The sequence below is a fragment of the Solanum pennellii genome, chromosome 2, assembly GCF_001406875.1.
Source record: "Solanum pennellii chromosome 2, SPENNV200".
Lineage (NCBI taxonomy): Eukaryota > Viridiplantae > Streptophyta > Magnoliopsida > Solanales > Solanaceae > Solanum > Solanum pennellii.
The window spans coordinates 57,786,503-57,856,414 of record NC_028638.1 but is presented as its reverse complement, the minus strand read 5'-3'; the positions used below and the strand labels follow the sequence as shown (position 1 = coordinate 57,856,414).

The 69,912-nt window shown below is 33.4% G+C and overlaps 11 protein-coding genes across 12 annotated transcripts in view; 7 read left to right on the top strand and 4 right to left on the bottom strand.

The window, feature by feature from the left end:
- The window catches only part of LOC107012010 (peptidyl-prolyl cis-trans isomerase CYP65), a 5,808-nt gene extending 4,492 nt beyond the window's left edge, over positions 1-1,316 (top strand). Inside the window, exons 10-12 of one of the 2 annotated variants that reach the window (XR_001455966.2) lie at positions 265-372; positions 484-944; positions 1,100-1,316. Coding sequence is in view for 1 of the 2 variants with exons in the window: in XM_015211715.2 (XP_015067201.1) it covers positions 265-372; positions 484-693 (318 nt within the window). In the remaining variant the exon portion in view is untranslated. Of the gene's footprint in view, positions 1-264; positions 373-483 lie in introns of both variants that reach the window. The other variant, XM_015211715.2, reaches the window with a different exon arrangement.
- Positions 1,317-5,855: 4,539 nt separating this feature from the next.
- On the top strand, positions 5,856-7,887 carry LOC107008958 (protein SHORT-ROOT). Its single transcript, XM_015208183.2, has one exon. The coding sequence runs from the start codon at positions 6,110-6,112 to the stop codon at positions 7,607-7,609; it is 1,500 nt and encodes a 499-aa protein (XP_015063669.1). The 5' UTR covers positions 5,856-6,109; the 3' UTR covers positions 7,610-7,887.
- Positions 7,888-10,350: 2,463 nt separating this feature from the next.
- On the bottom strand, positions 10,351-15,555 carry LOC107008658. Its single transcript, XM_015207788.2, has 3 exons — positions 15,135-15,555; positions 13,585-14,164; positions 10,351-11,426 (listed from the first exon to the last, which is right to left on the bottom strand). The coding sequence occupies exons 2-3, from the start codon at positions 14,134-14,136 to the stop codon at positions 10,587-10,589; spliced, it is 1,392 nt and encodes a 463-aa protein (XP_015063274.1). The 5' UTR covers positions 14,137-14,164; positions 15,135-15,555; the 3' UTR covers positions 10,351-10,586.
- Positions 15,556-19,049: 3,494 nt separating this feature from the next.
- LOC107009642 lies at positions 19,050-22,682 on the bottom strand. Its single transcript, XM_015208990.2, has 9 exons — positions 22,205-22,682; positions 21,926-22,113; positions 20,934-21,209; positions 20,786-20,844; positions 20,501-20,537; positions 20,343-20,414; positions 20,106-20,256; positions 19,864-20,022; positions 19,050-19,765 (listed from the first exon to the last, which is right to left on the bottom strand). The coding sequence occupies exons 1-9, from the start codon at positions 22,391-22,393 to the stop codon at positions 19,346-19,348; spliced, it is 1,551 nt and encodes a 516-aa protein (XP_015064476.1). The 5' UTR covers positions 22,394-22,682; the 3' UTR covers positions 19,050-19,345.
- Positions 22,683-30,134: 7,452 nt separating this feature from the next.
- LOC107008868 (ADP-ribosylation factor-like protein 8a) lies at positions 30,135-34,340 on the top strand. The gene is made up of 6 exons (XM_015208071.2): positions 30,135-30,328; positions 32,641-32,722; positions 32,846-32,878; positions 32,987-33,108; positions 33,508-33,669; positions 33,975-34,340. Exons 1-6 carry the CDS (start codon positions 30,291-30,293, stop codon positions 34,090-34,092), a joined length of 555 nt encoding a protein of 184 aa, XP_015063557.1. The 5' UTR covers positions 30,135-30,290; the 3' UTR covers positions 34,093-34,340.
- A 526-nt stretch (positions 34,341-34,866) lies between these two features.
- LOC107011442 (pentatricopeptide repeat-containing protein At5g67570, chloroplastic) lies at positions 34,867-40,495 on the top strand. The gene is made up of 9 exons (XM_015210951.2): positions 34,867-35,557; positions 35,821-36,012; positions 36,186-36,267; positions 36,354-36,542; positions 36,683-36,796; positions 37,509-37,602; positions 37,708-37,865; positions 38,648-39,085; positions 39,429-40,495. The coding sequence occupies exons 1-9, from the start codon at positions 34,995-34,997 to the stop codon at positions 40,212-40,214; spliced, it is 2,616 nt and encodes an 871-aa protein (XP_015066437.1). The 5' UTR covers positions 34,867-34,994; the 3' UTR covers positions 40,215-40,495.
- Positions 40,496-40,904: 409 nt separating this feature from the next.
- On the top strand, positions 40,905-41,852 carry LOC107009353 (50S ribosomal protein L7/L12-like). Its single transcript, XM_015208670.2, has one exon. The coding sequence runs from the start codon at positions 41,033-41,035 to the stop codon at positions 41,531-41,533; it is 501 nt and encodes a 166-aa protein (XP_015064156.1). The 5' UTR covers positions 40,905-41,032; the 3' UTR covers positions 41,534-41,852.
- A 1,723-nt stretch (positions 41,853-43,575) lies between these two features.
- LOC107008863 (putative F-box protein At1g49610) lies at positions 43,576-48,744 on the bottom strand. Its single transcript, XM_015208065.2, has 4 exons — positions 48,488-48,744; positions 46,864-47,943; positions 44,805-44,972; positions 43,576-44,194 (listed from the first exon to the last, which is right to left on the bottom strand). Exons 2-4 carry the CDS (start codon positions 47,899-47,901, stop codon positions 43,820-43,822), a joined length of 1,581 nt encoding a protein of 526 aa, XP_015063551.1. The 5' UTR covers positions 47,902-47,943; positions 48,488-48,744; the 3' UTR covers positions 43,576-43,819.
- A 1,877-nt stretch (positions 48,745-50,621) lies between these two features.
- LOC107008721 (NADH dehydrogenase [ubiquinone] iron-sulfur protein 4, mitochondrial) lies at positions 50,622-55,566 on the top strand. Its single transcript, XM_015207866.1, has 5 exons — positions 50,622-50,891; positions 51,804-51,892; positions 53,812-53,941; positions 54,712-54,741; positions 55,218-55,566. The coding sequence occupies exons 1-5, from the start codon at positions 50,727-50,729 to the stop codon at positions 55,272-55,274; spliced, it is 471 nt and encodes a 156-aa protein (XP_015063352.1). The 5' UTR covers positions 50,622-50,726; the 3' UTR covers positions 55,275-55,566.
- Positions 55,567-56,073: 507 nt separating this feature from the next.
- On the bottom strand, positions 56,074-62,931 carry LOC107008846 (probable amino-acid acetyltransferase NAGS1, chloroplastic). The gene is made up of 10 exons (XM_015208040.2): positions 62,354-62,931; positions 62,162-62,249; positions 61,460-61,665; positions 61,141-61,292; positions 59,884-60,304; positions 59,280-59,377; positions 58,605-58,716; positions 58,336-58,495; positions 57,828-57,900; positions 56,074-56,659 (listed from the first exon to the last, which is right to left on the bottom strand). Exons 1-10 carry the CDS (start codon positions 62,675-62,677, stop codon positions 56,509-56,511), a joined length of 1,785 nt encoding a protein of 594 aa, XP_015063526.1. The 5' UTR covers positions 62,678-62,931; the 3' UTR covers positions 56,074-56,508.
- A 1,583-nt stretch (positions 62,932-64,514) lies between these two features.
- Positions 64,515-66,717, top strand: LOC107009431 (premnaspirodiene oxygenase-like). The gene is made up of 2 exons (XM_015208768.2): positions 64,515-65,531; positions 65,810-66,717. The coding sequence occupies exons 1-2, from the start codon at positions 64,638-64,640 to the stop codon at positions 66,425-66,427; spliced, it is 1,512 nt and encodes a 503-aa protein (XP_015064254.1). The 5' UTR covers positions 64,515-64,637; the 3' UTR covers positions 66,428-66,717.
- The last annotated feature ends 3,195 nt before the right edge of the window (positions 66,718-69,912 follow it).

Genomic DNA, 69,912 nt, shown 5'->3' with positions numbered 1-69,912 from the left:
GTTGTGCCATTTCTGCCAATTGTGAGCTGGTTGTTTTATACCGTCACATTTAATACTTTCATTTTCCAGAGAAGACTTTATGTTCTTCCAGATATCATTTATTTGTTCATTTGTCTGGCTATTTTTGTTCAATCCTCCATTTATCTTCATTTCTGTCCAAGAAAGCCCAGACTTGAAAATCTTGCTGCTTTTCTCTGCACATCCAGTATTTTCATTTCTCAATCTAGATATTTTTTGAACCTTTTGCTTTTACTGTCTGAGCAGGAAGAAATCAAGATAATAAGTGTAGAAGTTTATGTAAACCCCTATGCAGAGCTTGATGAAGAAGAGGAGAAAACAAACGATGACAACAAAACTGAAGATCAAGACAATGTTAGTATTATTCTTTAATTTTTAGCCTTTTAATGACATCCATTTTGCTTGTTTTGTTGGATCTGTTAATACTCTCTGTCAATCTCTTTTCTCTTCCTTCCTGTGTTCCAGGAGAAGGTTGGATCATGGTACAGCAACCCTGGAACTGGAACCTCAGAAATTCAAGCTGTTGGCAGTGGAATTGGGAAGTATTTGAAAGCAAGGGCTGCACAGGCTGATTCCAAAACTTCTTCTAATAGCAGTCTGCCACCTATTTCTGTAGTGAAGAAGAGAAAAACAGGCTCATCAACAGCAGAACTTAAAGATTTTTCAGCATGGTAGAATTGTAATTATCTGTTAATACTGTGACATTGAACTTCCTTCAGCAGACAAGTGTAAGACAGAAACCAAGTGGTTAGGATCTGAACTCTCAATGCGAGCTTTTTTTAAAAAAGACTATTAGGATGATTCAGTTTGATACTTGATAAAAGCACACAGAGAGATGCTTTGGCTTGAGTTTTACTATTATTTAATCGACGAGAGGAACTGCTATCATCTGTAACATATTCAATCCCGATAATCTGAACTTGTAGGTATGTTATTACATCATCAGGTTTAGTAAACCTGTTTGTACTATGAACGTTTGATGATTCTAGGGCTAGAGTTTCTCCCAAATGATTTTTAATTTGGTGGAATTTACTTTAGTTGTTTAAGTGTGATGATACTGTCAAAGACTTTTCTCTGCCAGGCTGAATATGGGACCCTATGGAAAAGATGGGAGAAACAAAAGAAGAAGAAGAGAACAGGGAGTGCAGAGTTGGGAACAATCTATTACACTTGTTTTAGACACTTGGTGATGTTTTTTTTACTATAACTGTACTATTATTAACAATTATATAGGTTTTTACTGCTTCTCCCCTTGTTCAGAATGGTGATATGAGATTGAGCTTTTGATGTTTCACTTGCTTGCTAGTCTCCAACTGACGTTCCTTATTAATGGGAGCTATGATTGATGGATATTTACATGCTTGCTGGGATTATGACGATCTATGTTCCTATTGTGACAATTGAACTTTCAAACTTCAATTTGGAAGGGATACTAATGGTGAGGTTTAAACCCAGGAAGGAAAATAATATGAGTTGAAGTGGTGACGTGATTATGTTTTCATGAGATCTTTTTATATATGATATAATGATGAAATTTTCCTTTTCTTTTGGCGTTTTTATTTATGTTCTTTTGTTACAGGAATTACTTTGGAATGAATTACATTTAGTTGTCGCTCCATAAACCTCACAGTTAGAAGGTGATATAGAGTGTTTTTTTTTTGTGGTTTTGGTTGAAAGGCATGATGTTTCAGATATGAGCATTTGTGCATGAAAATCTTGTTGTGAATTCCTATCTAGGTGTTTCAATGTCTTCCTCAGCCATAAGCATATGATGGTAAAAAAGGAAAATAAGGTGTAGTAGTACTATCTATCACATATTCACATGGTCTGCAACAGCAATAGCTTAGAGAGGGACTTAATAATGAGAGGTTCTTCTTTTAGGAATCTGCAGCTGACTGCTGATGCACACAAAGCATTTCCTAATGGGAGTCAGTGGTGGGACTCCAACTTAAACAGAACAAAAAGCTGATCCCCTTGTCCCTTGGGCTCCTACTCATGACTCCATTCTACTCTTTGACTACTTCATTATAAAAGCTAAGTCTCCACTTCAAACATTATATTTATCACCTTTCCCTCCTTGAAAATATTTTTTTAGTCAGAAAAAGTGAAGGAAGAAAAGAACAACTCCGCAAAAGAGGATTCTAGTAGTTTAGTTTAGTTGGTTGATTACTTGAACTTTCAACTTTATTGGTATGATTTTGATTCCTATCTTGTAATTTCCTTTCCATCTCTCCTATATAATATTGAAAAGTAAAAACGATCTTAAAAGCAATGGATATAAAGGATTCTTTTATACAATTTACCTCAGGGTAAAAAGTACAATACATACTATATGGATTAGATGTATGTTAAAAGAGTTTGAATTCTGTTTTTGGCTAAAACCTGGTATTTAAGGCATTATTAGTTTTCAACAAGATTAGGATGTCTGAGTTGGAATGGTTAAAATGTTTGTACACAGCTGAAGAAATATGTCAAATTAAATATGAAAAAGTTTATTAAGATTATAACATCTGAATCCGAATGAAATATCTCAAAAGTGAATACTATATATAGAAAAATAGAGAGTAACTAAAAAAGGATAAAAATTGAGAGGGGGGAGTAATTACCTTTTTGGGGATGTGTAAAACAGATTGGTATGTATGTTTACGTTCTCTCCTTTTTCATGTACTCCCACTGTGTACTCTCTTTGTCCAATAATAATTATCTATTATTAATTTAACACACTTTTTAAGAAATTATAAATAAAATGATAATTTTATTGTATCATTCTTTGAATATAACAAATATAATATTTTGAAAAAATATAATTATTATTGAACGGAGGGGGTACATCCGACTCTACTATACCGTTTACAATTGTCAGGCTAATTTGGAGTTACATGCTGAGCGGTATTCATAATTTAATGTAAACTGCAAGACTTGACAAGAATGTTTCGACTTGACGACTCTTCATTTTGATTACATCAAAACAAAATAGGTCTCTTTGGTCAACCACTGGTGGGGTTCGTTATATTCACTCTATTACAAATTACACCTCTACCTGGGAAGCGTTTTCATCATGATTTTTTTTTTCGAAATTGAACTTCAAAAAAATATATTTAACTATAGTACTTTCTTACATCGCACAACTCTAATTAATTTTCTAATATTATTTTTTTTAAATTTTACAATAAAATATGATTAAACACCTCGTTCTTTTATTCGAGTTTATAGGAATAATTTAGGCAGTACATTCATGCAGATGCGGGAATTAAGTGTAGAAGGGGTTTATCATCAAAATTTTACTTATTTATGCATATGAGGTATTGAATTTTTTTCTTCATAAAAGCGACATTTTCTTTACATTTAGATTTATTTTTTTTCATTTTTCTAGATGTGCAGCTTGTTAATCAGTCATTTTCATTTGGTACTTTTTATGACATCTTGAAAATACTGGATTGATTTAGTATCGCATCGGATGTTTATATCAAGCAAATATATGTATGTTATGTGTTTAAATTTATAATAATTATATTTTATTAAATCACATAATAATAGATATTGCATTAACTTAGTATAAACACATGTGTGGGTAAGTTTTTTCCTTTTAAGTATGTACTACGTAGCATGGTATATAAATTGTTAGAGAAACTAGAAACCGAGTCTATGTACTGTTGAAAAGTTGACCCATTAAACACGCAAACAAATTAAATATACTGTGTTGATTATTAAACCAAACAGGAAATAAAAAATAAACTAAGGAACTAAATTGTGATTATCCTCCAAAGTGGAATTAAAGAGTTGTTTAATAATCTTTCGTAGTCACCTTTTAAACTAATCCAACGACAATCTAATTTATACACAAAACATTGTCATATCATATCCAGTTTCATTATAAAAATCATGTGGGGATTATGTTGCTGATGATGTTTTTTAACTTTATTTTATATAATATAATTGTATTTATTAATTAAGCGTCGACGCGTAAAACCAATTTGTCTGTTTGACACATTCTAACAGAAAGAAAAAAAAAAAGATTAAAAAAAGATGAGTGTATATTAGGGACAACTTAAATTTTATAATTTTCCAATACTAAAGAAGAATAATTCTTGGGAGAGTTTCCCAAGAGAATATCATATCTTAGAAAATTATCATATCTTAGAAAATTGGTGTATATAATGACCATCTTGCCCTTATTCAAATTGATCATATAAATGGACTAGAATCATGAATGTCAATACAAATTGTTCTTTTTTACCTATAAATGTACGTATAGCAAACCAACTGACGATTCTCTGTTAAGAGAAAGGTACAAAATGTAGGAAAAATTTCCAATAATTGTACGTAGGATAGAGCCAAGAATACGAATTGACAATTTTGGGTTGCTAGATACTAATGCAATTAATATAAAATGTACTACTAGTAAAAGTTCAGTAGCCAATCAACTGAGTTACTAAATTCTCGCTTCAATTTAATTCAATCATATTATACGTTTTTTTTAATAGTTTGCTTTTGATGATTAAACTGAGTATGTCTTTTGAACGGGCACAAGCCCCTAGTTCTCTTTTGAAAAAGCAATACTCGTGTTAACTGAGTTTACGAGCTTAATGCCTGCTTCTCAATATACTTTCCTTTTTCACGTGTTTGGTACGAAAATAAATATTTTTCATGAAAAATAGTTAAGTACTCGTGAAATGGATTAAAAGAGGTAGACTGTCGAGAAAATATTGATGTCCATGGATTTCATTATATTGTCACAAGAAGGCGCGGCAGAAGTATATTGTCTAGGAAAATGCATGGCCTAGTAAGTAACTAGATATAGTGGTGATGATGTACGTATATGTTCATGGGGCTGGGAGAAAAGTGAAGGAGCATGCCCTGGATTTATGTTAATTGTCCAATGTTAGTACACCTTCCATTCACTCTTATATTAGTTCATTCGATTTAATACTTCGAAGCTTAATCGAATCAAATTAAAATAATATTGATTAAAATTCATATAATTTAAAATTTGTAACATGTAAGTTACAGTCTTTCTCATATTAATATATCAAAAAGATGTTAATCAAAATTCGGACGATTTTACTCGATATATGACATATAAAAGGTAGTATTCAAAGTTGAAGTGATATTAGTAGCATATTGTATAGGTTTATTTTCATCTTTATTTTATTTTATTGGTGACTGTTGTTTTGGCAGGCTTTGAAGATGGATTAGGAGGCAAAAGAATGTGAAATAATAATGTTTTGGGTAGTGGTGGGTTCGATAATGAATAATGAATAATGATACTAATAAAATTGTTGAATCATGATCACGATGATGCACGCCGGCAGCTTTTCTTTTTCTTTTTTTCTCTTTCCCCTCAAAACTCATTTTATTAAATTTGTCACGCCTGCATCTATCTGCATGCTCCCACTCACTTCTACTCCCTCTTTTCTATGTCTATCAAATATATAATCAAAAAGCAACTAATTTCTTGGTCTTCATACACTTTTTATAGACTACTTTTTTCTATTACTATTATAATTCTATACATACCACTATCTATATCTTTTGTCAGACAAATTTCTATTATCTCCCATCTCTTAACGGCAAAAACAAAAAAGAACTATTTTTACTCCATTTGATTAACTAGAAAAATTAAAGTATAGCACAAACAAATCCCTATTTCATTCTTATTATTATTCCATTCTTATCAACGATATTAATCAAGTGCCTCAATATATAAAAAAGAAAAAGCAAAGAGAAAAATTTAATTTTTACTATTTCAATCCCATATTGTAAAATATTTGTCTTATATGCTAAATCAAGATAAACTTAATTAATTATTTCACATTTTACCTCTACAATTAAAAATTTAAACAAAAAAAAAAAATGTCCATATGATATAGGAGGTAGGGAGGGAGGAGTACTTATTAGTAGTAGTATCTTTTTATTCTATGCCCACTAGTTGTTCTCTCTTTCTTTTATTATGTAAATAGGCGTCAAGCTTTTAATTCCTCCAACAACTCCACTTGATGCTTTGAACCAAAATCACTAAAGGTACTACTACTAGTCTTGTACATTTATCCTTTGATGTGGCAAGAGAGATACGTAACCCTTTTAGTGTTAAATGGATACTTTGTTTAGATTAGTTAGCCTTCAACAACAACAATCTGATCAATACTCTTTTAACTCCAGCAGAACTTCAAGCAGCTCTAGATCTTCTAACAAACAAAACAACACATACAGTTATCATCAAGACGAAGAATGCTTCAACTTTTTCATGGATGAAGATGATTTCTCTTCTTCTTCTTCTAAACACAACAACTATCCTCCTCCTCATTACAATCAATATCAACAAATCTCCACACCCACAACTACAAGCAGTACCCCAACACAACAATCTCAATCTCAATATCATCATCAATTCTCCCCAGCTCGTGATTTAAATCTCGAATTCGCTTCCTCATTTTCTGGAAAATGGGCCACAGACATTCTTCTAGAAACTTCTCGTGCCATAGCCGATAAGAACAGTACACGTGTCCAACAGCTCATGTGGATGTTGAATGAGCTGAGCTCCCCCTATGGAGATACCGAACAAAAGTTGGCTTCTTATTTTCTTCAAGCATTATTTAGCCGTATGACGGATTCTGGCGAACGATGCTATCGCACCTTATTATCCGCTTCGGATAAAACATGTTCGTTCGAGTCAACGAGGAAATTAGTTTTGAAATTTCAGGAAGTTAGCCCTTGGACAACTTTTGGTCACGTTGCATCCAATGGTGCAATCATGGAAGCGTTAGAAGGTGAATCAAAGTTGCATATAATTGATATTAGCAACACTTATTGTACTCAATGGCCTACTTTACTAGAAGCACTAGCAACCCGCACCGACGAAACACCGCATCTCCGCCTCACGACGGTGGTTGCAGCTGCTAGCGGAGGTGCAGCGTCGGTGCAAAAAGTAATGAAGGAGATTGGGAGTAGAATGGAAAAATTTGCTAGGCTTATGGGCGTACCGTTTAAATTCAACGTGATTCACCACGTGGGAAATTTGTCTGCGTTGGATATTGGTGCGTTAGATATTAAAGAAGAGGAAGCGCTAGCAATTAATTGTATTGGTGCGTTACATTCGGTTACGCCAGCTGGCAATCGAAGGGATTATTTGATATCATTATTTAGGAGGTTACAACCTAGGATTGTTACAATGGTTGAAGAAGAAGCTGATCTTGATGTGGGTGTTGATGGTTTCGATTTTGTTAATGGTTTTCAAGAATGTTTGAAATGGATTAGGGTTTATTTTGAATCATTAGACGAGAGTTTTTCGAAAACAAGTAACGAACGTTTGATGCTAGAGCGACAAGCAGGACGTTCGATTGTTGATTTACTAGCATGCCCACCATCAGAGTCAATGGAGAGGCGAGAAACGGGGGCAAAATGGTCACATCGTATGCATGCAGGAGGGTTCAGTCCGGTTTTATATAGTGATGAAGTTTGTGATGATGTTAGAGCTTTGTTGAGAAGGTATAAAGATGGGTGGTCGATGGGACAGTGTGGCGGAGATTCCGCCGGAATATTCTTGTCGTGGAAGGAACAGCCGGTGGTGTGGGCCAGTGCATGGAAGCCTTAAAATTAAATTAGGACCAATTGGTGGTGAGTCACCATCGACATCTCTCTATTTGCTCTCACTTTAATTAGTGGATTTGTTTGGAGTGGATATGGAATCAAGAAAGGTACCTTTGGCTTTATTTTTTTTTTATTTTGGTTTAAATTTTAAATGATGAATAGAATTTTTGAGTTTTTAATTAGTAGTAACATACTAATTCTATCGGATATGATGATTAACCTTTTGTTAACATTGGATTAATTTCAGTATTCAAGAAAAGAAAATTTGTTTTTTTTTTCCAATTGTTTTCAAGTTATGTGCACTATTTTTAGTCAATTAAGTAATCTATGATACCAAATGACTATTTTTTACACGGATCGTTTATATGATTTGAATTGTGGTTAAATTGCACTAATAGTTAATTATATGTGTATAATTTATATGGCGGTGGTTATCGTTAATTAAGTGATAATAATTCTCCCTTTTGTGAGGAGTTGGTTAGTATAATCCAAACCAAACTATGTCTTTCTTGCTAATACATCCAACAGTTTAGCCAAATAATATGTCTTGCCTGCTAATACATCCATTAGTCATATCATGGATGATTGACAAAATGCCAATATTGTGTTAAAAGAGTAATGCTCAAGAGTACTCCATCTGGATTCTATTGTCTTTATGGTTAACTAGGAGAACAACAGGACAAATAGCCAATGTATCACTTACACATGATCTTCTTGAAACATTAAAGCTTCTCAAAGTACTTGAAATTTGTCAAGTGTTTGGTCTAAATTTGTGTCTTGATGGAGTAGGTAATAGGTTCCAAATGATGATATAAGCATAGATGTTTGATGGTCTTTAATTAAAGTAAAGGAATAATGAAGACTTCGGTTGCAACTAGTCAATAAAGTGAGAGGAGAATGTTTAGGTGCTTGTAAGACTACTTGATAGATAATCGTGATGTCCACAATCTAGTCTGGATATTATCGTTATTTTTAAAAAAAATAGAAGACAAATAAAAGAACATGATCATAGAGGTACTTGAAGAGTAGTAGTAGGGTGGAGTTTTGAGTGATTACAGTTGGGGGAAAAAAGGGGTCGTTATCTTTGTTTGGGACCATAGAATCTTAGGACGGCCATTAAATTTGGGAATCTAACAAAAGGTGTTTAGTCTTTAGTGATATAATAGAAATATAAACAAACTATATATATATATTAATAGAATTATACATTAGTGGCCTGCACGCTGTATAGATAGATATGGTCTCTTTCATATATATTTTTCTCCATACTTTTTAAGACCACTTGATGGCCTCCTTCCACATAAGTAAAATGAACTTATGGCTTCTGAAGTGGATGACTACTTTTGGGTTTTGCCCACTAAAACAAAGAAAGCAAACTACAAACAAACATTCATTCAGTAATAGTTATAGTGGCAAGTGGTGGGAACTTCTTTTGATAAGACCTGCCCCCTCCACCTTTTTCACCTTTTTCTTTTTTTTAAAAAAAAAAATAACTTAAGAACTTCATTTAGGTGGGCTTTTTCTTTATATATTGATTTATCAAAAGCATGGTCTCATTTGCTACTGTTTTGTCTATGATTTGATTTTTATTTGATTCTCTTTTATTACATAAAGGGGACCTGCTACTTTATATATTTTATGATGATCGAAAATCGATCAAGACTTTATTGTGATGATTAAAATATAGCAAGTTGATTTTGTTAGGGACGATTATTAAGTAAATGATCCTTCTATTTGTTCTAATTTGCTAACAATTTCGATTATTGTATAGTTCTTTTTTGAGTAAATCAGAAATCTTTACGAGAAAATATTAGATTACAATCAAAATTTTTGTAAATTATTATAAATGTTAGATGATAATTTAATATTTTATCTAAAAAAGGTTGTATTGTCGAATAATTACGGAGAAAACATAAGACTTTGAGTTAAATGTCGATAGGAAAAGGATAATTTTTCAAGTGACTATTTTATGCCATTTTTATAATATAAAAACAAAATATAAACCGATAGCCTAAAAAAATATACATTTGCGCAAAGGTGGGTGACCGCCCAAAAAAGGTTATAGATCCTTGTCAGTTAAAGGAAAGGAATTTAATTATCTAATACTTATTACATTTTTAAAAAAAAAAGAAAAAAAAAGAGAGAGAAGTGTGAAAAATGTTGCGTCTAATTAGGTATCTGATGAAGAAAAGTCTTTATATTATCTTCTTTTATTATGTAATTGCAGTGCTACACAATCTGAAAGTGATTTATTACCCAAAAATAGATATTTAATAAGTAATTAAATCGACAGAGAGCGACTGCACAAATAAAAATCCAATCAATTAAAATTCATAGAAATATATTTTGTCTTCTCCGATTTACAGGGCACCATTTTCTTGGAGACGATACAAAGGAGAATGATAAACAAAGGTGCTAATTAATTAGGATTATGTTCTATTTCTTTATTTATTGTTTTGTTTTGGTTAAAATGCAATTCTTAAACTGTTTTAGCATAAGGAAAACGAAATGAAAGAAACAAGAAAAATGAGACGTTGAAAATGTTCACTCCGGGTCGTTTGGTTGGTGGGATGGTATTAACTTTATGTCATTTTGGTTTGATGGTTTAGCTAATCTCATGATTATTTTATCGCACATTCTACGTGAAATAGTAAACAAATGATGTCGGATTAGCTAATACCTCAAACCAAAACATGGGATATAGTTAGTTTCCAGCTGTAGAGTTTGTCAAAACATAAGTGTCAATGGAGGAGAAAGGCGAGCTTGTTTTCACTCGAGAACACACATCCTAACTCAAAAATTACATTATTACGGTTCATGATCTAAACAATTTACAGGCTACTGTTATTCTGCATGGTACTAACTAATCTTTATGGTGAAGAAGGAAAAAGAATGCTACAACACAACTATGGAAAAATTATTAGAAAACCCAAAAAGTTGAAAAAACATATGATTTCCGATTCCTCTACTCAATTTATTTCCTACCATCTATAAGGAAGTCTCCATCTTTTATGCCAATAAACGGACACTCTGGACCATAAGGGGAAGGCAAAATTGTACTCAAGAGGATGGTCTACTGGCCCCGACACTCTTAAAGGTAACCAAACATACCTTGAATCCTTCAAGTCAGCTGGATTCCACCTATCTGCCATAAAAATAAAGGAACCATGTAGCTCAGGCAAAGGAAGCACAAATGTGCTCTGAGCAAAGAAAGTTGTTTCTCTAAAAACTTTGTTCCCACCGATGCACGGATTTCCAATGGTCTCCCATGGCCCCATAATTGATTCAGCTGCATGAGCTAGGGCCTCGTTCGGAGCCCAACCAGTGCAACCTGATGTGATCATGTAATAGGTTCCTTCATGTTTGAACAAAGCAGGGGCTTCCCTGTGTTGTCCAACAAGAATCCTTCTCATGGATTGGGTCACGTCCATGTACTCTTCATTAAGTGGACCAATATGAAGCTCACTGTTGTCCTCTGAGGAGTAGACGAGGTATGCTACACCATCATCATCTTTGAAGAGTGTCATATCCCTGCTTTCATATCCGTGGGGCCGTTTACTGTACAGATAATTAAATGGACCAGTGGGGAGGTCGCTTATGGCTACTCCAGTCAAAGCTTTTGTGTAGTTTGTATCATCAATATGCATCCACATTACATATTTACCTGTCTTCTCATTGTAAATTACTTTTGGCCTCTCCAGTACATTTAATTTGTACAAATCATGTGTCTCATTATGTTCTTCTGCTGCCAAAACAATTCCTTCATTTTTCCAAGTCCACAAATCTTTGGATGAATAGCAACCAACACCGATAACATCAACCTGAAAGAACAACAGAATAGGGATGAAAAGCCGAAAAATTAAAGCTAAAACTAATTCCAAGATGAAGAATAAATCTCATTCATAGCCAAAAAAGCAAAACCAATCTAGATAATGGACGAGTAATCATTAATCTAGGAACCAAGGAAATGTCTCATAAACTATACATAAATATAAAGAACAGCTCATTTATCGCTATGCATATGATACAGTGCCAATGTTTGTCTCAAGCCTGATATCTAAGAGATCACCTCATTAGGTCACTCATTTAAGACGGTTGACACCAAAATGTCCCTTTAAGAGGCACTCATGCTCAAATGATTTCCAAATGCTTCTCAAGTGTCCAAAAGTCTTACAAAACTGCTTAAGATTGCTTATTTGGTAATCGACCGCTGATTGGTTGGTTAAGTCACTGTGGGGTAGGGAATGGGAGGAAGTGTCCAATGAAAACAATTCAGTTACACTATAGCAGAAGGTGAGTAGGATAAATGGTAGGGAAGGGGCTAGGAACCAACACATTTTCATTGAGATCTTTTTCTTGTATTTTTTTTCGATACAGAATACAGGAAGATATTTACAGCGAAAAAAAAAAAAGAGCATCGTCATGTAATGCGTCAACATGGCCTCTACAGAACATTTTCAGTGAGATCCAATTAGCAAAGTCTATCACAAACAAGGGTGCCAATAAGACAGGATGGAAGAGGATATGGACATGTGCGGAAGAAAGCGACTTTCTTCACATGGTTATGGTGGATACAATTCTTACTGCAAAACAGACTTAGAAGTTAGAAAGAGGAAATCGATTATTGGTATTTGGTGTAGTCTGTATAAGGAGAGTAACAGGAGGTTGCTAATCATTTAACTTTACAATGTACAGTAGCCTCACAGCTTTGGTGATAGTGTCCTCCTTATTGGATTTTGATCGGGTACACTGAAGATAAAGTTAGAAACTGAAGTTGAAGGGCAAGGATTGAGAAAACTGAGAACCAGAGGAAAATGCTTAGAAAACTTTAGCTACCATGCCATTTTTGGACTACATGGAATGAAAAGGAATATGAGATTATTCCAGTTGATGAGAGAAGTTCCAGAATTCAAAGACAACATTTTGGTATCATTTATTCCAGTCGGAACCCAAAGGAGGCTTGCATGTTGGCAAATGAGATACTCATCCAAAACAGGGAAAGAGGTGTTGATTAAGAGTACACTATGATCAAACAACAACATACCCATTGTACTTTCACGAGTGGGGTCTCGGGAGGGTAGAATATACACAAATCTTACCTCTACCTTTGTGGAGTAGAGAAGTTGTTTCCGATGGCTCAAAAGAAATGTAGTGAAAGCAGGATTGGAAGGAAAATAACAACAAAAAAAATAGCAAGATAGACAGAGCAAATGAAGAAGTATATAGTAATACAAATTGAAGAATAAGATACACAAATACTAAATAATACTACTAAAGAAGGAGAACATGAGAAGAGGAGACTAGCCCCTTCCTCTTCCGCATAAAGTACTATAACACTCAGCTACCTGCTATCCTTCTATCTAATCCTTGACTTCCATACCTTCATATCTAGGGTTATGTCCTCAGTAAGCTGAAGATGTGTCATGTTCCGTCTAATCAACTCCCCCTAGTTCTTTTTCGTCCTATCTCTATCTCTCCTAAAACCTGTTATAGCCAACCTCAGACACACACTTCCTGGTGCATCCATGCATCTCCTATCACATGCCCGAATCATCTTAGTCTTGCTTTTGTCATCTTGTCCACAACGGAGCCACTCCAACACCTTGTCCTGTATAACTTCGTTCCTAATCTTATCTCTCCTAAAATGTCCACATATCCATCTGAGCATCCTCATCTCTACTACCCTTTATCTTCTAAAGGTGTGTGTTCTTAACTTTGCCCCAATAACAATATAGGTCTAACCACAACTCTATAGAACTTACCTTTAAGCCTTCATGAGACATTCTTATCACACAATATTCCGGACGCGTGCCTCCAACCCTGCTCCAATACCTATTCACTTGTATATACACTTGGAGAGAAGAGAGGAGGGGCACAGAATTCTCTATGTTACAAGACGCAGAACAACAATTTAAATAAAGAGAAAACAATTACATACAAGTTATTCACCTATAAAAGTGTATGAAATCCAGGACTTACTCGTGCTGCTCCTTTTTTGTGAGCATGATATGTTGGCCCATCTTTATACTCACCGTACCAATAATACATTTTTGTTCTCTGATCGTGTAAAATACCTCCCCCATGAGCTTGTATGGGGTTTCCCTCAGTATCCAACCACATTCTCCCAGGGTAATAATAATAGGTATCATTTCCAGAACTCCTACGAGGGTCTATTGCAGTTCTTTGACCAGGAAAAAAGACATGCCTTAGCTGCGAAGCCTCGTCAAGAAATTCTTCGATCAAGGTGGTTGGCCGCTTAGGCTTCCGTTTGACAGCACGTGCGGATCGCTTCCTTGGTGGTGGCATCTGTATATTATCCTCCTCAACCTCTTCAAGCTCACGGAAGTGTTGGTGCTGGTTAATACGTAAGTGTGCACCCCCATGCGGTGCATCCTTTTCGAAAATAAAGCAATATAGATTAAGTAAAACAAGGCAACCGACTATACTCCATAAGAGAACTGAAAATGAGCATCTGCGTCCTGGATAGCAACATATAGTGGTTGGATTCCTGGATTTGTTCTTCAACCTCATTTTGTTCCCTTTTTATCTTAATGTAATGCTGCAGTAAAGAAAATCAAACCAATGGAGACTCAGAACTATAGCCAGTTCATGTGGAGCATATACAATACGTACTTGTGTTTGAATGTACCCACACATCTCTCTCAGTAAAGGTAAATATTTTGTAATAAACGAAACTGTGTAACTTGTATCAACAAGCAGAGAAATGACTAAATCAAGTTTTCTGAAGTTTATAACTCCATCATAGTTGACTGCCGACAATATCATACATGCACAATCAAATCACTCTAGCAGATTTCTTGAGCACACAACAAAAGACACAAACAAATGGAACATGTTTATCATTGAGCATACACAACTTCTTAATCGCTAATAACAGAATATTTGATTAGATTGTCAGAATTCAATTTTACATTGACTATATCTTGAAACGATACGGCATGGTCCAAGTTTTAAATAAAACATAAACCTTAATCCCAATTACATATAGGTGAGTTGAGACCCATTTCACCTATAACTTTGTGATGGGTAGGCCCTCTATAAAATAGAGGCCAATCCCCCAACTAAAGTTATTGAAGTATAAACCGCACATACAATGTTTGGAAGGTTTTAAGGTTTGCATCTTCTTCTTTATCCTTTTTTGTGAGAGTTGAGATAAGTCTCAGCTTAAACTCCAACTTCAATCACTGCTGCTACAATATGCTTCTCAATATCAAACGAAAGATTACAACTTTATCACAAGAAAAACATAAAATATCTACACAAATTGTCTGTTACGATGCAATTGCAATCCTCTATGATCTTGACTATCAATTAACATAAAAGCAAAAGTTTCAGCATTGACCAGCTCAAGATCCATCGTTTGTGAACCTTAATCAGCAAAAAGCCCACAAAGTCTTGACAAAATATGCAAGGCAGTTAATTGAAAGAATTTAATTCTCATAAAGGAAGAAGAAAAAGGGGAAGTATAAGAGTCAAATTGTGGTAAAAGTGGGTGGAAACAAGCTTACCCGAAAACAACCTAACTGAAGATTGAACGAAATCTCTCGACATATGTTTCAATCGAAGTTGCTCAGTCAGTTGAGCTAATCATCAAGTTCTGCGCATATGAAGTTCCCCTCAAGATCAGCTGCTTAACTAGCTGTTGAAAAGTTAATTTGGGTATTTAATTTCTGCAATATCTTGCCCCAACCTACCCAAATTGAAGGGGAAGATAAGGGTTAATGAGTAGAAAAAGGTTATAGAATAAGTTGTTTATTGGATCTTGGAATGTTAATAATGATGATAACTTGAGACCAAAGATCTTCCCTTGGCCCCCTAAATTCCACCTATCTTTGCTTACTTCTCCGATCTTCTTCTCTTTCTCTTTCTCTCTCTACAGTACTTCCTTTTCACTCTCTTCTAGTGTTACAGTGAACAAAATTCTCTGAATAACTGATTTTAAATGGATAGAAAATAAATTACAAACTAATATAAGATATTTATGATTTGAACTTGATTAATATTTTGAATTTGTGAAATATTTCAGAGGCTTTTTTTAAGAGAATATAATATCAGACATAAGTTAAAAGGGTTAAAATTAGAATAAATTCAAAAATTCTAATAGAAATCAAATATACATCTAATTAGAATTGAACAAATTCTCACACAAATTATTAATGTCTACCCTTAATTAAACCGGTCCTTAGCTGTCTGGTGGGGATTAACTAGTCAATTACTGTTCCATTATTGTTTATAATTAAGTATACTTGACTTGTATCGCAACAGCCAACACTTATCGAAGTACAAGAATGAAAAAATTACTTCCTTCGTTTCAAAAAGAAAAACGCATTTTAACTTGAAACGGAGTTTAAAAAAAGAAAGAAAACTTTTTAATCATGTAGTTCTAAATTAAAGTTATGTCAAATGTATCAAAATGTCCTTTAATCTTGTGATCTTAAATATGTCACGTAAAAAGTTAAAGTTAAAATATTGCGAAAAAAGAAAAGAGGTCATTCTTTTTTAAACAGATTAAAAAGGAAAGTAGAATTATTACGAAGAAAGTAGTATTTAATGTGAATTTGAATATAAAATATTTAATTTTTTTAAGTAAAATTTACTTATTAAAGACATGCTTGTTGGCCGTTTGAGATGATCAAGGTTGAGTAGATAGCCAACGGAAAACTGATGACGGATGGCCAAAATATTTAAGACGCCATTCAATTCATTAATGTTTTCCTGAGATCTTTTATCTACCTTCACTTTCATTACTCCCTCATTTATTTTTTACTTTTTTGGTTCTAATTTGACATATTATCAAAATAAAATACAAAATTATTTATTAAAGTTTTTAAGCTGAACAAATAAAAAAGTAAGCATTCACTTTTTGTAAGACAGCATAATTTTGTGTTGGCAAACATTAATATCACCAGCAAAAATAGATTTACGATTAAAAGTTTGAAGATTTTAAAATAATTTTATTTGAAATCTTATTTGTGGTTATTTGTGGTGATCCTTTATTTTCAAGGAACGTGAATATTATATTATGCGTAAACTTTAATCATTTTTCAATTATTTGTGCTCAAGTGCCTGCTTTAGCATATAAAGAAATGGCAGCCAAGCCAACCAATATTAGTTGTCCGGCTTTCCACGGTCAACGAGGTTGCTCGTTGCACGACGGAAAGATATTAAAATTCTTATATAAATAATGTAAATAAATAATATATTTATGCTAAAATATTTATAAAAATACATAAAATTTTTGAAATTAAATTTTAAAGCATAAATATACTTTTAAGAGTGAATCCACAAATTAGACTGATACTCAAGCTAATCTACAAGTGAGATAACAGATATGCAGTCTTCAATCGTGATACTTTAATGGGCAAATATTATAAGAAAATTAATATTTCTTTAGCTTTGAAGAAATCATACTTATAGAATTTTTTTTCCTATTCAAGGAGAAGAAAAATACATGTTACTTTCAAGAATCACAAAGTCACATTCTTTTCCCTTTTTTTTTCTCTAGAATTAGTATTCTCATTTCTAGTTAAATACGTAAGAACCACAAAACTAATTATGAGGCTTTTTAATATTGTAATTAATTTTAAATAATTAATTTAAATTATTTAATTACAAGAATAAATTACAAATTATTCTACTAGAAATTTGTAATTGTAGTCCTTCAATTATATTTTGAAATTTCTTAGTAAACATTTAACTTATTTTTTGTGTTGGATCATAAAACAATTTACAAGGTTTGACACAATAAAAAATTATAAACTTCTCAAAAAGGCATATCGTCAATCTCTAAAATATCAAGATATGAATTCAATCAACTAACTTATGATTTCACCAATATATATTATTACCATTCAATCTATCAGAATATTACCCATCTCCTAGTCTCATCTTTTAATAAATCAAAATAATAATCAATATATACAGATCATAATGGTTATGTCATGATTAAGAATATAAGCACATTTAACAGCTTAGAGAATATGTTTTTGTCAGTCAGTCTAAAGAAACTATCTCTACTTGGTCTCATTCAATACATACAAAATGCATTAGCACAAGAACTTGGAACCATAGTGTTCCCATAAATAAGATAAATTATATATAATCTTGTGCTACAATTATAAAGATGATATGTCTAATTTTCATCTTAGATTGTGAACAAGAAAGCTTTACACTTATAAGAATCGATGATTTAATCATTTGTTAATAAGCCAAAACACTATACACTAAATTTCATGCTATATTATAAGGAAACAGACACTATAAATGAATAAATGTTCTACTAAAACTTTTATAAAACTGAATAAATAATTATTCGAAAAAAATTTATCCGCATTGAGTGTTTACACCAAATTAATGCAATTTCTATTATTATGTGATTTAATAAAGTAAAAAACATGCATGTATTGGATTGGTGTATACATCCAGTGCGGGTAAGTTTTACTCTAATTATTCTATGGTTAATAGTATATATACCAACATATTTGTCATCAATCATCATATGTGTTTTGGGAAATACTCCCTCTGTCCCTATTTAGTTGTCCACTTTAGAAGCGGCACACATATTAAGGTACCAATTATTATCATAGCTTAGTTACAATTTTATCCTTAACTTAAAAGATTATGCAGTTCCCCAAATATAAAAAATGTATCTTTTGGTTCCAAAAAACATGCATTACAACTTAGTAGTACTAGAAATTTTCTAGAATTAAATAAGGGCATATTAGGAAAAGAATTGTTGTCATTTCTTGATTTGTTAAAATGGACAAGTAAATAGGGACAAGTATAAAAGGAAATATAGACAAATAAATAGGTACGGAGGGATAACACATATATTTAGTTGTCCACTTTATAAATAACACACATATTAAGATAACAATAATTAGCATAAGTAAGTTACAATTTTATCCTTATTAATTATGGTTTCAAAAAGAATAAATTAAAACTTGGAAATTTTCAAGAAGTTCAAATGAAAGTATAATAGAAAAAAAATTTGTCATTTCTTGATCTGTCAAAATTGACAAGTAAATAGAAACAACTAAAAAAGGAAACATGGACGAGTAAATAGGGGCGGAGGGAGTAATATCCAACAATTGCATAAATATTTTTTACACTATCAAAATTATTTTTATTATCTATTATATAATAAATATTTTTTACATTGATTTCAACATTTCAAATATCAGTTTTTATAAAAATCATTTCTAATTTTTGTTAAATATTTTACATTGATTTCAACGTTTCAAATTGTGTGGCAGAGGATGTATTAGGTAATCTAATTCATGCAGATTCCTAGAGTGACTATGCGAGTTAATTTTTTTCCAAGTGTTTTCTCATTTCCACCAGCAAGGCAACATCGAGAATCCTAATTAGTAATTTATTATAGTAGTATCTTTTAAAATTCCACCAATACTAACAGACCAATCCAACAGAAAGACTAAGTTAAAACCAATTAGAATAGTGTCACAAATTGAGCAAATTTACAAGGCCAAAGTTAGCCTCTAGTACCCATCAATCACTGTTCATGTCAAATATGTACACAGTTATTAAGTCGTGTACATGACAAGAACAATATATCAAGTACAAGTTTAGTAAGAATTCTCTATTTCTATTTTCTATAACTTAAACCCCCATTTTTTTGGCGTCTTACGACTTCAGGGGAATGGGTATACTGTATACTTCCATCTATAACTACAAAAAAAGAAAAAAAAATGCAAACCATCTACATATTCTGTACATTGCCTGCAGAATTACTGCAATCTGGCAAGTTTTTTGGTATTGTTTCGACTTTTTTAGGAGTAATGGAGCATGTATCGAAGCTTCTTCCAGTTTCTTGGTGAGCTTTTACTATCAATGTTAGTACTAAAAGTATCATGAGAATGGAGAGTGACAACATAGATGACCATAGTACTCGTGCTGAACGTCTAAATGGCCTGCACTGGTACTGTAAAATGTTGGCGAATGCTTGTTTTACTTTGGAGCACTGACTTAGGCTCAGCAAATCAGGGAATATTTCTATCAGGTCTTGAATAGATTGAGTATAAGCGAATAATATCACAGATGAGGCCTGTGGAATGAATCTTCCTTCACCCGCGCAATTTCCTGAAGAATTTCCTTCATAACATGTGACTTTTGACAGAACCTACAGGCAAACATTAAAAAAAAAATCCAAATTTACACTGGACATGAGACATAAAGATCCTTATATATGTTCAGTATGTTAAAAAGCTTGTAACTTACATATTTCAGATCTTCAATTGGGATAGTATCCTTTGGGCACAGATCAGGTGTGAAGCTGTAATTAGGTGCACCAGAGAAGGGGTCACAAATTGTTCCTACGCTATTTTCCCCGATATCATTTAATCCTAATCCTTGTACCTCTCTCAGCTTAGAATTAAGCTGGAAATCGAAAACACAAAGATAATGCTAAGAATATATGTAAGCTCCTATCCTTGTTTCTTGTATATTGTAGATAACAGTACCTGAGTAATGAAATTATGAACCGTGGCGCCAATCTGCTCCAACGTTTTGTCAGAAGTTCCAGGATTCGCACAGGGAAGTATAATTTGCAAGCTATTGTTCTGAGGATTCTGTTGGAAGTCCTTCAAAGCTGAGCAAGTGTCATCTGCAAAGCTGCATCAGCATTTGCTAAAGTTACGGCGTATAAAAATGAAAAATTAAGCTTAAGTACTGAGAGGAAGAGAAGAATTTGTGCTCACGTATGGAAGAAGAAATCAAAACCAGTCAGCACCCAACTCAGAGTTGTCAAAATCCAGCAGCAGAGGATTATTCTAGTAGTTAATAGGAGCTGTTTAATTAGGATTTGAGAATATAAAAGAGATTCTATGTCAAACATAAGTATCAAAATCTTACTTACATTATAAATCCAAGAGGCCAGTGCCAAATGAGTAAAACTGAGCCAAAGCAGCATTCCATTAGTCTAACAATGTCATTGATGATTGATTTACACATACGTTAGAAGGAACTGACTATACATGAAAATCAAAAGCAAGACAACAGCTAGAAAAAGTAGAAATCGTGTAATAGCTTATAACTCACACAAGATTATCAAATTTCACAAAATCTCTAGTTTTATACACATGAAAATACATTTTAGTTTTCTTTCTAAAAGATAATGATTCATTGTGTGACAGAATCTCACCTAATGCACTAATCAAAAGCACTAAATTGACAGTGACAACGACAATATTTGCAACATACCTGCAACAAAACCGAGCATATTTTCAAGGAGGATAAAAATTTGATACTAACCATAAGAACTGACACAATGGCATAGCCCAGTGACTTACAGAGTTCGAATTGCTTCATTGCTTGTGTGTTGGGTTTTGTCAATAAACTGTTGAATCGTAACAGATCCTCTTCGAAGCCTATGGGTTGTCATGTTCAACGTCTGGTCTGCCTGAAAATTATAAGGGCTTAAAAGAGTTTGCATACTTAGCAAAACCTTTACTACCCTTCTGATGGATTGACATGTATCACCACCAGCATCAAAAATTGTTCGGCGAAGCCTTTCTACTCTATGTTCAAAACCATTGTTTGCAGCCAAAGCAACGCAGCTTGCAACTCTTCCAAACAAAACAAAAAGTGGTAGACACATCAGTCAGTCTTTTCTTATAAAACTTAGCATAAACGAAATATCAAATATTGTAGTACTCCATTGCTTTATTCCTATATATAGATCACTAATCCTCATCAATATAAGATAGGGACAATAAAATGTGTTTGATTTAGAGGCGGAGCTAAGATTCTTTTTTAGTTTATGAGTACTGAATCATAATCCTCTTTGAAAACTTACTATTGTTATGAAAAGCCATAAATATAAATATGACCATTAACTTGGTTTTCAGCGGATAATTGTGTCCTCCAACATTGATTGTGCACAAGTAGATACTTAAACTTGTATAAAATTAAACAAGTAAACACATGTGTTCTACATGACATAATACACGTAGGATGCCACGTAGGACGCAAAATTGCAATGTCGGGTGCCATGTAGGATGAATGTGTCTATTTTTTCAATTTTTTATAAGTTTAAATATCTACTTGTGTACGCGCGAAGTTAAAGGTCATAGTTAACTATCATGACGCTTAACTCATGTATTATGCCTTGTAAAAATAAGGGAATGTCCAAAGTACTATTTTGTGAGATTGTACTCAATATGCTTTTTACTTATTTATTGATTGATATGACATGATTGCTTAATGTATTTCCTATAGGAACAGAGCACATGTTCATTTAACTAGTAGTGTTGCCAAAAATTAAGCAAGCAAAAGCACTTACATGGCAAGAATTGTAAACAGAACAACCAGCGAGAACATCAAAATATAATAAGAAGGCGAATGTTCAATCATTGAAATACTTGAATTGGCATGAAAATACTTAAAAATCATGTAACTTCCAAAACCCAAACCAACTAACAACCAAATCCCAGCAATTGCATATCCATGTATGCCTGTGAAACCCGCAGACTGATAAACAAAGAAAGAAAAAAAAATCAAATCAGCAGCTAATCCCCTTTTTAAAAAAATTTAATCTCATCATAAAAAATAAAAAACTTACAGCCCAATAGTGCTTGTCACCAAGATTATAACTCCCATTATATGACTTAAAATGTCTGAGAGGATCAGGTCTTTTTGAAATTTCATCACGATCAATGAAGCCAAATACAAGAGATTTCTGGGCAATTATATTAGTGGAAATTAATAAAAGAATGAAAGGAAGAAGAACCCCTCCATGTAATTTTGGCATGATGATATAGTATGATGTTGAATATTTTTGAGGCAAAACATAAAAAGTAAAAGTGGTATAAAAGAAGAGAAAAATTCATTCCTTGACTTGATCATTAAGGTTAGGATAGCTTGTGGCTAGTAAGAAACTTTTGGTTATTCTTGTGTGTTGGGATTAATAATATTCTTCTCTCTAGTAAGTATAATTGACTCCATTTCTATTGTTCACTACAAAAGGACTGAATTTTGTGAACAAGTCAGAGAAATCAAATGAAAGGAGATTATTAATTAAGTGGCCTATAAAGTATGCGATATTTAAGGGCTTCCGATCGTAAATTGGAATTTTATTTTAACCCATCTTTTAGTTGGGGTTAATTTGAACCCCTTCTTCTTTCTTTCAATATAAGCTTTCTTTTTCCTCTCATCACCCCATATTTTATGGAGGTATTTTCCACCACCACTTTCTATTTTTTATTTTTTTTTACTTTTGTTTTCTCCATTTATCCTTTCTGTTTTTTTTTCTTAAAATAAAAGAAATCACCCTAGACTTTTTATTTATGATTTCACTATGAATTTTAATTACTATATTTTAAAATATGATATCAAAAAAAATTATAATTTATGTTATTTTCATGTTATTATTGAATATTTAAAATTTTATTTTAAAAATATTAATTTAATATAATTTAATTTAATTTTAAAAATTAATTAAATTAACGATCGAAAAATATAATATGACGATTAAAACAACGATATAGTGATAGTTGCACCGTGAACTTTGTTGCAATAACAATTTATATTCACTTCGTGATTAAAATAAGCCACTATAGTTGTGTCTTTAGAACGATTGGTATATCTTATTTTGAAGGAACTAGATTTAATGTAAAAGATTACCCTTATCTTTTTTTACGATGCAGACACGCGTTTGTGCAACTTTTTTGAAAAAAAATTAATTGTTTGGCTTTAAATATTTAGGAAAAATACTTCGGAGATGTGTTTGGATGTTTTTTATTGTTCCCAAGAAAGTTTTTGTGAAGTATATCCTAATTAATAAAGGTGCTTTGAAGACAAATAAATATTTTTTACAAAGAAAAGTTCTCCCAAACACAAATTATAGGCTTTTCCTTTGCTTTTGTTGAAAAAATTGAGTGTCAATTAGTAGGATGTTTTGACACTCAATCGGTGCAAAGTCAAAAGTTCGTCCATTTTCCAACTTTCAATATGGAAGGCTTACCATAGGAGGACTTTTTACAATTGGGAGGTAATTATATTTATTATATATACGGAAAAGGGCCTAAAATATCCTTAAAGTATTAAAAATGGTATAAAATTACCCTCCATCTACTTATTGGCTCCAAAATGCCTTTCTCATCTACCTATTGGCTCAAAAATACCATTGTCATCCACCTTTAGGTTCAAAATTGACCACTTATTTAATTTTTTTAAAATTAAACTCCTTAAATATTTTTTAAAATACTTGACGTTCAACTATTGGTTATAATTTAATTTATTAATATAATTTATAAACCAACCCACTACTCACGCATTACTAACTAAACAACACCCAATTAATAATCTAATTATAATATCAAAATCATCATAAAAACTACTAAGACACGATGTAATTATAGATTCCTGAAAATGACATCCAAAATTATTCGAGTCCGAACCGAAGCCCCAATTAAATTTAGGTTGAGCCGCTTATTTAGGAGGACACTTTCAATAGGATTCTCTTTCAAGATTGAAATAGAAATTTATGATTAAAGGTAAAGAAGTAATACATCCCAAATTAATTCATGCATTTTTTTCAAAATATAATTTTATAAATATTTATGATTTGTTTTAAAACCATTAATATATTATTTTGAAAAAAATTTACCTATGAAGTAACATCACATAATTGAGACGTAACAATAATTAATATGAACATAGTCAGACTTTTAAGTTTATCGGTAATTTTTATTTAGAAACTTAAATGTATGATAATTTTCTTCTATAGATATTTTCAACTCAAATTTTTTAAAAACACTCAATTGACAGTAGCTTTTCTGTTGTTGCATTAATAATGTGACGGATTTATTAATTTGGAAGGGTTTAATTAATAATGAGTGGGTAGTGGATTGATTTATAAATTATACTAATAAGTTAAATTATAACAAATAGTTTAGCGCCACGTATTTAAAAAAAATATTTAAATAGTTTAAATTTAAAACCGTTAAATAAGTGGTCAATTTTGAACCAAAAGGTGGATGACAAGGGTATTTTGGAGCCAATAGGGGGGTGTAAAGGGTATTTTGGACCAATAGGTGGATGGAGGGTAATTTTGTACCATTTTCAATATTTTAAGGATATTTTAGGCCCTTTTCCGTTATATATATTGCGCAAATATAGGCTTTTATTGAGAAGGAAAATAAATTAGGGTTGGGATATTTGAGGTAAGTTGTCAAACTTTAGAGGAGGAAGACATGTTATCATTAGGCTATTATTGAAGATCGTAATTAATTATCAATGTTTTTAAATAATTTACTTAGCTTTTTCCAATATAACAAAATAATTATAATCATACACATTTGACATTATCTAATACGTACATATACAATAATAGATAATATCAATAAAGAGATTCGGACATACATATACTTCCAACATTATTTTTTTGTTGTGTAACTAATTAGTAGTATAAATATATTGTAAGAACTACAAATTAAATATGTGACGTATTGTTTAAATTCATCAATTGTTTCTGGGTTTCGTGTTTATATGACTAATTAATAGCCTTCTCTTTTTTTTCGGTGAACTTATAGAAGTTGATTGAATCGGAGTATTAAATTTTGATAAACTATAGTAACAAAAAGGAAAAATGAAATCTTAAAAACACCTCTTAAATAAATTAATTTATTAATTCTTAAATTTATTTATTTTATAATTTTGTTTACTTTTTTAGCTTACGTGGTATCAGAATATCTCTGACGCGTCTTAATTGCGTGGAGTCAGAAAATATGTCACATAAATATACATATAAAATTACAAAAAATAAATTTAAAAGGTAATAAAACCTTAATTTAACTAAAACGTATATCTGAAATTTCGATTATAGTCTAAGAACTGTTCATTTTTCTCGACAAAAATGAGTCTATTACAAAGATAGATTTACTTGTCTTTCGCAAAAGTGTCCTATGGCCCCATCCACCCCTATATTATTTTTTGGATTTGAAGGTAACGGAAAAAACAGTCATCATCCACGTGTCCAACTACTTACTTGACACTTTGAAAGCTAAATGTGGAGACATTACAAAGAAACTATCGGTGATTCTCATTGAATAGAATTACCATCGAACTTTTCTTGTTGAGCTGTAAAAAAATTCGGTCGTTAATTCTTTATTTTCTAATAATAAGAGAATATCCATCGAGCAGAATACTTTTCGCTATGTATGTCTAATTAACTCAATTTATTATATTGATATGGGTTATGATGCATTAATAGAAATGTTTTATCCTTAATCAAATATTTTAAATTTAAATTTTGATATGGAAAAAATTATGTTGAAATTGTCACCTTAAAAGAACCCTGCAATGATGCAACAAAAAAAAACCTCAATTTATCATTTTGATTATGTGAAAACATAAATTAATTAACTATTTAAAAGTAATTGAAATCTATATGTTGATTTAATTGACAAGAGAACAATAAGCATTAAAGTTTCACTAAGTCAAAAATAATTATTAGCAGTAATTAATTTTTAATTATCGTTAAATATATATTTTTAATGGTAAGTAGCATTTTTTTTGTATATTTTTTCTAAAGTCTTAAGCAATATTAATTTTGATAACACTTAACTAATGTCAATAAAAAATTTAGTACTCTTTATTAATGTGCGTATAAAACGCAAAACAAGTATATTTTCTATAGATGTTTCCTAATAAAGATGGAAAAAATTATTTTCTCAAATAGCTACAGCGTGCATAAGAAAGAGAGGACTAGAGGAGGGATGGTAATTTGAAATTTATGTTTATCTATGACATATTAGTTTAGTAGAATTTTAATTTCAAATTTGATTTATAAATTTATATATTGCAAAATATATCATACTTTAAAAGTTTGAAAAAAAACACTTATGCTCGATATGAAAAAAAAATTCATATCATATGGAATAATTATACCAAAAGATAATTAACTATTACTATTGATGATATATTTTTGAGGAAAATAAGCAAATATCCCATAAAAGTAAAATAATTACAAATATATACTTCTTTACACTTATATTTCATTAAAAAATTACATTATATACTCCATTTAGTAATTTCGCTTAACTAATACTAAATCAGTATCATATATAGTGTATTAATATCATTAATGATGATAATTCCATGACTTGATACTAAAATAGTATAGATAAACTATATTGATATCATAAAAGTTGATGATTTCGCTGAATTGATACTAAATCAGTATATATATATATATATATATATATATATATACTGAATTGGTATCATTAAGGTTTGTTATTTATAAATTACTCATTAGTCAATGATACTATATGAGTATACATTGTCTATAAGAATATATATCTCTCTCTTCATTATTATATTATTATTTTTTGTTTCATTAATATTTTCTTAGTATTTTATAAAACAAATTCTTTCTAAAACAATTATCATATATAACTCATATTATATCCTTTTATAATAGTTTAATATAAAAATATTTTGTACCATAAATTTTTATATAATATAAATTGCTAGCAAATATTATACATTATACATAATAATGGATAATACAAATAAAAGTGAAATCATTAATGAAATAATATTACATAATTGAAAAAAATTATTTAGATTCTATATTAATATTACAAAAGTATTACAAAAAATAATTAAATATACAAGAGATTTAATTAAAACATTCAATTTATATAATGTTATTTAAAAGGTTGTATAATGAAATAATATTATAATATTCAAAAAGTTATATGGTGTGATGAATAGTGTTACACAAAGTTTTGTGTAACACTATTCACACACCAAATTTGATATGAAAATAGGTGTGGCTTGCGGATCAAGACATCAATTTTTACACCAGATATATGATTTAGTGTAAAATTTGGTATTGGATTGGAGATGGTCTTATAGTATCATTGAGTAATAATAATTTCTAAATAAAAACCTTAATGATATCAATATAGTATATATATATATATATATATACTGATTTAGTATCAATTAAGCAAAATTATTAACCTTAATGATGCTAATACTCCCTCCGTCCGGAAATGTTTGTCATGTTGCGCTTATCGAAAGTCAATTTGACTAATTTTCAAAGGTAAATTAGATCACATTAATTCGATATTTTAAACAAAAAATTAGATATTCTAAAACTATACGAAAAGTACTATAAATTACAATTTTTTGCACATTAATATGATGAAAAATGTTTCTTAAAATGTTAGTCAAAATTTTTATAGTTTGACTGTAAAAATAGAAACCATGACAAACAATATCGGACGGAAGGAGTACAACATATGATACCGATTTAGTATCACTTAAGTGAAAATTATCACCCTTTAATGAATGAGGTTATGAACTCTAATTATTTATGAGAGAATGAATATTTTAAAAATTACTTTGAATTTGGGTATGAACTTAAAATTATTTTAGATTTTATGGCACATTTATGTAGTTTTCCCTATATTTTGACTGATATCGTAATAATTAGTTATGTGTATTTGACAATGTGTTAATATTTATTTATAAAAAAAATGTGATTTATCTATAAGAAATATTATCTAAATATATATTTTATTTTACCATAATATCTAAAAAAATTTATCATTTTAAAAAAATTCAAGAATCCCCTTTCGAATCATGATTCTCCCCTCGCTAATACATCTCTATCATCCTCTCGAATACATAATTCCACTCTTTGATACATTTCTCCTCTCTCAGATACATCCCTCACATATATATTTAGATGTCTCCTGATATATCCGAAAGTCCAATAATATATCCGAATATCCTATTCTATCTGATTTATTTCTTTCCTCTCGAATATTAAATTATAAAAATAAAATTTCTAACTACTATTTAAATGATAAATACATCATATATTTGGTTTTAAAAATTATTGCAATCCCATATTCTTAACAAAACATAGTGTGATTTTGTCCATGTAAAGAGAGATAAGAGGTGAAAAAATTGTAATTGAAAGATTAAGTTTAAAGCTAAATAAACAAAACGTTGTTATTAAAGAACCAAAAATAAGAAAGAAAGAAGTAAAATTTATTTTCTTTATTTTTTTTGGTTCTCTTTATACCAAATATACAAAAGAAAAGTTCTCTTTCTAATTTTTATGAGAAAGGACAACTTTTTTAGAAAATCTAAAATACATATATTAAGAAAAAAAAATCAACCTCAAATCAACTTATACCTAAATAGTTGATTTCAAATTCATCTCAAATGCATACTTAATCAGTTATTCTCCTACTTCAATTATATAATTTATTTAACTGAAATCTTATTTCTTTGACCCAAAAAATCATAAGATTATCAAAAAAAAAAAGGATGGGTTAGTTGCATTTATATAGAACATTGCAATATATTTGTACCTATTTAAACAAAAGCAATTTGAATATCAGTCACCATGTTAATAAGTCATTTATGTAATAATTACTTTGGAGATACATTTGTAGAGCATTGATATATAAGATAATCAGAATGCTAAGTGAGGTCAAAGAGTATATGATTAAAATTAATTTATTATGTTATACGGTGAAATCAAACCTCATATAACTATGTGTACGCTATATTTTTAAATTCTAAAGTTTCAGACCCAATCACTAATAAAAATTAATTAGAATTCCATGGTCAAGTCACCTTAGGAGCTATCAATGTGTTACATCATTACATGAATTATGACGATAAATTTGTTAATAATGGTGTGAAGATTCTTTTTTTTATGTAATTTGATTACTTGTTTGACAAAATTTTCTTGAAATTTAGAAGTAATCCTTTGGTCCATATTACATGTCATATTAAAATTTGATACACTAATTTACTATATTATCTGATTAATATTTAATATTAAGTCTTAAAAAATAAAAAATTAGTAACTAATGCTAAAAATAAAATATGAAACGATAATACTCCTACCTTTTATTTTTTGTTATTTTTTGATTGACACATCATTAAATATAAGTATATTACCAAACCATTCCAATAAAATAATATTCAATATTAGACCTTGAAAAATGATTTAGAGCAAAAATATTTAATGTCAAAATAAAATAAATATAAAAAAATTGTATTTCTCAATATCAAAAATAACAAATAAAAATGACGAGCAATACCTTGACATGTTAAAAGTAAATTTTCTTTTATTATTATAATAGTGAATAAATCAAAATGAACTAAAGAAATTGGGCATGTTGACCCTAGAGTTTAGGCTAAGCATGCGTCCACGAACACAAGATCCCGTGGGTCCCGTCCGCCGTCCAATAATCATCCATCTAGCACCGCCCCTCCGCCAACGGATTTGAACCCTCACTGCGCGTGTACATCACGCACATCCTTTTCGCGCGTAACACATTATTCCCTTATTGGCTACTTTAAGAGATCAGTGTGATTGGTCCACGTACTCATATGACAGCGTAATATAGCTGCTCACACCAATGGCTGTTCAGTAAATTCATGTAGTTTCTAGGGCTAAAAATGAGAAAAGAATGATGTCGTAGCGCAATAATTTATTCCCATATCTCGTATGATTTAGTTTTCACCATTTTGTACGCATATAGGATACACAAACAAAGGGGAAGGGGAAAAATACCGAGAGGGTATTTAATTGTGTTGTGTTTGAGAGGGATCTTTCTTCTTTATACTGATATTCAGATCTCTCTCTTTTACGATTCTTCGCATCAGCCATGGGTATCTGGGAAGCTTTTCTCAATTGGCTTCGAAGGTATATTTTTTTTTTTGTTATCATGAACTTTGCAAACTATAATTCGTGAAGGGCTAGGACAAAATACTAAAAAAATTATCAAGTTAAATAGGATCCATATAACCTATATCAATTAAATTGAGATTGATGCTTAGTTGATGAATTTTTCTATTATTCATCCTCTTTGTTATAATGTGCCGATTATTGAGTATTTTGTGTGCTGTCTATTGGTTAATTACATATGGGGATGTTGATATGCCGTTGTTGGCTTATGGATAGGTTAAATTGTCATGTGGTGTACGATCTATCTTCATTTTTTTCCTATTTGGATGGTCTGTTGAACGGTTGATTAATGACTCTGGTGTCTGTGTCTTCCTATTTGTTTTGTTTGAGATTTCTGGAATTTCGAATAAAAAAATGGGAGTTTTGCATCTTCTTTGTTAGTCAAACGAGTCTTTGATTTGTTGGGACAGTACTGTGTGTCTGAATTTTATCATGAAACTTGGGTAATAGTGGTCATCGTAGTCCCACATATCTTACAAATTTCTATCACTCACTTTCATATGCTGGAAAAGAAATTGGAATGTGAAATCAATGGCAGCAAACATTCAGTCTGGTTATGAGATGTGGGCATAACAAGGTTTTGGGGTTTTTAGGCTACCAGATGTTGAACTGTCTACAAAAGGACTTCTTTTTTCCAACTCTATCCAGCGTTTCTCTTATCTTGTCCCATTTGGTCACTTCTGAAAGAGTTATGACTTATGGGGCGGAAGTTTCTGGTCATTCAACCTCTATTGTACTTCACTACTACACCTCCCAACAACACTACAAGGCACATTAAAAGATTGTTCTTTTAGGTAGTGTAAGAAGTAGTTTGAAATGACAAAAATCTGTTTTATTTTGAGCGTTTTAGGATAAACCTCTCAATCGACACTAGTAGTTCTCATCCACACTCAGAGGTGTAGCCAGGGTTAGGAGTCGGAACCGGTAGTTCTCATCCACACTCAGAGGCGGAGTCGGTGTTCTAAATTTTAGGATAAAAATATTGCAAAACATGCTTTCTTTCTTCTTCTTCTTTTTTGAAAAGAAACTTTTGTTGATAGTGAGGTTTGAACCCACAACTCTAGCGTGGAAGACATTTCCATAGACCATTCCTTACCACTGAGCGGTCAATTAGTTTTGTTAGGGGTTTAAAAGTTAATATATATATATATATATATATATATAATTTTCTAATACAAATACATGATCTACGGAAAAACTACTTGATTTGTCCGAACCCCCAAACCCCCACTTAGGCCCCTGTCCACACGCGCAAGAAGGATTTGACTAGAAAGTCGTCTTGCTGATGCGATAGTCCTTGGGTATGACCACATTCGTTTCGACAATAGGATAGGGAAAGAAAATCTATAGACGAGACCAACTGGGACTGAACCTTTCTATCTTCTTCTTTCTCTTTTTGTTCCCGCCTGCCGAGGACCTGTTTTTCAATTCATGTTGTACTGATTGTAAATCTTTTGCTACCTGTGTTTCAATTCATGTTGTATTGATTGTGAATCTTTTGCTAGCTATAAGAAGGGATTTCATGTCTTTCCTTCTAAGGATCCTGTGCCAGCTGAATCGTGTTTCTTTCCCTAATATGGTCGCTTATTTTTTTTCTCTTTGTTCATGAGAAGGTCTTGATAACTTATTCCTTTTTTCATGGTATCCTTTTGGTTTATTTACTTTCCAGATTTGGCTGGACATTTTCCACCTAAATCCTTGTAGCTTTTGACTTTTCTAAGTTTCTTGCAAAAAAAGTGAATTGTGTTCCATCGGAGTCATTGTTGTAGACAGACTCTTTGCCTGGTCAATGATTGACCACCTCTTATCAGAAAAATCAAGTCTATATATGTGGTTGGAACACCTTTTAATATTTTTGGAAGGACTAGACACTGACTGATGAAAGTGAAACCATTGATGCTTCCCCTTGACCTTTCATCATGTGCAAAACTTTTTCCTGAGGTTCAACTGGGTGATTCCAGAAATGATGACCAAAAATAACTTATATTTGACAGATTTTACAATGTCACCATCCGTTATTCAGTCTTGTGTCATCCCACCATGCTTGAGCACTTTAGATTAGTTGCTTTTAGTGTAAGGTCTTTCAATCATGGTGTTGCGTCTCATTATTACTTCAGAGTTTGGAACTTGACTGTTGAAACTTATTGTCATCTTCTTTCTGAGGTAGACTTAAAAGTATAAAGCATGTCAGAATTCCAATATTTTAAATGCACTATGTTTCCTTTGGCTCTTATTAAATGATTCCTCATGTCAAAACTTGCTTGTTCCAGCCTCTTCTTTAAGCAGGAAATGGAGCTTTCATTGATAGGATTGCAAAATGCAGGAAAAACATCTCTTGTAAATGTTATTGCAGTAAGTAAATTCCTTGTTAACCTTCTAGTGCCAGCTCATCATTATTGTTTCACTTGCTTTGCTTCCATATAACTGATGGAATCTGACACCTTAATGGGTTTGTTTCTCTCTTCTTATTCTTAGACTGGTGGATACAGTGAAGACATGATACCAACTGTAAGTTTTCATCCTAAAGGATCTCATACCGGTTTTTACTTTTTGGCAAACTCTGCTAAATACTTTTAAGTGATCTTATATAATTTTATGGAAATTTTTGGTATTCAGGTGGGATTTAACATGCGCAAAGTGACGAAAGGAAATGTCACTATAAAATTGTGGGACCTTGGAGGTCAACCCAGATTCCGCAGTATGTGGGAGAGATACTGTCGTGCTGTTTCTGCTATAGTGTATGCATCTCCTCTCCAGCTTATATTATTCTATTTGCTTTTACAGATAGATGTAAGATGAATCCATTTATACACTCATTTAGAAGATAACACATGATACTCTTATTACGAATTGAGATGAATCTTCTCCATGGTTTATTAATGAACAGTTTTATTGAATCTCATGGTTTGCCTGTCCTATCTGGTGCTTGACAGATTTATATATTTATGCCTTCGATAGGTGGAATTCTTGATCTTGATCATTTATGTGTATTTAAAGGAATGATGCTAAATATGTTGCTCCCTTAAGAGTTTTAACAAATTATAAGGACCTCAACTGTAATTTGATATACATGAATTCTTATTTTATAGCCTTGAGCTAATTTGGTTTCTGGAATGTTTAAATGTCCTTCCCTGCAGTTATGTTGTTGATGCTGCTGATCCTGATAACCTCAGCATATCAAGTAGTGAACTCCATGACCTGCTGAGCAAGCCATCTCTGAGTGGTATTCCATTGCTGGTGCTGGGAAACAAAATTGACAAGCCTGATTCCCTGTCCAAACAGGCTTTGACTGACCAGATGTAAGTGCGGAGTATTAAGCTAGCGATTGGTGGCCTTTTGGCCTTAGTTTACTGTATGGTTGGTTAGTGGAAGGGAGGTAAAAGTTTTATCTTTCACTTTAGGTCCAATTCCATAAAACTGGAAAGGAAGGAAAAGAAATTTACTTCTTTCACATGGTATAAAAAGCTTTTGGAAGGAATGCAAATACCTCTGCATGTCCTTCTCATATCTTAGCGGCAGAGAAGATTGGATCATCCCTCCTATTTTTATAGCATTAAATATATCTAGGTGGTCATATCTTAAAGAACATTATGTTGTTTTGCAGGGGATTGAAATCAATAACTGATAGAGAAGTGTGCTGCTATATGATCTCGTGCAAGAATTCCACCAATATTGACTCAGTCATTGATTGGCTTGTTAAGCACTCGAAATCAAAGAGCTAATGATGACTATAACTTTTTTTTTTTGTAGTGGTGCTGATTTGTATGATAAATTTGCGAGGCTATTGGTTTTTTCTGCTGGTTTCTCCAGAGTTCTCTTGTACTGTAAATTAAGTTATTTTGTCTATTGAGTGAGTTGTTACATGTTTTTTTTCTTCTTTTTCTTGCCATTTTTCGTCTCAACTCTCTCTAATTGTGTTTGCAATTCCTCTTATACTTTTTACTGGTCTGCTGCACGACTTTGTGTGAAAGGAACGGATCTTTTAAGTTTTATATTTATTAGAATTTAGTCTAAGCTATCATAATATTTCTGTTATTTCATATATGGAAGCCCCAGTTAATAATGCCAATTTTGTGTGTTCTTTGATTGAACACCAAATGATTGTCAATTCCTCTTTAACGTTGCAGTGATGGATTTTTGTTGCATAATTGTTGCGTGGTTATTAAAAACAAATGACTTGTTTTTTTTAATTTAAAGTATATTTAAAGCTTTTAAATTTCTATTTTTTAGAAAAAGAAAAAAATATTTGTGAGTATTTTATCTAATAAAAATATATGATCTGTCAATTACTTATTTTTTCCAACTATTTATGCTGTCAAGTTCATATTACTTCTCAAATCAACATTTTAGACATCGAAAATTGTTTCAAAACAATAAATTTTGAGTCTACTATTCCAGAAAAACAAAATGTTATTTTATTATAATTTAATTTTAAGATTCTCATTTTATTTTATTAAATAGTTTGATAGAAGTGGAAATAGTAGTGTAGTAATGTTTAACATTTTAAAAAAGAAAATGTTAGCTCAAATAAATCATTCGTGGTAGTCTTATCAGCAAAGAGCGGGGAGGACCAACCTGTAATTGCTTCTGCAAATTTCACTTCACTTCTCATTCCTCCATATCCATGGAAGCCACCACCGGACCTCCATGTATTCCCTCTCCCTCACCGCCAATAGACATCGGAAAGTTAAAGCAAAACCTCCTGCAAAAAGGTGTCGACCCAACTCCGAAAATTATCCACACACTCCGCATAAAAGAACGTCAAAAATTCAACAGACGCCTCGCAAAAAAAGCCGCTAAAGAACCCCCACCACTCACAGATACCCAAAAACAAGCCCTCGCCGAGGAATCATATTTCCAGGCCGTTAAATCAGAGTACAAAAGCTTCAAGAAAGAGGTGAAGGCCAAAAATGATGAAAGAATGGTGGGAAGGCCTTGGGAGAAGATTGAGAAACTCAAATTGCAAGAGCTTTCCAGTGAGAGTAAAGTGTATTCTGGTGACAAATTGAATTCTGAGCATCTGTGGGAGCTCAGTAATATAATTGAGAGTGAAAGAGATAAGTTTTCATGGCTTTTGGATAATGATGTTGAAATCAAGCAAGGATGGTTCGATAACGAAAGGGCTAACTGGGATTACAGACAACGTCGTAGAGGCGAAGCTGAGATTATTCGGTTTATCATTGATAGGTATGTAACCCCAACTAATTTGCAATTGAGGCCTTGTTATTGTTGTAGTATCAATAGTTGTGCAAGTATACCTGACTTGTGTCCAGCTAGTCTGAAATTGAGGCTCCTGGTATTGATAAGTGTGGCAGTATATCCGACTCTATCAATTTGGTTTTAAGTTGTAATTGTTGATGTTGTAGTACTATTGATTAAGTGTGTGAATTCTGCATGTCCACTGTAGGTTGAAGAATTGAAGCTGATAATTTTCTGCATTGTTGTTGTAGATTGAGTGGGACGGGACTTGGTGTGAAGGATTATAAGTTTTCTAAGTTGATGAAACACTCTGGATTGCAGTATACTGAGGAGCAAATGCTGAGGTTAGTGCAAGGGCTTGGTGAAAAGGGACAGTGGAGACACGCTTTGTCTGTTGTACACTGGGTTTACACCTCTAAGGAACATAGACGCAGCAAAAGCAGGTACGTACGTTTTAATGTTTTATCAGCAATTAACCAAATGTTATTTCGTTTATGTAAGTAACTATGATGCTTTTGTTTCAGAGCTACAGTTTCGTCAGTATTTAATCTATCATATATATTTGTTGCTTCCGATTTCTTGAAAAAAGAGAAACTATAATCTTTGCTTTATTTAGGTTCGTGTACACAAAACTGTTGGCAGTTCTGGGGAAAGCAAGAAGGCCCCGTGAGGCTCTTCAAGTGTTCAATTTGATGAGAGTATTTCCTAACTCTTCTCTGTCGGTTCTTCTTAAATATACTCATGTGACGTGGTTGGAGAGAGCCTAACACTTTGTGATGTTTAGGGGGATGCCCATATTTACCCTGATATTGCAGCCTACCATAGCGTGGCAGTTACACTTGGCCAAGCTGGTTTGCTCAAAGAGTTAATCAACATCATTGACTACATGAAGCAAAAACCCGAAAAGTTAAAGTATATGAGGAGGAAGAATTGGGACCCTGTTCTTCAACCGGATCTTGTGGTATATAATGCTGTAAGTAATTGTTGTCCTTCCTGTTGTATTTTTTCTTTTCTGATGAAAACTAGTGTTTTTACTTCTGGGTGCCAATTTCTTTTTTATGTTTGATAATCTTCATATTTGTGACTTCATTGGTCTACCTAAATGGCTTCCAGGTTTTAAATGCTTGTGTACAATCCCGCCAGTGGAAGGGAGTGTTCTGGGTTTTTGAGCAGCTGAGAAGGAATGGTCTTAAGCCAAATGGGCCAAGCTATGGACTCGCAATGGAGGTAGTTCATACCTTTTTTCCTTATTCACTTAATAAGAGTTGACTTTTTACTACCGAAGTCGATCTCTAAGGAAGTGCTTTGAGTTACAGAATGTCCCTGGCTCCATTTTTTTAAACTGTAACAGCCTATGAAATCAAAATAATTACTTTCTAATATCTGGAGGCATAAGATACTTTTGATACCTGTAAGGAGCAATCACTATAAGTAATTGTTTTGCCTTCTGCTTAGAACTTGAACAGGTGTCATCCATCTTATGTTTTTACTAAAAAAAATTGTGCTTTTTTCTTGTGTTCCGTCTAATTCATGGTTCAGATAGAATGATTCTAGGAAATCGCGAACAGCATGTGAATTGCACCTTGATTACTGTTACGTGAACAAGTTAGAGAACACTTTCAGATGATCTGTCTTGTTAGTATTTGAAAAGGAAATGCTCATTTACTAACTTCCATTCCTTGTTTTGAAAAAAAAAAGACAGGGAAAAGGAAATGCTCATATATGAAGTAAGAAAATAAATAAATAACAAACACTGTATCATTGCGTGACTTGCTGACACAGTAGATTTTAGACTAGCATCACCAAACAACCATTCAGTGAGGATTTCTAGTAGTTACTTATTGGAGCGTGGTATTAACCATATCATGATTGTTATTTATTTCCAAGTAGTTATAGTAGCATTGCAAGTGTTACAAGCGTGTTGCAATTTTATTGAAAGGTAATGTTGCAATCTGGAAAATATGATCTTGTCCATAAGTTTTTTGGAAAGATGAAGAAAAGTGGGGAAGCCCTAAAAGCTCTTAGTTATAAAGGTAAGATGGTTTCTTTTCTCTTCCCCAACCTCCAATGAAAAAAAAAAGAAGGAAAAAGAGCACTCGTTTTTTTTAACTTACCGACTTATTGTGGCCTTCGTTTAGTTCTTGTAAAATCTTTCTGGGAAGAGGGGAGAGTCAATGAAGCCATTCAAGCGGTGAGGGAAATGGAACAAAGAGGAGTTGTTGGAAGTGCTTCAGTGTATTATGAGCTGGCTTGCTGTCTTTGCTACCATGGAATGTGGAAAGAAGCATTCTTGGAGGTGAGGGTACCTTTCTCTTTATCTGTCTTCTTTTTGATGGTTTTTATAACCCCGACTTCCTTGAGCTAGTGAAGCTGAACTTATATAGATAATTATTTGGACTTCCTTAAGTCAGTTCCTATGTTGCTTGCATAAAAAAGTTCTTTTTTCATTTCTATTGCTTAATGTACACTAGTGGATTAGATATATAAAAAAAGTTAAAGCGCATTTTTTACTTTTTGGAGGACCAAAGGTTTGCATGTAGTAGATCACTTTTTTCAGGCTGTTATAAAGACTGTCATTTAAAATACCACAAATTTATTGGGGTTTAGACGATGCTTATTTTGGCAGATGTTGGATTCTAATTGAAATCCAGCAATAATTTCATTCTAGAAATTTCATGCATTCTCAACCTTGATTTTTTGGTAGTTCTTCAAGCCCGTTGATTGAGGAATGTAGCTATTTTTGGCTCTTGCCTTTGTAGCCAAGACTGTTGTCATGAGCTTTAAAAAGAAAATGTTGGTTATAGTACTTGTAGAGTAATTCATTGTGTACCACGCATTGGTTCCTTCTGTTTTATTTTCTTAAACTTCAATCTTTACTCATTACATGCCTCAAAATTTTGTTGCCTTCAACTATGCATCTTCGGCTGTGTTATTTATGCTCTCTCTCACTCTCATTGAAAAGGTGGCATAGTCTTATTTTCGAGACTTCTCTCTTTGTGTAAATGTGTCTGCTTGGTTCATCTTCTGCTGATGTTTTGATGCACAAACTCAATGCCAGTCACTCCGCTCTTACTGCAGATTGAGAAGCTGAAGATGCTACGTCGTACAAGACCGTTGGCAGTTACCTTTTCTGGCATGATTTTATCATCCATGGACGGTGGACATATTGATGGTTGTATATGTATATATGAATACAGTAAAAAGCACTGCAAACCTGACATAGGAATCATAAATGCCATGTTGAAGGTTTATGGCAAGAATGATATGTTCTATAAAGCTAAGGAATTATTTGAGTGGACTAAGACAGAGAGTCATGGTCGTCAACTTAGCGAGGATGATTTTAGTTCTTCCCTTAGGCCAGATGCATACACATACACCTCGATGCTTGAGTCCTCTGCTTGCTCTCTCCAGTGGGAATACTTTGAGTATGTGTACAAGGAGATGGCTTTAGCTGGGCATCTGCTTGATCAAAGCAGACATGCGTACCTCTTGGTGGAAGCATCAAAAGCTGGGAAGGTAAAATTTGAAAAACTGGCTTCTTTATCAGGACCTGCATCTTATGAGTTATGATATCTTTTTGACATGCGAATAGTAGACTAACACCCTTGTTCCATATAGAAAGAAAACTTAATCATGATGTTTACCTGGTCAAAATGTGTAGGACTATAGGTTGATTCGACTCATTTCAATTATTTACTTGCAATTGAGCTATGACAGAAAAAAAATGAGTGAAAGAAAGATTGTGTTCCAGCTGAGTGTCTGTTTTGGACTTATAAAAATCAGTTGTTGGAACTAGATTAAATCCTGTTTGTTTGTATTCAACATTTCCTTTTATAAGCTGCTTTCGTTGTTGATGCAGGTGCATTTGCTAGAGCATGCCTTTGATGCAATTCTGGAAGTTGGTCATATACCACATCCATCATTCTTCTTTGAGATTCTATGTCAAGCTACATGCCAACATGATCATGAAAGAGCCCTTGCTCTAATTAAATCAATGGTTCATGTTCCATTTCAAGTCAGTAAACAAGAGTGGATTGACCTATTCAACAGCAACAATGGAAGAATTAGCCATTCTAGTTTGAGAGAATTATTGGATGTGATATGCAGCCAGAGTTTGGGATCAGACGCGACCATTGTAAACTTGTACAGGGCATTGAGATCTGTTTGTGGATCTTGCACGTCAAGTATGCTTATAATAGATGAACCTGCTAAATTAACAGATGCCAGTGCTATGACAGCTGACAAGGATGGAAGTCTATATAGATGCAGTGTTCCAGCAAATACAGATGAATTACCCCTTCAGCATGTTCAAGTTGATGAAGATGACTGTAGTGATGAAGCCTACGATGAGAGAGAAAAAGGTGCTGATGGAGAGTTAGTTTCGGATATCTCACACTTAAGTCACAGAGAAGATGAGAGAGCTGGGACAAACACAATCTTTGAGCTTTCTGATGACGAATTAACTTTTGATGACCAACCTGATTACTTGGATGATATCGATCAGTTAGAACTCGGGATGTCTAGTGATGAAGACGACAACTCTAGTGAAACCAAGGTTCCCTCAGCGTATGAAATATTGAAGACGTGGGAGGACATGAGAAAAAAAGATGCTACATTCTTCAACTTTCAATTAGGCCAGATGTGAGTTTCCTTCACAGAAATTGCTTTCCTTGTGATGACGAGCCTTCTTGCAGAAATGATGCTGGAGATTAACTATGATAAAGGGATCCTGGAATTTCAACCTTGTAAAAATAGAGAACTATAGCAGTGAGATAGTTGAAGCATATGACATGTGGTGTGATATTATATGATAGATTACTCGACAATTAATTTACTCATTCTTCTCAAGTTTAAGACGTTAGGAGAAGGAACTTGGAAAATAATGTTAAAATGGAAGTAGTTCTGTTATTATTTTCTTTTCCACTAGCCAATTCTTTTTGGGTACAATGTATCAATAAAAGTAAAAATAAATACATTAAGATTCGCTATTAGATTTGAATTACGATACGAAAAAAATTTCATAATTTAGTTGGTTGGTTATTTGGTTGGAGTGGGGAGGTTCAATATTCATGCTGTAATTTTCTACCCCAATTTTGTTTACAGAAGTAAAAAAAAAAGGCATGAATCATAATATAAATACTTTGACTTAGTGTTCTTAAATCAATTTATCTCATTTGGAAAATAGGATAAAATAATTTTAAATTAAATAGGATATACTTAATTTTGAGATATCCACTTGATATGGTGTATCAAACTAAGAATTAGTATGTATTATATATTTAAGAATTAATAGACGTATAAATAAAAATATTAATACTTCAAAACATTTTAGAGATCTTCAATTAGTAACTCAACACTGTCTGACAACACAAAACGACACCGTTTTAATTCAGTCCCCCTTCTCCTTTCACCTTCTTCCCACTTCTCTAAAACCCTAATACAAAGTCTCTGCAATTACTGAAAATGGCATCTCTAGTTTCGAAAATCTCATTGACAAGACTCTTTTCACGGATCCGTGCCCCATCAATAGCTTACACTCTATGCACAGCTACAGAAACCCGAACCCAGAAGTTGGAGCGGATCGCCGACCAACTTCTGGACCTGAATAAGCTCGAAAAGCATGACTACTCCATCCTATTCCGGCACAAAATGGGTCTTAACCGATATGGACCTGCTGTTTCAGGTTTGGGCTCTGGATCTTCTTCGTCCGGCCCTGGTGCAGCGGCTGCGGATGCAAAGGTGGAAGAAAAAACCATCTTTGATGTAAAGCTTGACAAGTTTGATGCGGCGGCGAAGATTAAGGTGATTAAGGAAATTAGGTCTTTTACTGATTTGGGTTTAAAGGAAGCTAAGGAGTTGGTAGAAAAAGCGCCAGCAGTGGTGAAAAAGGGAGTAACGAAAGATGAAGCTAATGCCATTATAGAAAAGCTCAAGGCAATAGGTGCTACAGCGGTATTAGAATGAAATTTCCAATTTTGCCTCATGTTCTTATACTTTAAATTGTTATTTTTATGGGGAATAGAAATGGAAATTGTACTCCATTTTGACGAATTTTGGTTGCACATTGCTAGGGACTTCACTACATTGATTTGCTACTCATTTTTATGTGCCCCGTTACTGTTTATAGTTCCTTGTTACTGCTTCAATAAACTCTTGTCTTAGTTCAGTTACTCTGTGCAATAGAGTAGATTGAAATTGTAATAACTTGCTGGGATTGAGCATGTTGATTATCTTGGATTGCAAGATCCATTGTTCTCCCTTTTAACATGGATTTACTTACAAATGGCTTACTAGCAGTGATAATGTGTAAGCATTTGATATTAGTGCATTTAGCATTTCTCTTAATTTGTAGTCGCTATTGGAAAATCTGCACAAAATACCCACATGTATGTCCTTCCTATCGACACATATACATTAAAGCAATTGCAGTGGTGTAGGGTTTACCTCGTTGATCGCTTATCTTTGTTTATTTGCAATCTTACATAGAATTTGTTGAATTTGTAGTACCTCAATGATGTTGGTGGTGTTGACTGATCTTGGCCTGCTTGATTCATTCCTCTCTGCTTTTGTATTGGTTCTGTTTTTACTTTTTACCACTGATTAGTTTAGGTAGTTACACGGTGATCATTTATTTTGTATAGCACGCTCCCGTTGGAAACTAATTGTATGTGCATAATAGATGAATACCCAAATTTGAAGTGGACAGCATTAGTGTATGACCTCCTATATCATATGATTTCTCAATTGCTAGCATATTATTTGAAATCTTAAAAGGCTAAAGATGTTTGGCTTTATAGATCAGCAATCCAAAAAATTAGCTTAGTTTTCTTAAACTTTTTTGCTGCTGTAGTGGCCTGCAATTATACCAGTTTCTCTTAAAGATTTGTTTCCTTGCTCCTTTCTTCATTTGGTGGCCATCAGTATGCTTCTCTCCGATTTAAATGATAAGTGTTACTTATCACTTGCCATATCATTCTTCTTTGATTATTGCTTGTCTAAGGTTAAGCTGAATGACCCTGCTTTGTATGTCGGATGTACTAGTTCAGTTGTAGCCATTTCTTTTGCATTCACTGTCTGTTTCATGTAAAGGATTACTTTCATAAATATATGATATATGGAACTCTAATCCCTTCTATATTTGGACAGAAGTTGCCACTTTGAATGTAAACTCTTTTGGATCTACATTCAAATATGTTCAGCATCTTCTGCACAGTAGTTCTTCCATGACCTTTGTGTTTGTTCAAGTCTCTGTTTGTCATCTATGAACTATGTGACTGACTTAACTGGTAACTGCTCAAAGTAAATTACCCAGTTCCTTGTTTTTTTCTTCTTCTGTAAATAAAAGTATTTTATGACATTAGCAGGAACTCAACAGAGAAAGTATAAGAGATTTTTTGAGGTTCAGGGCCCAATAAAGTAGCAAATTTTAGGATGTAAATTTTTGAATTTAAATCTTCATCCATGCGATCATTTGAACCGTCTCTCATTCTAATTTCTGCTTGATTTGTTGGGCAATGCGGTTCTATTTTCTTCCCGGATAGGTATCGGACCAGCAAGACTAATGTCTACTTATACCTTTGAGCGGTTCACTTATACTATTGATAAAATCTCTAAATTACTAAGGCACCGATTGTGTTGTTATATAAGATGAAATTCAATCTTACAAGATCTTTATAAACCAAAGAGTGAGCCTACTTGATTGTCTGGGACTGAACATATTTTTTGTATGGCATGCTGAATAAACAACCTTAAGAGGAAGAGCAAGTAATCGTTTCACATCAACACTCTTGTGAAAGGGGGAACAAAAAGTTTGTGCATTATGTAAACATTCAAAAATTTCCACACCCCAGTATCCAAAGATGCGATGGTTGGAGCCTGTACTTTGGAGGTGCAAACAAACATTGGAGGATCAACAAATTTTGATATGATATAATCAAATATTTAGCTAGTAATATGATTTATTAATGGTAGTAAATGTGTAGTAGCATCAATATGTAATCCAAACATTAAAATTACACTCTCATTAAGGAAGAATATCAAATAGAACATACGGCATATTATACATTGATAATGCAAAACAACTTTGAATACTATCACAGTAGTTTGATCAATTATAGCAGATTGCTTCTCCTCTTTAAGTTACACAGTAACTTGATGATCAACATTTTTTTACACTGACATACAAAAACGTAAGAGTTCCAAAAGTAGTTGAACAAAATATTAGAACAAACAAGGTCAATATAAAAGTTTCTACTCCCCTGAAAAGTCAAAACCGGAGACCAATCCTAAGGAAACAACTGCAATATTAGAAGCTCTTGGTAAAGCTAGCAAGTTCTTAATCACTTTTGAGATATTGGCTGAAGAGATATTGCATCCATTGTGCCATGGCGCTATAACCAGTTTCTCAAGATTTTTTGCATGCTCAAGCAAGGACTTCAAAAATTCTGAAAGGCGCTCTGTTGCGTCAGCTTTGTGTTGACAACTACAACAGTTTGAAGTCACCTCAACATGCTTCAAATTCTGCAAGGAGCCTTTGAATATGTTCTCATGCAAGGAGAGGGAATTGTCTCCTAACCAATCAAACACTTCTTCTTCCAAGTATTCATCCCAGACAAAGAAATCTCCCTACGGATACAGAAGAACCACAAATCAGGTTAAGTGTAAGTGTAACAGCTAGAACATACTTGAGTAAATGTATGGATTTTAGAATGGAATTTTATGGTACTGAAATTGCAGAACAACACACAGAAGAGAATCTGACACGACATATAAGCAACATAGTAGTCAAACAATACACAAACAGATGAAAATACTTTTTAGTCAGAAGGTGTATAATTATATTGAGATAGACCACTGATAGTAATTTAGTGGAAAGTACTAAAAATGTTGAAGACTTCCCATTGATGTCGTTGGAGATCAATAGACGATTGAATGTAATATTTTATGCCAAACAAAAGCAAGAAGCTAATAACTCATTGTAAAAGGAAGAAGAGTCTTCAGTGCAGCAACACTATGGTCGCATATATTTAGAAATTAGAAAATGTAGGTCTGATGGGCAACAATTTCAGTAATAAAGGGCGCTATACATAAAACAGCTTGATATCCAAGGCTATATTATGCCTCAAAACGTGATATTGAAAATGTAAAGGATAATGAAACAAACACAAGGGAAAAAATTAAAGAGTGAAAAATAATATAAAAGGTATCTCAAAGCAAGAATCAATTGAAAACATACCTCTTCATGAAGTATCGTCAAATTCTCCAGATAAGGAGTTGACTTTAAGAGAACACCTATGCCGAGAATGGCATTTTTTGAAATCCAAGAATTTATCGTCAACCGTTTGCACTTCCGCATCAGCAATGGAACATCTTTCTTCTTTTCTATCACCGCCACATAAATCATCTAAATGGGAGAGAGAAGCAGAGTAGAAGGTAAGTACATTAAGTATCACGATATCAAATTTTATAGGGCTTAAAAACATCCCAAACTCATGGGTTAAAGTTTCACCCTTCACACCCCTTCACCCGACAACAGAATGTTTCTATGGTCTTAGTTTGATCTTTTTCTAGCCTCAGAACTTCCCCATAGTCTCTATAATACATTAGAAAACAAACATAGTTAACAAGGAATTCAGTTACAAAGCTACTGTGTGATGATAACATCCAACAAAAACTGTTTTAAGTTCAGAATAATATTCCATATACCCTATCTCTTTGCTCCACTGCATGTTTTCAGTGACAAAAAGGTTGGACAAACAAACTACATAGGAATTGCTTCTGCAAGAGAGAGAGAGAGAACACAGAACCTTCACTTGGTAAGCTGGAAATCAGTCACCACAAATTTGAAGGCAGGGAGAACTTAAGAGTAGAGAAATTGAAGATGCAGAGCAACAGCTCACTGCAGAAGTAGTAATGAGGATGTAGTAATGAAGAGAAGGCACTTTGGAGGTGTCGTTATGGTAAAAATGCATGCCTGATCCCTTGGATAACTGACCAGGTCCAGCAACAGTCCCTATGGTATATGGAGGCATATTAGAGTCCACAAAAATTATTTTTTCGCCATCACCTCTTCAAGTTGGAAATGTGAAGGAGACAAGTTCTGGGAGGATGTTTGGCTAGTCCAAACACCACCGAAGATGCAGTATCCATATATTTACAGTATTGCACAAACACAAGATGCTACAATTTCAGAAATGTGATCTGAACAGGACCGCATTTTTGGTCTCTGGTGCAGCAAAAATGATTGTGAATTTAACCGTGTCCTCACTTTTATATAAGTTGCATAGCTGCCCCCCTTTATCTTCCAGTCCTGAATCTCTTTTGTGGAAAGGAAACACAGTAGGTAACTTCAAGATCAAAGAATATTAGTCTATCTAGGAGATCTTCTGGCAGTAGCACATTTTGGCTTATGAAATGCATTTGGAAAAGCAAATCTCCCCTGGAAGTAGGATGCTTAAAGATCTTTGCTTTACCTGGCTGGTGCCTTTAGGAGCTTGTTTAACCCAGGAGAACCTCCAAAGAAGAGGGTCAACATCTGTAGTAGGTGCTCATGATGTGAGAGGTTCATAGAGGATATGAACTACCTTTTCATTCACAGCAAATCAGGGATATTTGAGTAGTGTGGGGACCTATGCCAGCGACAACAGAGGATTTGACACCAACGACGAGTGATTACTCATTAATGCACCAAAAGAGTACCTATATATGCAAGTGTCCCTTCTCACTCATCAATCCTAATAACGAGTGGCCATTTGGCTATTGATTTGTTTGGGTGCATTTGGCTCATCTAAAAAGTTCCTTATTCAAAGAATATTCTTCAACTAGTCACTCTATGATTTACTTAATGTAGTGAGTATTACCATTACTTGCCTTTTAGCCTAGAGAAGTGTTTCCTTGGTATCAAACTCCAAGATTAGGTAGACCTTCTATCTTATTTCAATTTTACCTTTTTACGTCTGTTTTACTATAGAGCAATACATCTTACAGAGACAAGTTTTACACCTGCATCATCGTGCTCTCAATTTTCTCTATATTGTTTAAGTTCTTCTGGAGATTCAGAGCTGTCTAGATTGAATCTTTTTCTTTTTGTTACTGTGTCATTCTTTTTTTTCCCCTTAGTATTCTGACTTTGTTTAGTCTATCTTAATTATAATTTGACTTTAAATGCACACACATTTCTTGGTATGTGGTTTTTAAAAGTATTGTAAATTGTTCTCACTGACACAACACATGTATGTGTATTATATTCATATTCAGCATAAAAAAGACTGGAGAGTTTTTGGCTGAAAACTTACCTCGATAAACCAGCATGGGATCATTAGCTCATTAGCACAACATACACTTGCCAAGAGAAGTTCCACGGTATTGTCAAATACAATATCAACAGAGAAAGTAAGATCAGCAATGACTAAAGATGAAAGGTCCCCAAGTCTAATTTCCACATTATCAAAATGCCCCGAAACCTTTAGATGTTGAATATATGGGGCAACTACTTCGAAGGAACATTCACCTCCAAATGGACCCCAATCTCCATCAGGATGGGCATGATCAATCAATTGCAGACTCCTACATTTTGGAGAAGTTATATGTAAGCGATGAAAACCACAAAACTCACATAGCTTCAACGATTCCAACTGAGGACAATTTGTTACTATTTGTTCAACATGTTCGTCCCGAAGAAACAAATAGGTTAGTGTCAAACTCTTCAGGGATGTCCAGTTTAGTACACATTCTTCTGGTATTCTGCAAAACTCGCAATTAAATTTTACAATGGATGAGTTGTTGCAGAGAACTTGTGGCAAGACATAGGGGCTTTGATCATAATACCATATTTCCAGGTCAAGATCCTCCACTTTTTTCTTCAAAACAATTTCAAGCCACTTGTCAATTTTGGAACTATAAGAAGCAACAAGGCAAAATCGGAAATATAGACAAAACTTTTTAATATTAGAGCAGCAAAGGAGAGGTAGTACATTGTCTGTGAAGGAAATGAACTTATTAATCACATTCTCTCTATTGGACCAATTGGTATTTCGGTTGTCAAAAATAAGGTTGTCTATAGAAGTCCAGGGGTATTGCCAACGTTTAGAGAGAACAGATGTTCTGAAAGCATCTTGTATGGGCAATAGAGAGAGAATTTGTACAATTAGAGCGTCAGGTAGCTCGCTGATCCAATCAATGCCAGTTTCTTCACTTTCTGTCTCAATGTTCACTTTTTCCTGAGGTGGGTTTTCAAGAATCTGGCCTTTAGAATGTCCATCATCACCAGAACTGCTAGGAGATTGGTCTTGGTCGCCCATGGTTGTCACACTACATTTCCTTTCCAAGTTCATTGCAAGAATGAGAGACCTCTATATGCTTAACCACTACTGTACCTGCGCGGAGAAAAGAGCAAATATTAATAAATTTTGATCTTAACCAAAAGTCTGATACTCCTTGATTCCTGCTCTGGAAAAATGCTCATTACAAGAATGAGAGACCTATATACTAAACTACTCATGTACCTACTCCGACCATTTATCATTTCTCTATCTACATTGGTTTGACCAGTGGCAAATTTATAGCCTTAAAAGGGGCACATGAAGCCCAGTTCACTTGATTGAATGTTGAGTTAATTACCTAGAGCACTAGGAATCAATCAATTACCAATTAATACATTTTTTTATTTATTATTTTTAGTGGTGCGTCATGTTCTAGAAATACTAAGTTCGCATCTGAATTTTACAAATCAACTACTCTATACTCTTAAAATTCGAGCTCTTTTTAAGTTTATCAGTAACATCTAACTAACCCTTTCTATTTTTCTTCTCTATGGAATTGCCCTAAGACTGAATTGATCACAAATCTGTCAAGTTAACTCAAACATAAAAGTAGCAGAAGCCTAAAATTATATGGGTAAAAAATTGAAGGGAGTCATACCAGGAAGAACGAATAAATCGCCTCTCAACAGAAGTTAACCCATCGTGTTTCGTCGACAATGGTGAATGATCAAATTTGAAACCCTAGAACCCAAAATTTACTCGTGATGATAATTGAGCCTCCCCAAATTGTTTCATATAGTTGCCGCCAAACGCACCCCTCTTATTAAGAGCCTGCCCATTTTCTTTGAAAAAAACAAGGTGCTGTAGAAGCAGCCGTTTTTCTAAAGCTAGAAAAAATTGATTCTTTTTATAATAAAAAAAGACACACAGTATCAGACCAAAATATCTCATCCATGTATACATTTTTATTATAATACTATTTTTTTTTATATTTATTTGTTTTTTATTTAATGATTTATTTTTTGAAATGATTTTTAAATTTATTTTACTTGATATTTTAATTATATTTAAATCATTATGTTAATATTATATCAATTTTAATTTAATTCATAGTAATAATGATCAAAATTTTTAATACGTACATTTTAATTTAATAAAAAATTATTGTAGATATTTAAAATTAGTATTCCCTATAAAATAATTTTAAAATTAAACATACATTGATACTTATTTTTTTTCGTCATTTGATTCTTACAAAAGAAATTAACCAAATACAATTTTTTTATCAAAATTATGTTTCAATTGAATTAATCAAATACCATTTCTTTCGTAAAAGTGTCTTTTTGAAAAATCAATTATAAAAAGTGTTTCAAAAAAATAAACAAGTCAAACATGATCTTAAAATTAGTCATGAAAAATTGTTAAAAGGGAGAGAAAAAAGGACAAACATACCTCTAAACAATAGACAAAATAGGTTGCTTTTATCTTTGTTATTTTTTGGCATTAAACGCCCTTTTTTCTATTGTTGCTTCAAAACAAGAAAAATTGATTAACTTTTGCTCTTGACTTACGAAAAATAAAATAATTTGTATAATCTTGATAATTAGAGTTATATAATACATGTTATTAATGAGAGATAATAAAATATTTTGTGGAATTACTTAAAGTGGACGAAGTCGATTTGAGTTTTTAATCATAAAAAAAATAAATTACCATATATTTAATGTTTAAATATGTATTTAAGCAGAACTTATATTTTATATTCAATTTTGTGAGTGATAATTTTATATATTTTATATTTATACAAATTTTGATTTTCAATAAAAAACGCAATAATAAACTTTTAATTATAATTTTATCTTAACACACTACACTCTTATAAAGGATAAAAAGTTTGATCTATTAAGCTGCCTTGGAATTTTGTGCTTTGCAATAGTATGGATAATATAACATCATTTTTATGGTCATAGCTCATAAGTAAAAGATCGCTGTTATTTAAAATTTAATTGCAATTATTCAAATAAGTGAGCAAATTAAGTGAAGTTTTTGTCTCAATAATTAAATTAGTTCATATACGTGAGTCAATAGGACGGTTCAGTTGGTTATTTTTTAAAAAATTATATCATCTTAATTTTTAGTTTTACGATTAGATTTCTTAAAGCCATCTCAATCATATTGGTTTCTTTTCGGTATCGGTATGATTTGATTAGTTTTCGTTTTTTTCTTACTTTTCAAGTATCAACTCAAAATATATTGTTATTAAATATTTTTTTTCAGGTATATTTTTGAAGAAATACTTCACTTCTTCATCAGATGTCAAGAATATAAAATCTTGTTACCGTAGTGTTTGATCTTAAATATTTAATAGGAGTGCTTGCATGTTTTGTGTATCTAAGATGTAAGTTATATTTATATATTAAGTTTAACATATTATTAATATATAAAATATATTTACATACATAAAAGGTTATTCGATTCAAAAAATTATCACTTTTTTAAATTAACAAAATCATTTCAATTGTTTGAAACGATTATACACTTAAATAAAAATCTACAATTATTGAAAAAGTGATAAAAGTCCGTTGGATTTAATTTTTTATATTCTTTTGATACCCATAGATTTTGATTTCCCCTTCCCAAAATTTTCTTTTAAATTAAATCTATATTTGATATTAGGATCAAAATTAAATATTTTTTGTATCTCATTGGAGCAGTATTAAGTTATTATATAATTATTCGCCTAAATACATCAGAGTACAAAATACTCGTATGTTAGCAGAGTATTATATGCGTGAATTTATACGAGACATACGCCATATCACCGTGAAAATAAAAATACAAAGGGCAAAGTAATTTCTGGCTTCATCACTTCAGCCAGATTCTATCATCTCAGGCAAATGGCTAGCTCTCTCCGACGACTAGCGACGCATTCCTCTCAAGCCGCCTGGCGATCTTCTGTGACGCCGATATGTAGACAATTTGCGTCAGAAGCGTTGGTCGAAATCAAGCCCGGAGAGATCGGTATGGTCTCCGGTATTCCAGATGAACATCTTCGTAGAAGGGTATAATTTCCTTTCTTTATGTCTCTTCGCTAATATCTGTTATTTTATCAGGTCATTTAGGTGTATGAAAAACTTCATTGTAGGTTACCAATTTATTAGGGCTTCTATAGCAGATCCATGGGTTCCGCTCTTTAGGGTTAGCAAATGATTTGGGAAATGGATATGGAGGATCCATATAGTTGGAATCAATTGATTTGGGATTGATATAGTTGATTGATTGCTTTTCATTTTTGCCTTTGAGAATTTATGTTACCTCTAATCCGAAGACTATTCCTTTTTAGCCCTCCTTTTGTCTTCCTCGCTCCTATGCAATGATGTAGAAGAGACCATAGCTGCTTAGACACTTGTGACAAGAAAAAGGTTGTAAGTTTTCATGGTAGGGAGTAGTTTCTGCTTGGCAAGTATTAAGTTGAACTTGGACCTTCTAGAGCTTGAATTGATAAGCCTTAATATCAGACCCCAGCTTGGGTTAATGCAAACTTTTTCCCCACGGAGGTTTTTCATCCGTTTCTGCACAAATTTAGTTATATAGATTTCCTATCAAATCTATAATCTGATCTATATCATCTATACAAAGCTGTTTACACCAAAAAAGTAGAGATAATTCACATTTATTTCTCTCTATGTTCGTGTCTATTATTTTATTTATCCCATATTTTTCCTTTCATGTGCATGGTTGGTTTGCCCTCTCTTTCAATTTTGGTTATATACAAATGTATTGGCTTGTTCAATTTCTTATAATGGACTCTTATATTCTCAAATTTCTTGAAGTGTTTAAATGTGCCAAATGATCCTAATCTTTCTTTTAGTACATATATTTTCTGTCTCTTCATGTGGAAAATTGCTCTCAGTTAGTGGATTAGATCTTATGCACCATGCCCCTTTTGGTAGTTAATCATGTTTGCTCACCAGGTTGTGATTTTCTCACCTGCTCGGACTGCTAGTCAACAAGGCTCTGGAAAAGTTGGCAGATGGAAAATCAATTTCATGTCTACCCAGAAGTATGTTTTTGGATATCTTCCTTTTTTTTTTCATTATTAAGAAGTTATCATGGTTCACCAATATTAGTCTATTTTTAGCCAGCACAAAATCCTGCAGGACTTTGTACAGTAATTACAATATACAAACTCATCTACCTTATCCTTCCGTCCTTAACTAAACAAGAAGAAACAAAGAGAAAACCTTAAAGAAAGTTTTGGCAAGTACAGATTATAATTTTTTTCCCATTAAAAGACTATAATTTTAATTGTGCCTAGGTGTCATTCTCAAAATACAATGTTGACTATGAAATTTGGACCACAACAGGTAGTTTGGTGATTGAATACAGTGTTTAATCGTGAAGGTTAAAGAGATTGTGAACTTATTTTCCTCTAGTGGTTCATATAATTATAGAGATGTGGACATTGGTGTCTTCCTTTTCATCTACTCCCTTTGAACCATTTTATATGACACCGTTTGACTTGGCATGGTGCTTAAGAAAAAAAAGACTTTTGAAACTTGTGGTCTAAAACAATCTTAGAACATTTGTGTGACCTTAAATATTTCATTAAGGTAAAAGGGGAATTTTAAAATTAAATTGTTTCCAATTATAGTAAGGTGACACTCTTCTTGGGACGGACTAAAAAGGAAAGGGTGGAAAGGGTTCCACATAAAATGGGACTGGGGAGTATCATTTAATACAATGTTGGTGCATCTGATTATGGGGTTTTTTGGTCGTGGAGGGAGGTAATTAGGAAGGTATATTGGTTTTGACAAAGCCAAAACTCTCGGGTTCATAAAAGAAATTACTAATAGGAGTCCAGAGTTCTTCCTATGCTGTAAAGATCAATTATTGATTAACTTTAAACTTCAATAGAGAATGAACCCCATTCATTGAATTCAGCTTAGCCAGACGGTGTTTCTTTGAGTTTACTTAAGTAGAAAAAGTGCTGATTGTTGATAAAAAAATGTGTATTCATATCTGAAGATGCTGAGAGAGAAGCACTCATAATTTATGGCCATGGTAAAAGCTTTGTGCTCTCCTCTATGCGGATCAAACTATTTTATCCTGGGTAATTTCATGGATGGTAATCCAACTAAAAATTTAGTGCGCCAAAGCTATAAAATTAATTTTTGTAATGGAAAATGACTCTAACTATGCGCAAATATCACATTAAATAAAAAACAATAATAATGCTAAAATCTTGTCATAGAAAACACAAGTAGGTTGCTAAATTGTATGAAATTTCTATACAAGTACAACCATGTCAGCAACTCAACCCTTAGATAATATCTACGTGGTGCTACCTAAATGAACAACAATTTTTTTCCGATCCAACTTAATACCCGACATCTTTACTGTGTGAGCCATCATTTTTTAGGTTTGAAAATGGATTTATATTCTTGTAAGTGGTGTCACGTGGATATTATGTAAGATTAGTTGCTGAAATGATAACCTACTTGTGTTTCCACACTGATTTTAGCATCTCTCGCTTTTTTTTAAAAAAAAAAATTCTACGTATATCCTATATTAGCCGAATGGAGTTTTCATGTTATTACAGTTAGTTATATTACTTTGGTGCAATAAATTGGAAGTTGGATGACAACGTATGAAAATTAGCTATTTTGTTCTAATTATTGCAATTCCCTGTATCTTTAAGATTTGAGGAATAAAAGTTTATTTTTAAGGTGGATTGTTTGGCGACATGGCATCACTAGAGTTGTAGTATTTCCATCTATTAAGTTCGAAAATCCATTTCCTTTTACCTGTTTATAGGATTCTGCCATTCAGATTCCTGTCTTTTTCTTAATCAATTGTATATGCTGTCTTGATTTACTCCGCTAGCTGCAATTTATTGTTCTAACACTAAATTCTTTAGCTTATAGATATTACCAAGTTTATGATAAGGGTGACATATGTGTCTTTCTTCTCTTTATGTAGATGGGAGAATCCATTGATGGGGTGGACATCCACAGGGGATCCATATGCCAATGTTGGTGATTCAGCACTCAGTTTTGAGAGTGAAGAAGCTGCAAAAGCATTCGCTGAAAAGCATGGTTGGGAATATACGGTACATAATTGAGTTTCTTAAACTCCTGTTGTGTTTTTCGGTAGCTGAATGACCTTTGTTAATTCCAACTTCTTATAAGTATTCTGGAATTAACAAAAGAAACTTATACTAGAAGCATGGGCCAAGAAGGGTGGGGGTTGAGTGGAGATAGCCCCCTTCCCTGTTGCATGATATAATCAAAGGTCTTTAAATTCTCCATATCTGGGAAGTTTGAATAAGTCCAGGATTTTCGGTTTTGACACCTAAAAGCTCTTTGACCCCTCTCCACCCGATCATGAACAGGTTCTTGAAATACTCCATGTTAGGGAAAGGCATGAATTAGGATGTTATTTTAGGTTTTGGCTCCTCTAAAAACTCTGACCATTCAAGCCTTCTAATCCTCTATGCAAACTCAATGTCCTTTCAATCTGACATGTTATGTGCTGTGAAATAATCATTTAATGCCTCACATATTCAAATCTGACTTCAATTTGGTAATACTGTATTAAAATATTGATAAGTTGGGACAAATCTCAGTTTTTCTAACAGACAGACAAACAACAACTAAAGTTTCATATCACAAACAAGAAAACCAAAAACCCAGATGTAAATTCAAGATTTTGCAGTTTACAACAGTAACACATTCTCAATGAAATCCCATTAAGTGGGAAGCATCAAGCTTTAAGCTACACATTCTGGTTTATATTATTTTAAGAGATAAACAGAATCACCTTTCGTGTTTGGTTTCAACAAAATGCTTATGTGGTACACCTTTTTTTTTTGTTCTGCAGGTGAAGAAACGACACACACCATTGTTAAAGGTCAGTCTATACTGTAAATCTGATTTAGACATCTAGGCTAGTTTATTTCCTCTTGGGATTGTGAAAACTCATGTTCCCTTGTTTGCTTAGGAAGTTGAAGTAGCTGTCTGTAGACACAGTATAGGGAGATACTATCACCTTATGAATTTTTTGGTGCCACCTTTACCGGTTTAAAAGCCTAGATTGTTTTCCTGATTTTTTAAAAGGACCTTTCCATCACACACTATTCCAAGTTCCTCTCATATCTGCAGATATACCAAGGCAAGAAACATTCTAGTTTGATGTAATGCTGTCGCAAAGGAACTGATCAAAACTTTTAAACTACAAGCACTTTAAAGTTTTTATAAATAATTTAATTATTGACTGGCTCAAAGGATAGTATATATTCATTGAACGCACACACAACAAAAACCTAACACAAGGGCCTTCAGTTATCTGTGTTTAACTTTCTTTATAACCTGCCATGTGTTTTGCAGATCAAGTCATATGCGGAAAACTTTAAGTGGAAGGGACCTCCCAAGGCAGCAGAATAATTTATTTTCTACTTCAATTCAAGTACTTGAGGTGCATGTGGATGTTCTACCTAATGCCCTGCATTCTTTTTTCTTTTTTTTTTTTTACCTTCTCTAAAGTTGGGCAGATTTCCTTCTTGAAGGATTTAATAAATCAAACTTGTGAAAAATCCACAAGTACATGCAATGTCTTAAAACCTTTATGAAGCAATTTCCGGGTGTTTCTGTACTTGTAGGACATTGTGGTGTGTCAAATTACTTGTAGCCTTGTTTTTCTCTCCAAAAGAAATTAGCGTGTCAAAATACTTACGAACTGTGATTGTTGGTTGGGTTTGTTTCTTGTTCAAGTACAGGAAACCACACCTCTTCTAGTGTACCAGTCATATGACGCTCTAGATAGAGACGAATTCAAACTAGTTTTTAACTATTCTTCTCATATCGATCAGAAGGCTTGACTGGTGAATGACAATATCAAAAAGAGAGAAAAAAAAGAGTGCTTATCTTCTATTTTCCAAAAATATAGAATTGTTGATTACACTTTTTTTATTTATCGAAGCATACACGTTGAAATCTTGTGAAAATACCAGGGGAAAATTTAAGTGTGAAGAATTGAAGAAAGCCCTCGAAACTTATTAGTTAATTATTCGTTTGAATTGAATACGACCCAAAATTTAGAGCTTTAACCAAGATTCCAAGCACTATGAGCGTGCGTCCACTGTCCAGTAAGAAGAAAAATGTTTTTTTCGGCATAAATAAAAATGTATTCTTGAAAATTAAGTGAATCTCTTCTTTATTTTCTAGTGTTTGATACATAACAAAAAAAAAAAAGATTATTCTCATTGAATTCATACATAATCTAACAAAACACTATTAGATGGAATAAGGTTAGTAGTGGGGCTAGAATGATAAAGGGTTGGAGGGGTTGAAGCCAATGAATTTAGAATAATATTTATGAAACTTATTTTTCCTACTTCTACCAAGAATTTCTCCTCATTTAAAAACTTGTTTTTTGAAACATTTTGACCAAGAACCCACAAAGAAAAGATAACAAAGGGGTGTCCGTATAAGCATACATCGTCGATCAAAATAGGTCTTCCAAACCTACCGCAAAAGAGAATAGCAGGCAGTAACAACAAAGATTAATCTCCCCCTATATATGACTTGAGTTGTCAGGAACAATTGGTTGATTTTCTGGTTGACTAAATACGAGCTTGTTGCAGAGCTAGTACAGAGACAGATGAAAAACCTTCAATTCCTACGCGAAGGTGCAATCGATACGTATACCACTTTTATCGGGTAGCAGCTTCTTCATGTAATACTTTGATCTACGGGCGAGGTTGATCTTTTTCCTTCTTTGCTCTGGTATATGATCAATGGAACATTCAGAAAAGCCACGCCTCACAAACCTGTGACAAATAATCTTGGCATCAATGAAATATTGGACTCGCTTAAAGAATTAAGAAGGTGGTTTTTCCACCTTTAGTAACGTTGAGGAAGGTAAATACGATTCATCCGACGTTCATTTATTGAAGAAATACTCATTATCTAAGTCTTGCAACCACAAACCTTGTATATGAAGATATGAACAAATAAAATGAAGAACTTTGATCAGTAACTTAATTGATGCAAGAGGTAGACAGAAAAAAAAAATATTCAAAATTTATGGATTAGCAAGCTGGGACTGATCTCTCGAATATAAAACTGCATAACATGTGAATATCAAGTTATCATGACCAATAAGCTCGCTGATCAGTTGAAGGACACTTAAATGCCTTTTTGACTTTTCTAAGCATTCGAAGCGAAATCAAGTTACAGCCAGCTCTCTTCTTCTCCTCTTGGTCTGACCTGTGTTAGCTTTTTGCATCAATCAAGTGTTCATGTTTTTCTTTTCTTTAGAGGTCTGGATTTAACAACATTATTGCTATCCTCTTATTTAAACAATGAGCACCGTGTACTTTGATTTCTTTTCCATCTTAGAAACGTACACTTGTCTTCTCGGATAATGAATAACAGACAATTAATGTCTATAAGAGATGCGACTTTTGAGCACACTTTATGAAGACTCAACAAGAATATATGAAGAAGCCAAAACTACTTTTTTACTTCTGAGCAAAAAAGAACGAGGAATATAGGAGATATGCTGTAAATGTAACAAAAGTTCCAAGTAGTTGCCTAACACATATGTTGCGCTGTTTAAAGTGTCCATGCACCCTAAATAAATAACAGTAGAGTGAATCCAAATAATTATGTGTAGTAAATCAAAATCAATAGAAACATTTTTTTGTTCTTTTAGGCAAGTGTCTGTCTTATTTAAAACACCTATGATGGTCTTTCAATCTTTTTTTCTTCTTGTTAAGATGTCAAACATACTCAAATTCAGCTCAAATATCACAAATTTTGTTTTATTTACATTACTCTAAGCTGTCATTGGGCGATTGTCAATTAGTTAAGTGTCCAAACCTCTACTTGGACAAACTATGTTCACTTGCTTAATTGAAAGTAGAATTGTATGGTACTATCAGTAAACTACTGAATGCCATGGGAATAAAAGGTAGAAATGTGAGAGGAGAGTACCAATCAGCTGTGCGAGTTGTTAGAAGGAAGAGCATTTGCAATCCAAGAGAAGATGCTTTCTTTTCAATATAATCTGCAAAATTTTGGAATACAAAGTTATTGGTGAATACGGATGCTCAAAATCACTATTAAAAAAGATCGTCCAAATATCCATTTATCAAATACGATAGGAAGTACTTCTCAAATGAATTAGCCAAAGACAAACTGCTTCTCTCCAAAAATAATTCTCTGAAGAGCTATTTTGACAAAAGTATCTCTATATTAGCAATTTCTAAAAGCTTGCCACAAAAGGCTCATAATCTGATAATCGAGTCAGATTTCATGGTTATAAGTTCATTCCATAATGGACCAGGCGGTGGTCCTTGGGACACACATACTAGTACTCTCTTGCTAATGTGCTTGCAATTCCAATATGGATTAAATAGGAAATAAAATATCCTCGAAGGTGCTCATATGTCTTCAATGTGGAAGAATAAATGGTTCTATTATGAGAAAAGTGTCACCATACCGAGTAACTTGTCTCCCTGTCCTTGGCCACGACAATCAGGAGAAACAGCAATAGCAGCAACCTCCCCACATTTTTCTTCAAAGTAAGGGAAGAGAGCTGCACATGCTATAATATGACCCTCTCTCTCCACAATAATGAATGACTGCAGTGCTTTCACCAGCTAGAACAAGTTAAACAATGAAAGATTATGGTTAAAGAAACATAAGCCAACAAAGATAAAACAGAAGCTGACTAGATAAATTTGAACAATGACAAGCATTAGGTGTAACCTCTTCCTCAGTTCTTCTGATCAATGTTCCAGACTCTTCCAGCGGTTGTAACAACTGCTTTATTCCAGGAACATCTGACACCCTGGCCATCCGTGCTCCTTCATAAAGATCGCTGGACCACAGATTCATGCACATATTAGCTGATGGGATTAACATAAGCATAAACTAAGATTTAACATCCTGGAAACTTTGGAGGGTATTGATATTCAATGTCATGATAACATCCTGGTTCTCACTGGTCGTGCAGTTTTTAAGATACTGCTGATCAAAGGTAAAAGGAGGATAGTTTCATTTGGAAAGATAAGAGAGCTGGTTAAACATTTCATTAACTTCTGAACCTATTTATTGATGATGACCGGATCTTTGAGTTGTACAGAAATTCCTGATAAGTATGAAGCATAAGTGTCCAAATCAGATTGAACAATAGCACAATAGTTGTATATTCCGATAAGTTTCCAACTCTTAGAGATTTAAGCAATTTTTGACAGAGAAATTGGACCAAGTAATAACATGGTTTTCTACATGCACTCTATGCTTCCAACCGTCGTATTTTAAGCATAAAGCAAAGGAGGATTAGTCTGACGAATCTAGAACTATCGATCCAAATTTGGCAATTGAATTAACAGATTTTGAAACAGTAATCACAACTAATATTCTTCAGAATATTCATAATACCTAGCAACCATTGTCCCAACTCCATCTCTTTGGAACAATTCCTTTAATAAAACTCCACCAATAGTGCCATCCAGCAGGTGCACTCTTTGAACACCTCCCTGATGGAAATAGAAATATATTCTTTGAATAAGTTTCAACAAGAAAAAGATATCACGCTAATAAGTGAGGTGACAATATTCTTAATAATGAAAAATTCCACATTTAAAGCAATTAAGATGGAAGAACACTAGGAGAGTGGATATTTATAATATTCTGCACAATGTCAATCACTAGCGTAAAAATAACGAGTTGTCTATCCATGAAACACACATATCGGCCTTAACCAGAGGTCTCGGGTTTGAGCCCTGGGTATGGAGAAAGTCTTGTTGGGAGCGATACCCCTGAATGGGCCCTGCAATGCGCGATCGGAATTTAGTCGGTGCTACAATGTGGGCTCCAGACACCGGGTGGGAACCCCAAAAAAAAATTATTAATAACAAAGAGATGCGATTTTACAAGATAATCTGTAAACTTCCTTTGTATCTTCAAGACTCATCAGTAACAGGTTAGCATTACGAAGATAAGCATGGTAAAAAATAATTTGATTGTGTTATCAGGAACTTACTCGGCAAACAAAAGCAGCAGCAGCTAATTCTGAGAGATAACCATTTGATCGGCTTAGTTTCTCTTGTCCTCCAATGGCAAAACCTTGTTCACTAGACCAAAGCCCATTTCCATTGTCAAAACCAATGCCATTCTGAAATGTCGGATTATATCTTTGGCTATAAACATCGCCATTTTGGGAAGGGAGCGATCCATTGGAACCATGGTAACCTAAACGATTGAAGTCCTCCTGACTAACAGCTTTTACATAATTAGCAGCAGTCTCACTTTGCTCAGCTCGTCTGCGGACCAGCATATCAGCATCTTGAAGAGTTAAGAAACGAATGAGACGGCTCGACTCATCAAGAATTGGGCCGTCTATGATACAAATTAGTTTTTCTGCTCCTAGAGCTAAGGCACAAGCCGTTGCAACTTCGTATGTGCTTCAATTTTGAACGATCATATCATCAGTCTTAACAACTCAAAGAAAAATAAAATAGGTAAGAGTAGCTACAGTTGCATGAACAACAGAGCACATGTCAAACCTTTAAATTTTAAACTGAGAACTATTTAGCCTGATCAACTAGCAATTGCTATCTACATATACAATATAAACCTAAAAACCACCTCCCAGTGGCATAATGAATTATCTGATCTCTCTACAGGATAGAAGTGAATGATACATGAGTTGAAGCGACATAAAACTGACTACTGACCAGGTGTGGCTTCAGACAAGCTTACCGTAGTAAGTTCTTTTTCTCTTACCAAGTGTATTTTGTAGTATCTTGAAGTCATCAAATAAGTTAACTTTCAATGAAATGAATACCAGCAATGCCACCCTTCATATAGATGAAAGTTTATTTGTCCTATACATATCCATAGATAGGAAGACTACTAACTTGAATAGAAGGAATAAAACATAGAGCAGAAGGTTAAGAATAAACTTTCCTTGTGAAAATTCTAGATTTCTTTAATTGTATCTAAATGCACGTGGATACTTTAAGGTTTGCAACTTACAAGTGAATGTGTTTCACAAAATCCCTTGAGTACTTGTCAAACAGCTAAACAGTAACAAAGTGATTTTAGATAAGTTAGAGTAGCACAGACATGTCAAATACAAGTTTGATTGAAATAGATGCTGGAAGCAAATCATTAAACTTTAGTATCTAGCTGTCTGGACTGCATTTATCGTTTGAGGTAACAGATTATGTAAACATTATGCAGCACCAGTTTATGCAAATCAACAACAAAAATACCTATCAAAAGTCATATAGCATACTTGCAGTTTAATACTTCTCCAGAGCTGGAATAACCAAGATTGCTCAATAGCACTATGGAATCCTGATCAAGCCTCTCGCGAATTCGAGAAACATCTATCTTCTTTACTTCACCAGTTGAAGCATAATCAATTCCTTCGACAACTCCTCTTTTCTGCCAGCAAATTGGAATGAAATCACCATTACAATGGAAGATATGATAAAACTTAAACCTCCAAAATGATTATACATCTAGTAAAGCGAGTAGGTGGCACTTTATGTAGGTTTTGGAAAGAAAGCAAAAATGAACAGATGAACAGGCAGTGGGTGACAAATTTGCACCTTCGCTGATAGAAAATTACCACTGGCAACACCAACACTATCATGCCAGCGACTATTATCTCCATGTCGGCGGACACCAGTCAATGAAGGGCCAGGTGACAACTTTGCCTCTATCATAAGACGAATTCTTCCAGATGTATCCATAGCTGCCTCGAGTGAATCAGGGTCTGTAATTCTGTAGCGGCCTACATACTTGGCCTCACTTCCTGTTAAATAGAAGTTACAAAAATCGCTTGCTTCTTAGAATATTCTTGTAAGAAGATAAATGAAATCAGTATTTGGAAACAAAAGAAAAGAAGATATAGTAATCAAAAATAAAAGTAGATGCCATTTAACATTAAAGCTGTAGAGTTCCTTTACAACTTTTATTTATTCTGAAATACAAATGACGCATATAACATCGCCTAAAGGAGAACACAGAAGTGCATACTTACTTAACCCCACTGGTCCTAATCAACATTACTTCATTAGCATCTTTAGAAAAGAAAATCATTCTGAGACAATGAGAATGAAATCATAAATTCTGATATATAGGTATCTAACTGATGCTAAAACTGTTAGCAGCAAGAGGAATAACATATTTATTTGAAACAGTAATACTAACAAATACCTGCTCTCAGTATCAGAAATAGAGAAAAAATCATTTATATTGTCCATAACAAGAAATAACATAAAAATAGAATATATCAGAATTTCACTCACCCCTTTCAGTCAGAAGCCGGTCAATCTGAACATGAGTTCCTGGCACAAGAACAAATTTGATTCCCAGACCATGAAGAAGGGAGATATCCTGCAATAATTCAGCAGAAAAGATTATCTAAAGCTAACAAACAGCACCTCTGACAATTAAAATGAAATTAAGTAACAAGAAAAGAAAAAAGAAGACAATCATACCATGAGAAGATGATCCAAATGAGGGCTATCAACAATTTCAGCTGAGATTAAAACTACAAACGTGCTTCCTCGATGTGCAAGAAAATAAGGCCATGCTTCTCTGAAAAAACCAACAAATAGATCGTCTTTTATGGCACTACTCACTTCAAATCCCACATCGTCCGTTTCCCCCAAAACCCTGCACTTCAATGACCTACCCCACAATCTCTTACAACAACTAAATGGAAAAGGTAAAAACTTTAACGAATTAGAACTAGTTATTCCCCGCTGAAAACAATTTCGAGCTTGAGGAGTCCAAATACTGTTGCCACACAAAGCAGCCATGGTCGCTCAGGTTTGAGCAAGCAAATGCACGCCGAACTCCGATACCGTAGTGGGCTTTTTGACGGCAGCGGGCTATGGCAGCTGCCTGGTGAATGGGGTGGCGTTGGGGGTAGGTGGAGTTGGAAGAATTTGTACCGGTAACTAACGACTCGCCACGTATATGTTTGACTGGTGCATATGTTCAATAATAACTTTGGCCGTCAGTCGGCAGCCCTATTTTTTTCTAAATATCATCTACCTAGCCTTCTAAAACATCAAATAAATGAGAATTACATGGCTATGTAGTTCATATTAAACGAATTGATGTAAGCCTGATAATTTTTTTTTTTACTTTTTGTTTGAATCATTATTATTAATTATTTCATAATATATTATATTATATAGTACTTTATTATAATGTATTGTATGATAGGTATAATGTCTGACTAGATTATATTGTTTGTTGTTGTTTAATAACATTTTAATTGTTTAGTTTGATTGTATCGTACTATATTATAATTTATAAATTTATTAAAATATTCTAATTATTTTAGGATGAGAGATTTGACTAGATTCAAATAATTAAGATAAAGAGTAAAATAGTATTTTAGAATATTATGTAAATATATAATTGAAAAAAGAAATTAAGTAACAATGGAAACACACCAAATTGATTGTTCTATAAAATAGGGGTTTTCATTGTTATGTAACAACTAAATTTAACAATACAATGCAATACATTTTTAGTAACAAATAAAACAAATATTATAGATATATTAACAATACAATACAATACATGGATAACAATGATCCAAACACATTGTAAAAAGTATTTCTAAGTACAAAGATCACTTTTTACTTTTAAATTACTTTTTTATTTATAGATAGACACCTTTATTAATTCGTAATTGAACTTTATTTATGGAAAAGCTTTGATCCATAACCAAATGGCCTGATGGAAATTAAGTTACATAAAAGCCATAGATTATGCTATTGGTGGACTGCATTCTGACAAAAATCTATGTTAATCGAATAATTAAGTTGCACCAGGCTATGTAGAGACATTCATTTTCAACATTCGTACTATTACAATTTACATGTATTAGGAGAGTTCCTTTTTTAAAAAAATACTCACTATAGTATGACATTTGAAACTTGAAAGATCCTCTTTTGCATTAATCATTACAAAAGATTCCTCAATTCTTGTTTCTGTAAGCCATTCAAAAATATAAATAACTATTACCTACAATAGGAAAAGGCTTTAAAATGCCCTTAACCTATTAAAGATGGTTTAAAAATGTCCTCCTTTCATCTATTGGTTTAGAAATATCCTTAACGTTTCAAAAATAAAAAAGTGAATTTTGAATTGATGACTCCAAGATTCAAAATGTATTTCCAATGTAATCTAAGAATGAAAAGAACCCTCCAAAACGTCGAAGTCAAAGTTGAAGTGATTTACTTTGCTGATGATTTACCTCTTAACTTTTGCCAGAAAGCAAGTATCAAAATTAAGTGTCCATATGAAAACGGGTTAGGTTTGGGTTGGGTGGGTCTTTTTATTTGGTAAAAAAATTGTGTACCAATGAAAAGTGGCCACTTTTTTAGTACAATTTCATATCATATTTTCTGTTAATTAAAGGACATTTTTAAACCTAAAGGAAAACATTAAAGGCATTTCTAAATCAATAAGGGAAAGGAGTACATTTTTGAATCATTTCTAATAAATTAAAAGGCTTTTTTGAATTTTTCCCCAAAATAACTCGCGGGACAAAAAAAATTATGTTTAACAAGGTCTGGTCAACACTTTGTGAACGGCAGATAAAGTCATGATGTGTGTTCATGCAATTTTTTTTAATTTTTTTTGTGATAAATTAAGAGAAAAACGGTCCAATCAGAAGTTTTGTCAGTCAATGAAGAAAATAAAGCAGTCAACTCAACAGCAAAAAGGGACAGCTGATACTCTAGATCTTCTACTGTGGTAATGGAGATTCAACACTCCAATTTTGCTATGCTTATTGCCTTCCTTCTCTTTGTAGCCATAGCTCTGAAGCTATGGAAAAAACCCAAGATTCAGTATAAACTCCCTCCAGGTCCTAGAAGACTTCCATTTATTGGGAATTTGCATCAATTATCTAGCTCATTGCCTCACCATACTTTCAAGAATTTGTCAAACAAATATGGTCCCATGATGCACCTACAACTTGGTGAAGTTTCAGCTGTTATAGTATCATCACCACAAGTGGCAAAAGAGGTACTGAAGACTCATGACTTAATCTTTGCTAATAGGCCACAACTTCTTTCTGTACAGATTCTAAGCAACAACAGCCCTACCCTTTCATTCTCTCCTTATGGGGCTAACTGGAGACAGCTTAGAAAAGTATGTGTCTTGGAGCTTTTAAGTGCAAAGCGCGTTCAATCATTTGAGTCAATAAGGGAAGAGGAAGTTGATAATCTTATTGAAGCAATTTCATTGATACAGCCACAAGTTCCTATTGATATTAGTGAAATGATATTCTCGATGACGAATAACATAACTGCCAGGGCAGCCTTTGGTAAGAAATGCAAACACAAAGATGAGTTTATTAAAGCTATGAAAACAATTACAGAGCTATCAGGAGGTTTTGATATACCAGATTTATTTCCTTCCTTGAAAATTTTCCACTCATTAAGTGGAGTCAAGCCTGCACTTGAGAAAGTACACCAAAAGGTTGATAAAATCTTTGAGGATATAATACAAGAGCACAAGGAAATCAAGAGAGATATGAGCAGTAACATGCTGTATAAGGAAGATTTGGTTGATGTTCTACTTAGGGTTCAAGAAAGTGGTGATTTAGAAATCCCCATATCAAGAAACACTCTCAAATCTGTCATTTTGGTATGTTCTTTCAACCTTAAGCCGTGTTTTAGTTGTTTGCAAGTTAACACTTTTTGGAACATCATATTATGTTTGTGTCAACTCAATCACACAGAAAAGTATCTGCTAACTAGAAGGAAATTATACATGAGAACTATTACTTTAAAATTGAATGCTTGATATTATCATAGAGCATAGAGAAGATGTTTTTATCATTTTGCCTAATACTACTGAGTGACTAACTTTATCAGCTCAATTCGTTTGAACTAAAAGTTTGTCATATGGCTGTACACATTCAGGAAATGTTCATAGGGGGAACAGACACATCATCGACAGTTTTAGAGTGGGCTATTTCAGAAATGATGAAGAATCCACAAGTGATGGAAAAAGCACAAGCTGAGGTGAGAGAGGTTTTCAAAGGGAAAAGTAAAATTACAGAATCGGAAATTCAAAAGATAGATTATATAAAAATGGTTATCAAAGAGACACTACGAATGCATCCACCATTACCGTTGTTACTACCAAGAGAAGCTATAGAAAAATGTGAAATTGGTGGCTATGACATACCTGCAAAAACCAAAGTCATCATCAATGCATGGGCAATAGGTAGACATCCAGAACACTGGAAAAATGCTGAATGCTTTGAACCAGAAAGATTCCAAGATTTAGACTTGGATTTCATAGGGACTAATCTTGAGTACATACCATTTGGAGGTGGCAGAAGGATATGTCCAGGGTCATTATTTGGAATTGCGAATGTCGAACTTCCACTTGCCAAATTACTATTTCATTTCGACTGGGAACTCCCTGATGGAATTGAAGCAAGTGACCTTGACATGACAGAGACTTTTGGTGCAACAGTTGGAAGGAAGAATGCCTTGTACTTGGTTGCAAAACCTCATATTTCCAAATCCTAATGCACATGAAATAAGGTTTCTTCTAATTCTTTTTTTCTCTGTTATTCACTTTAGCAAAATGAAAGCAGCCCACCCAAGTGTCCACATTTCTTAATATTTCATAGTAATATGCCCAAACAGAAGAAAAAATCTCTTGTCTAGTCTCTGCCCACTCACTGTATGTGCTAAATCAAACGATAATAAGATAATAAGTTGTCTACAGGAAAATTAATGTTGAAGTAGTTTCTGAACAAGTCTCTGTGTACTGGGCAATGCTACCATTGTTAGTAAAAAAGGCTTTTACATTTTAATAACATGTTCTACAACTGGTGAATTTAACTGCTGTTCGAGGCTAACTGTATAGCAGAAGTAGATCAAAATATTGGAATTGAACAATCAAATATTGTGTAAAGGTCAAAATAATTTTTAACACCATTTTCTTGAAATCAACCATTTTATTCAACAGAAGGAAGAAAACAATTAATGAAGTTAGAGGAACTGATATACACTGAACTCGAAAATACTGAACCCGACATATGCCAATAGAATACTCGACCCAAACTCAACAAGAAATCGTAGTTTAGGTAACTTGTGAAAGTTGACAAAGAATTTCAATACTCTCACATACAAGCTGGAAAATCAGTAGTAGAATCAAATGTTAAGAGCAGAAGTTAGGTCTCTAAGAGAAAATGCAGCACAACTATGGGTCATTTCTGAATGAGATGACTAAATCCATGGTCCAAATTAAAGAAGGAAAGGAGAACTCAATTTCCTGTAACTTCACTTTCTATTAATTGAGACACAAACGATTCAATATAATTCTAAAATAATAGTAGTTCCAAATTTACCAGAGTGTAAATCAACACATACATTGTGTTAAATAGGAATATAAGTTAGAACTCACAATTTCTTGCAATATTAATTAATGTAATTTACCTCCAAACCAGCTACCAAACGATCCCTTAAAACCCTAAGCTCTGCCCCTTCTCCTCTATTTTTGTTGATGATAAGATGGAACTTGAGGATGAATTGAAGATGATGAAAAAAATTTGAACACCCTCAAATTTTTACAATAACCCGTTTCTTATTTTTATCCGAAAATATTACTCCCTTGATTTTTAACCTAATACTAGTAATTATTTAAATTCTACCATGGTGGGATTAGTTTTCTAAATCTTATTTTCAAATTAAAAAAGAGAGTGTAGTATGTGTACTGTTAGATATAAATTAGGTATATTTGAATTAATATTAATGATGGTTGAAATAGAAAAAAGAAACTCTAGAAAATGTGATGTGTTCTGTGTATTATTACAAATCCACTACTTATCTGTTATTTGCGTAGAAATTATTGCTAGATGCACTTTGCTTTGTTAATACTTACAAAATTACAAATCAGTCAAGTTGGATGTTAGCACGTGTGCAGTGTGTTTGATACCATTTGTTGCTACTTTCAACATAATTTTTTTAAATGTTTTTATTAATATTAATTAATTATTTTTATAAGCTTAAGACTATATATTAATTGCAGTAATACTTTGAGCAAAATTCATTAAGGATGAGTAAAAGTGAAGGGTGGGATTAGCAGTCATTTTTAATTTTTTTTGTTTTATAGCTTGTGATCGCATCTCGTTCTGTAATAACGAATAGAAGCAAGTTACAACTATGTGTTGGTGTTATGCAAATGCTGGAACTTTATATATATATATTGTACTTGGGAGATGTTGTGGTCCATAAAAATGTTGGGCTTTGTGGAGGCTTGTGAGCCGGCCCGACCCATTACTGAAACCCTAGGTTAACCATTTGGTTTTCCTATAAATATGATCCTTGTATTTGTAATTCAGAGTAGCACAAGTGAAATAAAATCCTCCTGTTACAGTCGTGGAGTAGGGAAACCGAACCACGTTAAATTCTTGTGTGTCCCGTTTGTGTTCCGTTTCTCTTTTCTCTAGATTATTTGTGTGTGTTGTGTGTTTAATTCCCAACAATTGGTATCAGAGCGAGGTTTCAACAACATTGTAACACAAACTGTGAGAAATTGTCACCTAGGGTTCTTGTGTGAAGAACTGTGTGCAGGGAGGAGTAGCCGCCGTTACCGTGTGGGTAACCTCAAGCAGCAGCCGGCTAGGAGAACCGCGCAGGGTGCGAACAGCCGTCGTCCGTGTGCTGTCCGTCGCGCCGTTCCAGTGGCCGCCGCGTCGAGGAGCCTCAGATCCAGCCGCGAGCGTCCAGATCGTGAGCATCGTCCAAATCGCCGCCCGCTGTCTGTAGACGCCGTTAAGGGAATTGCCGAAGTCCTTTGAGATGGCAGAAGATGGGAAGTTCCGAATTGAGAAGTTCGATGGTACAGATTTCAGTTGGTGGAAGATGCAGATTGAAGATTTGCTGGTTCAGAAAGATTTGGACGTAGTGTTGGGTGACAAGCAAGGAAAATTGTCTGATGCAGAGTGGGCAGTTTTGGATCGGAAAGCTATGTCAGTTATCCGACTCTCGTTGACCAAGAATGTTGCGTTCAACATTCTTAAGGAGAAGACAGCGAAAGGCATCTTGGAAGCCTTGTCTAACATGTACGAGAAGCCATCTGCAGCAAACAAAATTTTTCTGATTAGAGAGTTGGTGAACACAAAGATGAAGGAAGGCAGTTCAGTTACCGAGCACATCAACTCATTGAATTCGATCTTAGCCAGACTTTTGTCAGTTGGCATTAAGTTCGATGATGAAGTTCAAGCTTTACTACTGTTATCATCATTGCCTGACAGTTGGTCCGGAACGGTTACAGCAGTTGCCAGTTCAGTGGGACCTAATGGATTCACCTTTGAGAAGATTCGTGATCTCGTTCTTGGCGAGGATGTCAGAAGAAGGAGTTCTGGAGAATCATCAGGTGATATGCTAAACGTCGTCAGAGGCAGAGGAAATAACAGAGGTAGTGGGAGCAGGAACCGAAGAAGGAGTCAGTCAAAGGCTCGGGATGGCTCAGGTGTAACATGTTGGAACTGCAAGGAGGTGGGGCATTTCAGGAATCAATGCCAGAAAGACAAACAAGTCAACATTGCAGAAGACAGCGTCAACGAGGATTTGTTTATCTGTTGCGCGGAGAGCAATGTGGATTCCTGGGTCATGGATTCTGGTGCTTCTTTTCACGCTACCCACAGCAGTGAAGCATTGCAGAATCTGGTTATTGGAGACTTTGGAAAGGTAAGGCTTGCAGACGATAGAGCTCTTGATGTTACGGGCATGGGTGACATGGTGCTGAAGACGCCAGTCGGTTTCTGGACCTTGAAGGATGTCAGAGTTGTTCCAAGCTTGACGAAAAGTTTGATTTCTGTTAGGCAGTTGGATGAACAGGGACATCATGTGAAGTTCGGAAATGGGCAGTGGAAGGTCGTGAGGGGCAATCTTGTCATGGCTCGTGGAACAAAAAGAGGATCGTTGTATATTGTCGGATTACCGTCTGAGGGAGTGACCGTCCCAGTTCAGAAGAAAAACAAAGTCCGGTTCACAGAATCTCG

Coding starts and splice junctions, on each gene's coding strand:
- LOC107008958 (XM_015208183.2), top strand. CDS start 6,110: ATGGATACTTTGTTTAGATTAGTTAGCCTTCAACAACAACAATCTGAT.
- LOC107008658 (XM_015207788.2), bottom strand. CDS start 14,136: ATGAGGTTGAAGAACAAATCCAGGAATCCAACCACTATATGTTGCTAT. Junction 11,427..13,584: donor ACAAAAAAGGAGCAGCACGA/GTAAGTCCTGGA, acceptor TTGTTCTTTCAG/GTTGATGTTATCGGTGTTGG.
- LOC107009642 (XM_015208990.2), bottom strand. CDS start 22,393: ATGCCAAAATTACATGGAGGGGTTCTTCTTCCTTTCATTCTTTTATTA. Junction 20,845..20,933: donor AATGAAGCAATTCGAACTCT/GTAAGTCACTGG, acceptor GTTTTGTTGCAG/GTATGTTGCAAATATTGTCG. Junction 20,257..20,342: donor TTTGATTTCTTCTTCCATAC/GTGAGCACAAAT, acceptor ATGCTGATGCAG/CTTTGCAGATGACACTTGCT.
- LOC107008868 (XM_015208071.2), top strand. CDS start 30,291: ATGGGTATCTGGGAAGCTTTTCTCAATTGGCTTCGAAG. Junction 30,329..32,640: donor TTTCTCAATTGGCTTCGAAG/GTATATTTTTTT, acceptor TGCTTGTTCCAG/CCTCTTCTTTAAGCAGGAAA. Junction 33,109..33,507: donor CGTGCTGTTTCTGCTATAGT/GTATGCATCTCC, acceptor CCTTCCCTGCAG/TTATGTTGTTGATGCTGCTG.
- LOC107011442 (XM_015210951.2), top strand. CDS start 34,995: ATGGAAGCCACCACCGGACCTCCATGTATTCCCTCTCCCTCACCGCCA. Junction 36,543..36,682: donor ATCTTGTGGTATATAATGCT/GTAAGTAATTGT, acceptor AATGGCTTCCAG/GTTTTAAATGCTTGTGTACA. Junction 39,086..39,428: donor AAGCATCAAAAGCTGGGAAG/GTAAAATTTGAA, acceptor TTGTTGATGCAG/GTGCATTTGCTAGAGCATGC.
- LOC107009353 (XM_015208670.2), top strand. CDS start 41,033: ATGGCATCTCTAGTTTCGAAAATCTCATTGACAAGACTCTTTTCACGG.
- LOC107008863 (XM_015208065.2), bottom strand. CDS start 47,901: ATGAACTTGGAAAGGAAATGTAGTGTGACAACCATGGGCGACCAAGAC. Junction 44,973..46,863: donor TCCCATGCTGGTTTATCGAG/GTAAGTTTTCAG, acceptor TCTCCCATTTAG/ATGATTTATGTGGCGGTGAT. Junction 44,195..44,804: donor TGACGATACTTCATGAAGAG/GTATGTTTTCAA, acceptor CTGTATCCGTAG/GGAGATTTCTTTGTCTGGGA.
- LOC107008721 (XM_015207866.1), top strand. CDS start 50,727: ATGGCTAGCTCTCTCCGACGACTAGCGACGCATTCCTCTCAAGCCGCC. Junction 51,893..53,811: donor AATTTCATGTCTACCCAGAA/GTATGTTTTTGG, acceptor CTCTTTATGTAG/ATGGGAGAATCCATTGATGG. Junction 54,742..55,217: donor GACACACACCATTGTTAAAG/GTCAGTCTATAC, acceptor TGTGTTTTGCAG/ATCAAGTCATATGCGGAAAA.
- LOC107008846 (XM_015208040.2), bottom strand. CDS start 62,677: ATGGCTGCTTTGTGTGGCAACAGTATTTGGACTCCTCAAGCTCGAAAT. Junction 62,250..62,353: donor ATTTGGATCATCTTCTCATG/GTATGATTGTCT, acceptor GAATTATTGCAG/GATATCTCCCTTCTTCATGG. Junction 58,496..58,604: donor TCAGAAGAACTGAGGAAGAG/GTTACACCTAAT, acceptor AACTTGTTCTAG/CTGGTGAAAGCACTGCAGTC.
- LOC107009431 (XM_015208768.2), top strand. CDS start 64,638: ATGGAGATTCAACACTCCAATTTTGCTATGCTTATTGCCTTCCTTCTC. Junction 65,532..65,809: donor CTCTCAAATCTGTCATTTTG/GTATGTTCTTTC, acceptor GTACACATTCAG/GAAATGTTCATAGGGGGAAC.